This window comes from Pseudophryne corroboree, chromosome 5, assembly GCF_028390025.1.
Source record: "Pseudophryne corroboree isolate aPseCor3 chromosome 5, aPseCor3.hap2, whole genome shotgun sequence".
Classification (NCBI taxonomy): domain Eukaryota; kingdom Metazoa; phylum Chordata; class Amphibia; order Anura; family Myobatrachidae; genus Pseudophryne; species Pseudophryne corroboree.
The window spans coordinates 187,667,132-187,736,383 of NC_086448.1; the positions used below are offsets into that span (position 1 = coordinate 187,667,132).

Sequence of the window (69,252 nt, forward strand, 5' to 3'; positions counted from 1 at the left end):
AACAAGACAACCCTGCTGCATGACGGAGCGGGCCTCCCCATGGGGGACTCATCAGGGTGGGAGGCCGACTTCTGCAGCTCGCACAGGCCTGGTTACAGACCACTTTGGATGCCTGGGTGCGAGAAGTTGTCTCACAGGTACGCAATCTCTTTCAAGAGACTTCCCCCTCGCCAGTTTTGCTCAACGATTATCCCTGCAGATCTGTTAAAAGCACAAGCGCTACACTTGGTTGTACAATCCCTCCTGGACACAGGAGTGGTAGTGCCGGTACCTCTGTCCCAGAGAGGCAGGGGATACTATTCGACCCTGTTTCTAGTTCCAAAGCCAAATGGGTCCTTCCGGCCTATACTTAACCTCAAATCAGTGAACAAATTTGTGAGAGTGTCCAAATTCTGTATGGAAACTCTGCGCTCTATTGTACTGGCCATGGAACCCGAAGACTATATGGTATCCCTGGACATACAGGATGCTTACCTGCACATACCTATTGCCATGTCGCATTAGCAGTATCTGTGGTTTGCTATTGGCACCCTACATTAATTCCAGGCCCTGCCTTTTGGATTGACTACAGCCCCTTGGATATTCACCAAGGTAATGGCCATGATGACGGCTCATCTCCATCGTCAGGGATTCAGGATCCTGCCGTATCTGGACGACTTGCTGATCCTGGCAAACTCCCAAGAGGTTCTCCTCAGTCATGTGGAACTGACCAATTCCTACAAGGCCACTGGTGGCTCATCAACTGGAAATAGTCCTCGCTGGTCCCTGCTCGGAGCATGGTGCACCTGGGGGCGCTGCTGGACACACACAGCCAAAGACTGTTTCCATCTCCGGAGAAGGTCCTGAAACTTCAGGGCAGGATCAGATACTTGCTCTCTCGCCCAAGAGTGTCGATACACTCGGCGATGCAAGTACTAGACCTCATGGTGTCAACTTTCGACATGGCAGAGTACGCTCAATTTCATTCCCGCCATCTGCAGAAGTTAATCCTTTCCAAGTGGGACGGCCTGCCTGCCCCATGCGATCAGGTCTCAAATGATCTCCTTGACTCCGGAGGTTCGTCTGTCACTGAGCTGGCGGCAACAGGACCAACAGTTGAACAGGGGCCGTCCCTTCTGGATCTCCAACTGGGTCTTCCTTACAAAGGACTCCAGTCTGTGAGGTTGGGGCACAGTGTTGGAGCAACACTCTCTTTAGGGTCGGTGGATCAGGGAGGAATCTCCCCTCCAGATAAACATTCTGGAATTGTGGGCAGTGTACAATGCGTTGACACTGGCCCTGCCTCTAGTACAGAACAGGCCTATTCAAGTACAGTTAGACAACGCCACCACGATGGCGTACATAAATCATCATGGCTGCACTTAAACCCGCTTGGCAATGCTGGAAGTATCAAAAATCCTCCGTTGGGCGGAACGCCATCTGCCAGCAATATCGGCAGTGTTCCTCCCCGGAGTCCTCAAATGGGAAGCGGATTTCCTCAGTCGTCAGGACGTTCACGCCGGAGAGTGGAGCCTTCATCCGGAAGTCTTTCAACTCCTAGTGGACAAGTGGGGCCTACCAGATGTAGACCTGATAGCGTCTCGATACAATCACAAGGTTCTGGTCTTCAGATCAAGGACAAGGGATCCTCAAGCAGCGTTCGTGGACGCACTGGCAATTTCATGGAACTTTCGGCTACCATACGTGTTCCCTCCAGTGTCATTCCTGCCCAGGGTTCTAAGGAAGTTCAAGCAAGAAAGAGGCATACTACTTCTAGTCGCTCCTGCGTGGCCCAGACGGCATTGGTTCTCAGACCTGCATGGTGTCTCAGTAGAGCGTCCTCTTCTACTTCCTCAACGCCCAGAACTCCTCATTCAGGGCCTTTGTCTATCCGGACCTGGCCAGACTGGCTTTGATGGCGTGGCTCTTGAAGCTTCACTCCTGAGGGCCAAGGGATTCTCAGAGGCGGTTATTCAAACTGTGTTGAAGGCCCGCAAGCCGGCTTCTGCACAGATTTATTACAGGGTCTGGAACTCTTACTTCACATGGTGTGCTGCTAAGAATTATGATGCCTATTCGTTCAGTACTTTTAGGCTTTTTTGCAACAAGGTTTGGATTTAAGCCTTTGTCTGGCCTCCCTCAAGGTTCATATATCTGCATTGACAGTGTGGTTTCGAGGAAAATTACGTCTATTCCTGACGTTCATACTTTCACTCAGGGCGTTTTACGGATTCCGCTCCATATGTCCCTCCGGTGGCTCCATAGGATCTGTCTGTTGTCTTAAATGCCCTACAAGAGTCTCCATTTGAACCTCTGGAGTCTGTGGATCTTAAATGTCTTACACTTAAGGTCGTGTTTTTACTGACTATTGCCTCTGCTAGGAGGGTGTCGGACTTAGGCGCCTTGTCCTGTCGTCCACCTTTTCTGATTTTCCACCGTGACCGGGCAGTTCTTCGTACTCACCCTGGTTATCTACCTAAGGTGGTATCTTTTCATCTTAACCAAGAGATTGTGGTTCCGGCCTTTATTTCTTCTGGTTTGTCATCCAAAGAGCGGTCTCTGGATGTGGTACTTGCTCTCCGTATTTACGTAGAGAGGATTGCCTCTCTCAGGAGGTCAGATACCTTTTTTGTACTTTTTGGTTTTCACAGCCGTGGCTGGCCTGCGAATAAGCAAACCTTGGCTAGATGGATTAGAATAGTGATTGCACAAGCTTATGCACAGGCTGGTCTCTCAGCTCCTGCTGCTATCAAAGCCCATTCTACTCAGTCTGTTGGACCTTCTTGGGTGGCCCATCAAGGCGCGTCCACTGAACAATTGTGCAAGGCGGCTACATGGTCCTCTGTGAACACGTTCATCAGGCTCTATGCCTTTGATACTTCCGCCTCCCAGGATGCTTCCTTTTGATGCCGGGTTCTTGTGTCTGCTACAGCGCATCCCCTCCCATGAGGAACTGCTTTAGAACATCCCCAATGTTATTCCCTGTGGAATACCAGTGTACCCTGCTGCAGAAAATGAGATTTATGGTAAACTTACCATAGTTAAATCTTTCTGCGAGGTATACTGGATTCCACAGGGCGCCCACCCTGACGCACTTAGCTTCTTTCGGTTTGTATGACATTAGCCGCTAGTGCCTTCTCCTGTTGTGAGAATGTGGTTCTATGTGACTAACATCTACCATCTCTTTTGCCTGCTACTGCATTGGCCTGGTTAACGAAACTGAGCTTTAGTGCCTGGAGGTGGGGTTATAGAGGAGGCGGTGCAATGCATCCTGGGAACAGTCAAAGCTTTAGCCTGTTGGTGCCTCGGATCAAGATCCAACGCTCCACCCCAATGTTATTCCCTGTGGAATCCAGTGTACCTTGCAGAGATTTAACTATGGTAAGTCTACCATAAATCTCCTTTTTCTCACCCGATCCAAAAATATACTGGTAGGGTTAATTTTTGTTGGAAGCCAATTAATCTATGTGTAGGTGTGCTTGTACATGGGCAGACTAGATGGGCCAAGTGGTTGTCATATTCTATGTTTCCATAACTTATATGTTGAGATTTTTTTTACCGCATTTTCATATGTACTAACCCCCAGCCGCCGCATTTTCGCCCCTTAGGGTATCGCCATCTTTTGATGGTGATACCCTATAGAAGCCTATGGGCTTCTTAACACCAGCTGTCTCCCCCTGCCACTGATGCCGACCCCTCCCCCAGACATACTTCCGTTAAGGCAGCCCTGGTCCTGGAAGCTAAACTCTTCCTCCCTTTAGCCATACAACCGGAGGTCATTCTGGCTGCAGGGAGGAGGCATCTGGGACAGCCTGCTGTCTGCATACCGTGCAGGGAGATTTCAACCCCAGGGAGGTGACGGAGACCCCTCACACACCACCTCACAGGATTAACATCGCTGCAAGAGGGTGGCGATGTATGTTAATACATCCCGCCCCGAGATCCCTATCCTTATTTCAATATATGCCCCCACTCAAATCCAGTCACAATTTCTTATTCCCTGTTTCAGCACTTTGGAAGAGTGGCACAGGGACATATAGTTTTGGGAGTGGATATTAACACAGTTATTAAATTTCTTTTAAATAGATCTGATCCCCCTAAAAACAAAAAAAGATGCGGTTCCCTCTAGAGCCTCTTTATCTCTTGCTACAACACTCAAACAGCTTAATCTATACAACTCTTGGCGCCTTAAACACCCTTCAGCTAGGGATTACACCCATTTATCTGCACCACACCAACATTATTCCCACATCAACATGATTCACATATCCCACTCAATATCTTTGCGATATCTACGGATGCCTGCATCACTCCATTGACGTGGAGTGATCATGCAGGTGTCTATAATTCTGTTGGATATTTATAGGGCTCCTCGAGGGACTCGTAATTGTTGCGTATATTATTACACCCCTCCACCATGGCGGACTTCATTAGTGGCAACCTCATGGCCAAATATTCTGCTTTGCGGAAAAAGGCAGCTCAAAAAATCCTCTAGAGTCACAAATTTCCACCCTTGTTGCTCAACATTAAAGTTCTCTCTGCGCCTCTCTTCTTACCCAAAAAGACTGTCTTATAGGCCAGTTGAATGCCCTTCTATCTTACCATGCAGCATCTATATTGCAAAGATTACAGTACGTCAGCGCTTTTATAACAAAGCAGGCAAGATTGATACTTTATTGGCCAATAACCTGAGATGTAAACAAGCTAGGGGTATGATAGATAAACTATACTTTCATAAGACAGGAATGTTCACCTATAAGCTCAAGGTAATTGCTCTCTTTATAATTTGCCAGAGCCATCTCTATCCCCAGTTGCTGGACCAGAGGGAGTACGTTCATAGCTATAATCTTTCTTTCTACCATGTGTATCAGAATCTCATCCCTCTGCACTTAATGAGATTACAGTAGTGGAGTTGTCTGCTGCTATAAAATCTTCAGCTGCCCCAGGTCCTGATGGATTTTCAGCCCCATGCAATAAATCCTTTGTTACTGAACTTGCTCCACACCTCACTTCCCTTTCTGTAATAATCTGTACGGTGAATCTTTCAAACCAACATCCACACAATGTTTGAATTACAGGCCAATTTCACTATTAAACATGTATGCAAAAACCTCGGCTAACTGCTTGGCCCCCCCTTCTACCTCATTTGGTTCATCTGAATCAGGTTGGTTTTATTCTGGGTCGCCAAGTATCAGATAATACAATGAGCCATATATTTGATTCACTCCATTCATAATCGGAAATTGCCCTTGCTTGTTCTGGCACTGGATGTTGAGAAAGCATTTGACCAAATTTCTTGGTCCTTTGCTTTTGAGGCACTCCATAAGATGGGGGTTTTCTGGTAAGGTCTTTGAAGACGTCTCAGCATTGTATTGTACCCTCACTGCTATGGTTACGGTCAATCATATCACCTCTTCCTCTTTCGGGATTGCCAATGGTACTGTCCACTCTCGCACCTTATTTTTGTTTTATTCATGGAAACCTTGGTGTCGAGGATATGTAATAACATTGACATCTTTAGCTTGAGGGCTGGCTCGTCTGAGCATAAAATTGCATTTTATGTAGATTATGTTCTCCTGTCTCTCACAAATACAGAGCTTTCTTTGCGGCTTCGCCTCTCCGAACTTGACCTCTATTCCCACTACTCTGGCTACGAAATCAATACCAGTAAGACCGAAGTATTTGATTTATATATCCCAGGGCCCACTAAACTTTCATTGGCGGCCTTGTTCCCACACACGAAAAATCAAATATTTAAGTATTTTTTTTACTCATCACCACCAATTGTTTTTTTCCAACTTTCCTCGCATATTAGAGCAAGACCTATACTTATGGTCTAATCACTTTCTTTCGTGGATAGGCCGGATTAACTCGGTAGAGATAAACGTACACCGTCGGCTCCTCTATTTTTTCCAGACCTTCCCAATATTTATTCCACCCTATATATTCAAATTCTTGTAGTTTCAAACTTGTTCTATTTGGGACAATAAACGTCCATGAGTTTGGTTTACAGTGACCCTCTCATGGTGGAGGTCTGGGTATTCCAAATTTCAAAACATACTGTCTAGCTGTACAACTTGCACAATGTGTTCAATGGTGCAGCCCTGGTGCCCAGAAGTTCTGGCCTGCTATTAAGGCAGAGGAATTGGATTTATCTACAGTTTCCTTTCTTCTCTGGCTCCCAAGAACTCACCGTTGCTTCTCATCTGATAGTTTCTCATTCACTGTTTGTCTGGAATCTCAGCAAAAGTAACTTTAAAATGGCCACAGGCCCCTTCCTGATCTTTCCATTATTTCACAACCCAATTTTCCTCCTGGCAAGCATAGGAATTCACTCTCTTCATGGATGGAGAGGGACATACTCTGAATGACATAACAAGAGACTCTACCTTTCGTCAATTCTCTCATACAAACAGATATAGCACTCTCACTAAGGGCGGTATCCTTTTAGCCGCAGTAAATTACCACTGCTAAAGGTCTCGCCCGGGGCTATCCTATTAGCCCCGATAAGCCGGTGCAATGCTGCGGCCTATGAGGGATTTTGCTTCGCCTGCCTCAGGCGGGCTAAACCAAATCCCCGAAAACACCCCCGTTTTCACACAAAAACGGGACTGTTTCTCACGAAAACATACAGGTTTCACTGAACTGGTGTGTTTTCAGGAGCATTTTAAGATAGCCTGTACAAAAAAAAAAAATCAGTGACCCAGGGAAAATTGTGAAAAACGGACGTTTTTCGTCAACAGACTGATGTTTTACCATGGCTAATAGGATACCATCTTAAATGTTTTTTTTTACATTTCTGCAAATTATACACTTTGAATTTAGGGTGAAACATCTTCTCCCTAGCAGACCTCTTACCTCTTGAATCCATCTGTTCGAGGCCTTTCTCTGTTGGAGGAGCCTTTTCCTATTCCATACCCCAATGTAACTGCCTGGGAGGCAGATTTGAGTATCACTTTAGATGATGAGGAATGGTCTGATGTCTCTAACTTAGTATGTCAGTCAAAGAGAACACAAATTACTGAACACATGTAAATTACTATATAGATGGTATTATGGTGGTTATTCAGGTTTGTTAGCAAACCAAAAAAGTTAGCAATTGGGCAAAACCAAGTTGCACTGCAGGTGGGGCAGATGTAACAAAAAGTTAGCAGTTGGGCAAAATCAAGTTGCACTGCAGATGGGGTAACATGTGTAGAGAGATTTAGATTTGGGTGGATTATAATGATTCTCTGCATGGTAAATACTGGCTGTTTAATTTCTACACTGCAATTTAGATTTCAGTTTGAACACACCCCACTCAAATCTAAATCTCTGTGCACACATTACATCTGCCCCACCTGCAGTGCAACATGGTTTTGCCCAATTGCTAATGTTTTTGGTTTGCTAACAAACCTGAATAAAGCCCTATGTTCCCTCCCGACTTTGCAAAATGTTTTCCGGTACACCTGACAGACGTTGGAGGGGCTGTGCAGCTAAAGGCACTTTTCTCTACATATAGTGGACTTGTCCGAAAATACTAGGTCTTTGGCAAGAGGTCACTTCTCTCTTATTGCGTATACTCACTACTCCTATTCCAAGTGACCAAGTATTTTTTCCTTGCCTTGGGAATCCCCACACTCTTTTGACATCAAAATAAATTAGTGCATTATATTGCTTCCGCCACAACCTGCCAGATAGCGGCTGGTTGGAAACTCCTTGCTCCCCCATCCCTGCAGTCTATCAAATACCGCATCTGGTACATACAGTGCATCCAGAAAGTATTCACAGCGCTTCACTTTTTCCGCATTTTGTTATATTACAGCCTTATTCCAACATGGAGTAAATTAATTTTTTCCCTCAAAATTCTATACATAATACCCCAAAATGACAATGTGAAAAAAAGTGTTTTTTTTTTTAGATTTTTGCAAATTTATTAAAAATAAAACTAAGAAATCACATGTACATAAGTATTCACAGCCTTTGCTCAATACTTTGTTGATGCACCTTTGGCAGCAATTACAGCCTCAACTCTCTTTGAATATGATGCCACAAGCTTGGCACACCTATCTTTGGGCAGTTTCGCCCATTCCTCTTTGCAGCACCTCTCAAGCTCCATTAGGTTGGATGAGAAGCGTTGGTGCACAGCCATTTTCAGATCTCTCCAGAGATGTTCAATCGGATTCAAGTCTGGGCTCTGGCTGGACCACTCAAGGACATTAACAGAGTTGTCCTGAAGCCACTCCTTTGATATCTTGGCTGTGTGCTTAGGGTCCGTTGTCCTGCTAAAAGATAACACGTCGCCCAAGGCTGAAGTCGGGCGGTCTGAAGCAGGTTTTCATCCAAGATGTCTCTGTACATTGCTGCATTCATCTTTCCCTCTATCCTGACTAGTCTCCCAGTTCCTGCCACTGAAAAACATCCCCACAGCATGATGGTGCCACCACCATGCTTCACCGTAGGGATGGTATTGGCCTGGTGATGAGCTGTGTCTGGTTTCCTCCAAACATGATGCCTGGCATTCATGGCAAAGAGTTCAATCTTTGTCTCATCAGACCAGAGAATTTTGTTTCTCGTGGTCTGAGAGTTCTTTCGGTGCATTTTGGCAAACTCCAGGTGCGCTGCCATGTGCTTTTTTTTACTAAGGAGTAGCTTCTGTCTGGCCACTCTACCATAGAGGCCTTATTGGTGGATTGCTGCAGAGATGGTTGTCCTTCTGGAAGGTTCTCCTCTCCCCACAGAGGAATGCTGTATCTCTGACAGAGTGACCATCGGGTTCTTGGTCACCTCCCTGACTAGGGCCCCTCTCCCCCCGATCGCTTAGTTTAGATGGCCGGCCAGCTCTCGGAAGAGTCCTGGTGGTTCCGAACTTCTTCCATTTATGGATGATGGAGGCCACTGTGCTCATTGGGACCGTCAAAGCAGCAGATATTTTTCTGTACCCTTCCCCAGATTTGTGCCTTGAGCCAATCCGGTCTACATACTATTCCTTTGACTTCAAGCTTGGTTTGTGCTCAGACATACACTGTCAAGTATGGGACCTTATATAGACAGGTGTGTGCCTTTCAAAATCATATATAATCAACTGAATTTACCACAGGTGGACTCCAGTTAAGCTGTAGGAACATCTCAAGGATGATCAGTGGAAACAGGATGTACCTGTGCTCAATTTTGAGCTTCATGGCAATGGCTGTAAATACTTATGTACATGTGATTTCTTTGTGATTTTTGCAAATTTATTAAAAATAAAAAATAAAAAAATTTCACATTGTCAATTTGGGGTATTGTGTGTAGAATTTTGAGGGGAAACAATTATTTATTCCATTTTTGGAATAAGGCTGTAACATAACAGAATGTGGAAAAAGTGTAGCGCTGTGAATACTTTCTGGATGCACTGTATACCGGATGGAATATATGACCACTATTATTAATTACTCCTTTAAATCATTCAACAAAATCTGGAGTTCCTCATTAGCCTCTCAGAATGTTCCATCCTCGTTTGCATTTTAGAGGCCCACTATGTTTCTTTCTTTCTTTCTTTCTTTCTTTCTTTCTTTCTTTCTTTCTTTCTTTCTTTCTTTCTTTCTTTCTTTCCTTCCTTCTTTCCTTTCTCCCTCCCTTCTGCTACACCGGTCTGTGTGTGGGAATTTTCCTCCCTCACTCTTTGTATTATACATAAAATTGGATCACTAATGTGTTAGTATTTTGATTGATATGAGACTTATTATGTATGCTATATTTGTACTAGCAACATTTACCTGTCTTGGTTGATGTTATTCACTGTGATCTCTGATAAAAGGAGAGTTATGGTAGATTTGCCATTGTTAACTCTTTCTGCGAGGTACACTGGGTTCCACAGGAAAACATTAAGGTGTAGAGTGGATCTTGATTCAGAGGCACCAACAGGCTAAAGCTTTAGGCTGTCCCAGGATGCATTGGGGCCTCCTCTGTAACCCCGCCTCCAGGCACTGTGAGCTCAGTTTCGTTAACCAGTCCAATGTAGGAGCAGGTGAGAGAGAAGGCAGATGTTAGTCACATAGAACCACATTCTCACGACAGAAGAGGGGACCAGTGGCTAATGCCATACAAACCCATAGAAGCTAGGTGCATCAGGGTGGGCGCCCTGTGCAACCCAGTGTACCTTGCAGAAAGAGTTAACAACGGCAAGTCTACCATAACTCTCCTTTTCTGCAGCGGGGTACACTGTTTTCCACAGGAAAACATCGGGGATGTCCTAAAGCAGTTCCTCAAGGGAGGGGACGCGCCGGTATGAGAACCCGGCATCCAAAGGAAGCATCCTGGGTGGCGGAAGTATCAAAGGCATAGAACCTAATGAATGTGTTCACTGAGGACCACATAGCTACCTTACACAATTGTTCTGCAGATGCGCCACGGCGGACCGCCCAAGAAGGTCCAACAGACCAAGTAGAATGGGCTTTAACAGCAGCAGTAGCTGGAAGTTCAGCCTGCGCATAAGCTTGTGCAATCACCATTCTAATCCATCTGGCCAAGGTTTGCTTATTCCCAGGCCAGCCATGTTTGTAAAAACCAAACAGTACAAAAAGGGTATCTGACCTCCTGATACAGGCAGTACTCTCCTTGTTGCAGGAAAGCCAGGATTCTGGATGTTTCGAATCTGTACACATCATAGTTCTTATCAGCACACTAGGTGAAGTAAGAATTCCAGACCCTGTAATTGATCCAGGCAGATGCTGGTTTCGGGCTTTCAACATAGTCTGAATGACCACCTCAGAGAATCCTTTAGCCCTCAGGAGTGATGCTTCAAGAGCCACAGCGTCAAAGCCAGTCTGGCCAGATCTGGATAGAGACAAGGGCACTGTATGAGGAGGTCTGGTCGCTGAGGAAGTAGAAGAGGACGCTCTGTCGATAGACCCTGCAGGTCTGAGAACCAATGCCGACTGGGCCACGCCGGTGCGACTAGCAGTAGTATTCCTCCTTCTTGCGTGACCTTCCGCAGGAGTGACACTGGAGGGGACACGTAAGGCAGCTAAAAGTTCCATGGAATGGCTAGTGCATCCATGAATGCTCCTTGAGCCAAAGACCAGAACTTTGTGATTGTGTCGAGACGCCATCAGGTCTACATCTGGTAGGCCCTTCGTGTCCACTAGGACTTGAAAGACTTCTGGATGAAGACTCCTCTCTCCGGTGTGTACGTCCTGATGACTGAGGAAGTCTGCTGCTCAGTTTAGGACACCAGGAATGAACACTGCCGATATTGCGGGCAGATGATGTTCCTCCCACTGAAGGATTTTTGACACTTCCAACCTTGTCATGCGGCTTCTAGTGCCACCTTGATGACTGATGTATGCCACTGTGGTGGCGTTGTCAGACCGTACTTAAACAGGCCTGTACTGTATCAGAGGCAGGGCGAGAGTTAACACGTTGAATACCACCCACAGCTCCAGAATGTTTATTGGGAGGAGAGACTCCTCCTTGGTCCAACGACCCTGGAAAAGGTGTTACTCCAACACCGCACCCCATCCCCGCAGACTGGCCTCCGTTAGCAGGACCCAGTCGGGGATCCAGAAGGAACGGCCCTTGCTCAATTGCTGGTCCTGTAGCCACCAGGTCAGCGATTGAAGAACCTCTGGACTCAAAGTAATCATGTGAGTAATCATGGAAAGAATTAACCTCTGCAGAGGGCGGGAATCCATCAGGCCAAATACTTACATCGCTGAGTGTATCGACAAACTGGGGCGACAAAGGAAGCATCTTACCCTGTCCTGAAGCTTCAGGACTTTCTCTGGAGACAGGAACAGACGTTGACTGTGTGTGTCCAGGAATGCCGCCAGGTGCACCATGCTCTGAGCTGGGACCAGCGAGGATTTCTTCCAATTGCTGAGCCACCCGTGGGCTTGTAGGAAGCTTACCGTCAGTTGTAGATGACTGAGGAGGACATCGTGGGAGTTTTCCAGGCTCAGCAAGTCATCCAGATACGGCAGGATCCTGACTCTCTGGCAACGGAGATGTGCCATCTCTATGGCCATGACCTTGGTGAAGATCCGAGGAGCCGTAGCCAGTCCAAATAGCAGAGCCTGGAACTGATAGTGTTTGTTGCCAATAACAAACCGCAGATACTGCTGATGTGACTTGGCAATAGGTATATGCAGGTACGCATCCTGAATATCCAGGGATACCACAGCGTCTTTATACGGAACTTCGACACTCTCACAAACTTGTTTAATGTTTTGAGGTTGAGTATAGGCTGAAGGACCCGTTGGGTTTCGGGACTAGAAACAGGGTCAAATAGTAACCACTGCCCATTTTGGACAGAGGTACCGGCTCTACCACTCCTGTATCCAAGAGAGAACTCACAACCTGCTGCAGAGCTTGCGCCTTTAGTGGATCCAAAGGGATGACTGTGGTGCAAAACTGGCATAGGGAATGTCTCCTGAAAGAGACTGCGTACCCGTGACAGACAACTTCTCGCATCCATGAGTGAAGTGGTCTTCAACCAGACCTGGGTGAACTGCAGAAGGCGGCCTCCACCCTAGGGTCCCCCAGGGGAGGCCCACCCCATCATGCAGCAGGCTTGTTTGGTTTATAAGCAGGCTGATGGGCTGCCCAGTACTGCTTCGTCTTGGGCGTAGTGGTTTTGGAAGCACGAGATTGTCTCGGGTATGCCTCAAACTTTGCTTTCCCTTGAGGTTGAAAGGTCTGTGCCTAAGGATTAGTGTTTGGGAAAAAGGCAGTCTTGGAAGCCACCAGTTTAGACACAATTTTATTTAGGTCTTCCCCAAACAATGTCTCCCTTAAAAGGGAGTACCTCCAAGGTCTTTTTGGAGTCCAGGTCCACCTTCCATGACCTCCACAGAATACAGCAAGCCAGGACAGACATGGTCGACGCCTTGGCCGCCAACACACCTGCCTCAGAGGACGCCTCTTGGATATAATAAGAAGCGGTGGCGATGTGGGACAGGTACTGTCTGGCATTGTCAGATATGTCCTCGGGCAGCTCTTCCTCTAATGCCTGCAGCCATGCTTTAATACCTTTAGCAGCCCAGGAGGCAGCAATAGTGGGTCTATGTACAGCACCTGTCAGGGAGTAAATAGATTTCAGGCATCCCTCCACATGCTTAGCTGTCGGTTCCTTCAGTGCAGCGAGAGTGGTGATGGGTAGAGTTGACGACACCACTAGGCAGGTGACGTGAGAATCCATCGGCGGTGAATTTTTCCACTTGTTACATAACTCTGCAGGGACAGGGTAGCAAACTAAGACCCATTTAGAGAGAGGGAATTTCTTCCCTGGATTAGACCAGGGTTCCTGCCTGATGTCAACCAAATGGTCAAAATGGGGTAACAGATTTTTAGCCACCTTCTGCCATTTAAACATGTCAGTTTTCTTGGTGACAGTAGTGGGTTTCTCATCAGTGATTTGTAGGATTTGCTTAATAGCAACCACTAGAGCAGGGACGTCAATTTGCATTGTAGAATCCTTGTCAGAAACGCTTGATTCAGTGTCTGACAGGACAGTATGCTCCCCCTCCTCTTCAGATGAAACATCTGAGAGATTTGTGGATTGTGAGGAGGAAGCAGTCCGCTTAGATGACCCTGCGACATGGGGTATGGGTCGCTGGGTCGACTCAATTTAGGTTGACAGTCATTAGGTCGACCACTGAAGGTCGACATGTACTAGGTCGACAGGTGAAGAGGTCGACAAGAGTTTTTGGACTGTTTTTGGTGTCGTTTTCTTCGCAAAGTGATGGGGAACTCCAATTAGTGCACCGTGTCCCCTCGCATTGCTCACTTCACTTGCCATGCTTCGGGCAAGGTGCCTCACTTCGCTTAGCACAGGTTACCATTCCAATCGTAGTCCACGTGCATCAAGTATGGAAAAATCCAAAAAATTACATGTTTTTTTTTTAAAAATTACGTCGACCTTTTGACCTATCACATGTCGACCTAATCTGTCTCGACCTAACGACTGAATCCCGCGACACGGGAGTGACCGGAGGTAGATTTTTGTCTGACCAAGGAATGAGTCAACTGCTGCAACTGGTTAGACAAGTTTTACGTCCAAGGCGGATTACCATAGGGCAGTGTTTCCCAACCTCGGTCCTCAAGGCACACTAACAGTTCTGGTTTTAGTGATATCCAGGCTTGAACACAGGTGACTTAATTAGTACCTCAGTTATTTTGATTTAACCATCTGTGCTGAAGCCTGGATATCACTAAAACCTGCACTGTTGGTCTGCCTTGAGGACCGTGGTTGGGAATGCCTGCCATAGGGTCTATTTGAGACTGTAATGGTACAGGTGTACCCATAGGGGGCGTTAGGCATTCCACTAGAGTACCCAGTAGGCTTGAGAACGCGGCCCCGGGAGGCTCCTGATTGGATACAGGAGTTGCGGACTGACTGGAGGGTGTATGACACATGGTACACAGACAATAATACACAGCTTCCCCCTCTGGTAAATCTTTGGCGCATACTCTGCATGATGCAGGAGCGTCCACAGATTTACTGCCCTTCCTGTTAGACATTGTACTCAAATGCAACAGAGAGCGGTTTAGCACGATGAAGCCAGACAGAGTGTAATACCTGCGAATAAATCCGATAGTATGTGACCGAGTACGCAGAATACACTGAATAGGTAAATACTGACACGCTATATAAACGACCCTGACGCACCTAGTCCCCTCGGGTACAGAATGTAGTGATAGATCTCTGGGAAACACTGAAAAGACCGGAGGTATATATCAGAATACTCGTACAATATAGTCTGTATTTGGTACACTTTTTCTTAACTAATGCTGTCTGTATAGAGACATGTAGAATACTCAAGTGTTTGTAAAGTCACAGCGCTGTATACAGGCGGCTTTACAAGGTAGACCTTGCCCTGCAGTCCCATAGACTAGCCGAAGCTATACTCCTAAGATGGCACCCATCATCTCAGTCAGGGAGTGCGGGAGTGTGTGAGGAAGCTCGAGGACGCTCAAGGGCAGGAAAATCTGCAGATGTCGCCCGGGGCTGGGGAAAGGCTACAGGTCAAGCGCCGACTCCCCTATACTGGACCACACCACCGGTACTATGGAGCCTTATCAATAGGGGTGTTATTATACTTGACCTGTACTCCTATGCCCTGGCTGATATAGTGGGGTCCCTGCTCGGTGACCGTGTCCACGCCAGCGTCGCAGTCCATCTCCCTAGACTGCAATCAGGAACGTGATTTAGTGGTGGGTCCCATCAGGGGGACCCTCTTAACTCCTCCCCGTAGCAGCCACGCGAACCAGGAGAGCATCTGCGACCATGTGCCTACAGCCGGAGCGCCTCTGCCGCAAGTACCCAGGAACTGAGCCGCGAGAGTATGCAACGCCACTTGGGAGGTGATGGAGCTGCAGCACTGAAGTGTCACCATGACATACAGTGCGGACAACCCAATTTTGAAGAAATTTTCTGTCAGAAAAAGCTTTTTCAGGGCTGCTCAGTGCAACCCTCCTGTAAGGTGACCTGCTGCTACAGGCACCAACTCGAAACTGAGCTCACAGTGCCTGGAGGTGGGGTTACAGAGGAGGCCCCAATGCATCCTAGGACAGCCTAAAGCTTTAGCCTGTTGGTGCCTCTGGATCAAGATCCACTCTACACCCTGAAGTTTTCCTGTGGAACACAGTGTACCCCGCTGCAGAAAATATGTTTAAAAAATAAAAATGAAATGTTAACGGGACACACTGTCTCCCCAGGAATTCTGTGACCCCAGGCATGGGAATATGCTGCCTTTCTACAAATATGAGCCCATACACAGTACATTATAGCGAGCAAGTGTTATTTGCGCACACAGTACAGTGACAGTATAAATATAAATCACATTCCTTTGTCCGTTCTTGGAGGTAATTCAGTGGTTCCTCCCACACACACAATTACAAGTAAACAAGCTGGATGGTACTTACTAAATGTATCTTGTTTTCTATAAAACACATTTTCCAAATAGAAATGACTCTATACTTGATGTGCTCTTCATTCTGCTGGAAACACTTCACTCTGCATCATTACTTTCAAAGACAGTGAAACTGACATTTCCAATGCGATTCTATCCCTAATTATTGTATACTCACGCATAGGATGACTAAGTCAGACTTAATGAAGTGGATAGATTAGAGGGAAACAGATTTATATCCACGTATAACATTATGTTGTACAATGAGTGACATTTTAAAGCACCACTGTATTTGATTTCTACTGTCCGAAGACAGATGCTTACAGCGTGATTATCAACTGTCATTCCATTTACTGACAGGAATAATTTGGGATTTCTCCATCAGGAAGAAATAGGGTATCTGTTCAAAACTTGCCATTTTCATAACATTATTACTTTATTCACAGAGTGCCAGCAAATACTACTAGAAATGTAGAAAAACAGTCATTGCCTCTGGTGCCACTATGGGGCTATAGATCGCACTGGGTGACACCATAATGACAGAAGCTGGAAGCAGACGCTGCACAATAACGTCACAGTGCAGTACCCGGCTCCTGGTCACTGAGGCGCTGCCCACACAATAGATAATACGTATGTGGCATACCGAGCTCTCCTTGGCTTCCATCATCCTATTCTTGGTGGGGGGACATACGAGAGTGATTTCCACTGCTCACGGCAGACTGTTTCCTTGCAGCAGGAGAACCTGAACCACGGGGGAGAAAAATACACCCGCACCTCCATTCACCACCAATGCTGTAAAACACTGGCAAAGCCAGCAGAGTGGACGAGGAGGCCAAATACGTGGAGATACAGGTACACCCGCACCTCCATTCACCACCAATGCTGTAAAACACTGGCAGAGCCAGCAGAGTGGATGAGGAGGTTAAACACGTGGAGTTATAGATACACGGTGTATGAAATCCAGATCACACAGTTGTGTAAACAAAGAATTGGCTAAAGGAAACAGTCCCTTATAATAGACGATACAAAGGATCTAAAAGTGGAAATCCCCAAAGTATATATTGCTATTTACCTGCTATAAATTCCCAAATCCGGGACATTAAATCAATAATTGGGAAATCATAAAGGGTGCCGGCACCTCATTTAGAGACTGTTGAAAACGGATTTTTTATCATTTATATTATTGAGAGGAATATTCCTGTTATAATATTATCCAAGATTATTTCGGATGGCCTATTAAGATTATGGGATCAGTTATAAGTATGATTTAGGTATATATGGTGTACATCATGTTTTTCTATATTTTATATTTGATTTTATCAGTGGAATAAAAATCTTTTATGAATTTACAATCTATGCTGCTTATTGTAAATATTGATATCTAATCCACAGTTCTAAAAATCCCAGCCGCACCACCATCTGTTCTATTCTTTGTTTTGTTCTTGGTGGCCACTGTTTACTGTGGGCATAAGATGTCATGACATATCATTGCCGTCGGCCCGAGGGAGGACAGAAGATAGGACCGCCTTAACAGTGCCCAGAGCCGCAAAGAGCTCTATTTTCTGGTACCCCCTACCTCTAGGTTAAGCATAACTGGGGATAGATTAGGAACACTAGCTTTAGGATAAATGTAACTGGGGGGGACAAGCACAGTGGCAATGTTTTTGTACTTCATGAGTAGCACCCTACCAGCGCAGCTCCTGCGCGCTAGCAGGGAGCTACCCATTGCCGCACGGTCCGGAAAACGCACAGCAATGATCAGGTCTGAATTAGGCCCTTAAACTGTAATGTGTTTCCATTGTGTACTGCAATTTTTTATATTTTCTATACTCTCAGTGAAGCCGCACCTCCAGTAGCAATCCAGTCTCATCCGAGCCAGGTACAACCAGAGCTGGCTCAGACAGCACCCGGGATTTGTACATGGGTCCTTCCCAGGTGTGACTCGGCCGAGATCCCTTTCATACTGTCAGCCCAATCTGGCTTATTGCCAGTTAGCTGATGTCCCCGCCGACGCCTTCCGAGGCAGTGCTTGGAGATGAGATGATCTGCAAGCGCTTCCTCTTCCTATTCAGTGAACGGGTCACATAAACCCATTTACACTGCACAGCGAGCTGGGTTGAACACACATTCAACACTGCTCACTACCCATGTTGAAATACAGGGTCACACGACCCGGGTTATTTCAACTAGCTTCTTTCAGACTGCGCTGCAACCTGGTATGCTGCATGTTCACGTGCAATAACCCTGGTTATTGCTGATGGTCCAAAAGAGGTATTGCAGTAGGGGAATTAAATGGGACCCAAGATAAGGAGTGCTTTGGGACCCTCCCTTAAGTAGGTAGCACCCCCAGGTGCCATCCAGGATCCAGGCTGTGTTAGATTTCAGAATGTGCTGCTGTGGAACAAGTCTAAGCATGTTTCATGTATACTGCTGGGACTTGCAGTCCCACAACAGAGGAATAGGGTGTAACCTAAGGGAGAGGGGTCCCTGGCTAGGATGGGATCAGGTATGGGGGTAGTCCCTAGTGTCTAACCTTAAAAGGGTAGGGCAGTGATGGTTCAGATGATGACTGCAGCATAGCGCCTTCCCTTGCCCTCATTGTGGCTGCCGAACGCTGGCTAAGTCTGAGGATGTCCCCCAGGCGGGTCTGACGACGTCACACGGCAAGAGGTCACGTCTGGTATTGAGGAGTACAGCTGCATGCGAGAAGGGAATCCCACTAGCTGAAGAGCAGGCTCACCCTTCTCAGTGACTAATTTCTGTTGCTGATGGCTAACACCTCCACACACCCATAGTGACGCGATGGCGCAGCCTGGCCTGGGGGGTGGATGGGGGATCTAGAGCATGGCAAACCCCCCTTACACCATGGGTACACCAATGCCCACGGGGACGGCAGCAAGCAGCCTGTCACTAGGCTTCGGGATGCATTCCAGATGCCCTATACATTTGCATATAATACCTATGCCTATGGCCAGCTCTGGGTACAGCAGGATGGAGTCACAGTTTGAGATTCTCCTAGCGAAGCAACATTTTTTTGTCTCCAAATAAGGATTAGACACACAAGCATGGCAAACATCTCACTGGAGTGCAGAAATTAGATTTCATTTTATGGGATATGAGTATTTCAAGTAATGAGCGAGGTTGTATTTACATGGATATTCCCTGCTTTTTGGGAGGGTGCACAGCACCAGGTAAAATGGGACTTCCTCTGAAGTCACGAAGGTCAGGTGTATGCTGGAGCATGGTTAGGTTGGATAATCATGTCACACCAGCTCATAAAGCATCTTACCTTCCCAAGAAGCAGTTACAATTGTTATTTCACAATCGTATGTATCAACTGCTCACTACGGAGCCCATTTAGCAATAAATATTTGCAGCTAAATCCCTGAAAACACCTGTTGGGTTAACCACAAATATTTAGTATCCCCCAAATGAATCACTTGAGGGACAGCAGCAGATATCTCCAATACCGGATACAATCCCAATTTCCACAGCCAGTTGCAACCCCCATAGATTTCTATGGGGGATGCCATGCTGTCAGATTGGCCCCTGCAGCTACCGCCATCTGAATATGGCGGTAGCCCGTTGTAACCTATGGGCTACACATCACATAGTTGGCAGGCGGAGGGTTCCCCTGCACTGGGCGTCGTGCAAGTACAGTCAGCGGAACCGTACATGCACAGGACCCCTTTCAACACATTGAGCACATCGCAGGGACAGGATCCTTTTAGAGCCCCTGTTCTTGCGGGTGCAAATTAATATATGGCACTGGTAAAACAGTATCCTGCAATGCGATCTTGGGTGCCAACATTGTGCCCAGATCACATTGGAAATTTAATTTTTTGATGAATGCCCCCCTACATCTCTTAGATTGTAAGCTCATTTGGACAAAGACGTTACTTTCTGAAGTTCTACACACAATTATTTTTTACTTTGCATATTCATACCCAGCAGGACATGCCCTTACTATTATACAGAGTGGTCCATAAGTAGGGAGACACCCTTATAAAAAGGAAATAGGTAGGAAATCTTAATCCCATGTCTACACATATGACCACCTTCCTAATTAAAAAAATAGCGTTGCATCCTAGATGGCCAACTTCAAGATGGCAGCCATACTGGTGACATACCCTAAAAAGATTTACCCCACTCCCATATCATAAGCGTAGACAATGGATTAATATTTCCTTACTCATTTCCTTTTTATAAGGTTATTTTCACACTTATGGGCCACCCTGTACTTCATTTGGATAAGGCCAACTTTTTATAGGAAAAACAATTAGCCAAAATCAACGACAATCTGATAAAAAATTTGAAAAATGTGTTGTATAGGTTACTACTATACACTGTGTTCCATAGCAAACAGTCCGAGTAGGCAACCAATGTTTTATGTTGCCTTTGTGCTCGAACATACTCTGTACTCTATAGGAAGCTAATTCATAACAGTATAATTAGATTGTACTGTATATTGGTGGGACAGTGAACAGCCAATGCACAGTTACATCTTTACTAATAGATATTGCTTGGTGGCAGCCCCTGATTTCATTGACAATTTATGTAAAAAATAAATATAAAATGAAACTTAGAATTAGAGCCCCAGACTTCTCAGGGATACAGATAAAAGAATGTAAATATGTAACACTGTAACAGAGTCCTCTCCACGGTGCCAGTAACGAGACTTCCACTATTAAAAGGGAAGGTACAGCGCTTAAAGCTGAAAGGGACAATAATAGGATTTTAATTACCTACCGGTAAATCCTTTTCTCGTAGTCCGTAGAGGATACTGGGGCCCATTTAGTACCATGAGGTATAGACGGGTCCACTAGGAGCCATGGGCACTTTAAGAATTTGATAGTGTGGGCTGGCTCCTCCCTCTATGCCCCTCCTACCAGACTCAGTCTAGGAAACTGTGCCCGAGGAGATGGACATACTTTGAGAGAAGGATAGATAAGGATAGTGGTGAGATTCCAAACCAGCACAAACAAGAGGAAAGCCAAGCTAACCAAACTTAACCAAGTAACAGTGCAGGAAGAACGAAGCAATGGGCGAGCACCCAGTATCCGCTACAGACTACGAGAAAAGGATTTACTGGTAGGTAATTAAAATCCTATTTTCTCTTACGTCCTAGAGGATACTGGGGTCCACATTAGTACCATGGGGATGTACCAAAGCTCCCAAACCGGGTGGGAGAGTGCTGAGGTTCCTGCAGAACTGATTGACCAAACTGAAGGTCCTCAGAGGCCAAAGTATCGAACTTGTAGAACTTAGCAAACGTGTTCGAACCTGACCAAGTAGCTGCTCGGCAGAGCTGTAAAGCCGAGACACCCCGGGCAGCCGCCCAAGAAGAACCCACTGACCTAGTAGAGTGGGCCTGCACAGATTTTGGACACGGCAAACTTGCCGTGGAATAAGCATGCCGGGTAGCAAGTCTGATCCAGCGTGCAATTGTCTGCTTTGAAGCAGGACACCCAATCTTGGGGGTCATTCCGAGTTGTTCGCTAATTTTTCGTTCGCACAACATATTCGCAAAATTTCGATTACGTTGTACAATAGCGAATATCCGCCCCCAACGTACTTTTGCTATTTCGTACGCAGTAGCACACAAAGTAGGCGTAAGCCAAATGACAATGCATTAATGCGAACCCATCGCATAAGCACAAACCTCATCGTTAAAATCCTAACTCATCGTAGATTTACACAGTCCTCTTAAATTTGCACAAGCTTTTGCAAAAAAACGCACATCGGGGGTAATTCCAAGTTGATCGCAGCAGGAATTTTGTTAGCAGTTGGGCAAAACCATGTGCACTGCAGGGGGGGCAAATATTACATTTGCAGAGAGAGTTAGATTTGGGTGGGTTATTTTATTTCTGTGCAGGGTAAATACTGGCTGCTTTATTTTTACACTGCAAATTAGATTGCAGATTGAACACACCACACCCAAATCTAACTCTCTATGCATATGTTATATCTGCCCCCCCTGCAGTGCACATGGTTTTGCCCAACTGCTAAAAATTTTCCTGCTGCGATCAACTCAGAATTACCCCCATCAAAATGTTTTTTTTTTCCAATTTTAAGTTAAATAAAGCTCCACAAGCCTTCTTCAATTAGGAATCCAATTAGTGTAATGATTGTTAATGGTCATGACCAATTAAGTCTTCAAATAATACCAGAAGAACACTTTGTATGCATAATTTGCCATCCACATTAAACAAAAAAAAATTAAAATATAGATGTGGTAATTGTTTTTTTAGTTTGTTTTAGTGTCCATGTGTAGTGTGTGACTAAATGTGTTAACATGTGTTTTTAATCAATAAGCTCCTATGTTTTTTTATTTTACCAGGTTGTTTTTTCAAACACATTCTTAAGTGACATGTCTGAAATGTATAAGCTAAAAATGTTATGCTAGCCAATCTGCAGTTCCTTTATTGCATAAATAAACACAACACCCGATTAACTTGAATCCAAAAATATTTTTATTAATGTTTTAAACATATTTATTTTTTTTTAAACATTTTTTTTTTTTCAAACATTTTTTTGGAGTAAATCCACATTTTGTAGTAAACCAAGCAGTTGCTGGCGCGTATTCTCCAGAATTTGGCCCATACTTATGGGATCTCCAACAGCAGCATCTGAAATTAAGATACCAAATAAACATTACTAACTTACTCACATTACAGATTATACAAACAAGCCACAAAGCACACTTTAACGCAGGCATGTCCAAACTGCGGCCCTCCACCTGTCTTGAAAATACATTTACCAGCATGCCTTAACCCAGTTGTGCTGTCAGAGAATGCAGAAGCTGTGTCTGGCCATGCTGGGATGTCTATTTTCTCCACAGCTGGAGGTGCGCAGTTTGTGCAGGCCTGCTTTAATGTCCAAGTAACTACATAATGGATGTATTAATGTGAAAAAATTAGCACAACAACACACAAGCTTGCTCAGCAAATTTTTTAATTAAAAATACATACAGTAATATTGGAGTTTGATTTTAGATGGGACATTACCCATAGCAACCAATCAAATTAAACATATTATCTTGTAGTAGGTGCCAAATTACTTAAAAGTATGCTCTGCTTGGTTGCTATGGGCAACATCACAACTTAAATAGTAATACCATCTTAGTATATGTCGTGTCATGCAGGGATTCATTCACATCTGGAGTGAAGCAGTTTTTTTATTTTTATTTTGGTCCAGCATCATCACACTGCATATCCACATCTTCAGAAGGACCACATATCCTAGCATGCCCACCCTCCATGAAAGCCTGCCTTACAACATAAGGTCTAAGAGCTTTAAAAAGTCAAATGCATAAATAGTAGGAGTGTAACTTTCCCAACACAAATAACTGTGTTCTTAGCCTGCCTAACAAATTGACTCCTGCGACTTTAATGTGCAAATATTGCATTAACCAGGCACTATTGTAAAATTGAAACCACACAAAAAGTTCCACTCGGGTCTAAATGTTTGCCATATAATGTTTCATATACAAACCATGTTGTGCAGGCAAACCTGTCCACATAAGCATTTAACCTTCACAAAAGATTGGCCACAGTACAACAATGCATTTATTTTAATGTGTTGTTAAATACTATTTTACAAATTAAAACAATGTGTGTGAACTTACTTTCCTCTGCCACTTGCCCACCTCCCTCAAGTGGCTCCGTGGCCTCTGCTGCCCATTCAGATGGTGGCGAAGGTGTTTGGCTGGGGGATGGAGACTGGATGGGGGAAGGAGTCAGGATGGGGGAAGGAGGGTCCATTTGGGAAAGAGGATGGAAGGGGGAGGACCTTACAGAGGGTGGTTGAGCAAGATAGAGTGAGGGTGGTGGAGAGGTGGTTTGGGACACAGAGGGGGAGGGGGGCAGAGAGGGAAATTGTGAAAAGGAGAGGTATTGGGACGGAGAGGGGGATTGGGCCAGAGAGGGGGATTGGGCCGGAGTGGGATTGGGCCGGAGAGTGTGATTGGGCGGGAGAGGGGGATTGGGAAAGAGAGTGGGTTTGGGCCGGAGAGGGGTTTTTTGAAAGAGAGGTGGATTGTGAAGGAGAGTGGGAGTGGGCCGGAGAGGGGGTGTGGGCCGGAGAGGGGGAGTGGGCCGGAGAGGGGGAGTGGGCCACAGAAGGGAGGTTGGCGGAGATGGTTGTTGGCCTGAATTTGGCCTCTTCTGCCAGCCACTGCTCGCCGTTGTGCTTGCCCTAGAATGACATATGCAATAATTTTTTATTTTTTTTCATTGTTTAAAAATCATCATGTTTTTAAAACATTGATAGTGACCATGTTAAATAATAAGATTTTACTCACCGGTAAATCTATTTCTCGTAGTCCGTAGTGGATGCTGGGCACTCCGTAAGGACCATGGGGAATAGACGGGCTCCGCAGGAGACTGGGCACTCTAAAAGAAAGATTAGGTACTATCTGGTGTGCACTGGCTCCTCCCTCTATGCCCCTCCTCCAGACCTCAGTTAGGATACTGTGCCCGGAAGAGCTGACACAATAAGGAAGGATTTTGAATCCCGGGTAAGACTCATACCAGCCACACCAATCACACCGTATAACTCGTGATACTATACCCAGTTAACAGTATGAAATATAACTGAGCCTCTCAACAGATGGCTCAACAATAACCTTTTAGTTAGGCAATAACTATATACAAGTATTGCAGACAATCCGCACTTGGGATGGGCGCCCAGCATCCACTACGGACTACGAGAAATAGATTTACCGGTGAGTAAAGTCTTATTTTCTCTGACGTCCTAGTGGATGCTGGGAACTCCGTAAGGACCATGGGGATTATACCAAAGCTCCCAAACGGGCGGGAGAGTGCGGATGACTCTGCAGCACCGAATGAGAGAACTCAAGGTCCTCCTCAGCCAGGGTATCAAATTTGTAGAATTTTGCAAACGTGTTTGCCCCTGACCAAGTTGCAGCTCGGCAAAGTTGTAAAGCCGAGACCCCTCGGGCAGCCGCCCAAGATGAGCCCACCTTCCTTGTGGAATGGGCTTTTACTGATTTAGGATGCGGCAATCCAGCCGCAGAATGCGCCAGCTGAATTGTGCTACAAATCCAGCGAGCAATAGTCTGCTTAGAAGCAGGAGCACCTATTTTGTTCGGTGCATACAGGATAAAAAGCGAGTCGGTTTTCCTGACTCCAGCCGTCCTGGAAACATAAATTTTCAAGGCCCTGACTACGTCCAGTAACTTGGAATCTTCCAAGTCCCTAGTAGCCGCAGGCACTACAATAGGTTGGTTCAAGTGAAAAGCTGATACCACCTTAGGGAGAAAGTGGGGACGAGTCCTCAATTCTGCCCTATCCATATGGAAAATCAGATAAAGGCTTTTACATGACAAAGCCGCCAATTCTGACACACGCCTGGCCGAAGCCAAGGCCAATAACATGACCACTTTCCACGTGAGATATTTCAAATCCACAGTTTTAAGTGGCTCAAACCAATGTGATTTTAGGAAACTCAACACCACGTTGAGATCCCAAGGTGCCACAGGAGGCACAAAAGGGGACTGAATATGTAGCACTCCCTTTACAAATGTCTGAACTCCAGGGAGTGAAGCCAGTTCTTTCTGGAAGAAAATCGACAGAGCCGAAATCTGGACCTTGGCCCTCATTCCGAGTCGTTCGCTCGGTATTTTTCATCGCATCGCAGTGAAATTTCGCTTAGTACACATGCGCAATATTCGCACTGCGACTGCGCCAAGCAATTTTACAATGGAGATAGTATTTTTACTCACGGCTTTTTCATCGCTCCGGCGATCGTAGTGTGATTGACAGGAAATGGGTGTTACTGGGCGGAAACAGGCCGTTTTATGGGCGTGCGGGAAAAAACGCTACCGTTTCCGGAAAAAACGCAGGAGTGGCCGGGGAAACGGGGGAGTGTCTGGGCGAACGCTGGGTGTGTTTGTGACGTCAAACCAGGAACGACAAGCACTGAACTGATCGCAGATGCCAAGTGTGGAGCTACTCTGAAACTGCTAAGTAGTTTGTAATCGCAATATTGCGAATACATCGTTCGCAATTTTAAGATGCTAAGATACACTCCCAGTAGGCGGCGGCTTAGCGTGAGCAACTCTGCTAAAATCGCCTTGCGAGCGATCAACTCGGAATGAGGGCCCTTAATGGAACCCAAGTTTAGGCCCATAGTCACTCCTGACTGTAGGAAGTGCAGAAAACGACCCAGCTGAAATTCCTCTGTTGGGGCCTTCCTGGCCTCACACCTTGCAACATATTTTCGCCAAATACGGTGATAATGGTTTGCGGTTACTTCTTTCCTGGCTTTTATCAGCGTAGGAATGACTTTCTCCGGAATGCCCTTTTCCTTTAGGATCCGGAATTCAACCGCCATGCCGTCAAACGCAGCCGCGGTAAGTCTTGGAACAGACAGGGCCCCTGCTGTAGCAGATCCTGTCTGAGCGGTAGAGGCCATGGGTCCTCTGATATCATTTCTTGAAGTTCTGGGTACCAAGCTCTTCTTGGCCCATCCGGAACCACGAGTATCATTCTTACTCCTCGTTTTCTTATTATTCTCAGTACCTTTGGTATGAGAGGCAGAGGAGGGAATACATAAACCGACTAGTACACCCACGGTGTCACTAGAGCGTCCACAGCTATTGCCTGAGGGTCCCTTGACCTGGCGCAATATCTAGTTTTTTGTTTAGGCGGGACGCCATCATGTCCACCTGTGGCCTTTCCCAACGGTTTACTAACAGTTGGAAGACTTCTGGATGAAGTCCCCACTCTCCCGGGTGTAGGTCGTGTCTGCTGAGGAAGTCTGCTTCCCAGTTGTCCACTCCCGGAATGAACACTGCTGACAGTGCTAAGACGTGATTTTCCGCCCATCGGAGAATCCTTGTGGCTTCAGCCATCGCCATCCTGCTTCTTGTGCCGCCCTGTCGGTTTACATGGGCGACTGCCGTGATGTTGTCTGATTGGATCAGTACCGGCTGGTTTTGAAGCAGAGGCCTTGCCAGACTTAGGGCATTGTAAATGGCCCTCAGTTTTAGAACATTTATGTGTAGGGACGACTCCTGACTTGACCAAAGTCCTTGGAAATTTCTTCCCTGTGTGACTGCCCCCCAGCCTCGAAGGCTGGCATCCGTGGTTACCAGGACCCAGTCCTGTATGCCGAATCTGTGGCCCTCTTGAAGATGAGCACTCTGCAGCCACCACAGTAGAGATACCCTGGTCCTTGGAGACAGGGTTATCAGCCGATGCATCTGAAGATGCGATCCCGACCACTTGTCCAAGAGGTCCCACTGAAAGGTTCTTGCATGGAACCTGCCGAATGGAATTCTGCTTCGTAAGAAGCTACCATTTTTCCCAGGACTCGTGTGCAGTGATGCACCGATACCTGTTTTGGTTTCAGGAGGTCTCTGACTAGAGATGACAGCTCCTTGGCTTTCTCCTGCGGGAGAAACACTTTTTCCTGTTCTGTGTCCAGAACCATCCCCAGGAACAGTAGGCGTGTGGTAGGAACCAGCTGTGACTTTGGAATGTATAGAATCCATCTGTGCTGTTGTAGCACTTCCTGAGATAGTGCTACTCCGACCAACAACTGCTCCTTGGACCTCGCCTTTATAAGGAGATCGTCCAAGTACAGGATAATTAAAACTCCCTTTTTTCGAAGGAGTATCATCATTTCTGCCATTACCTTGGTAAAGACCCTCGGTGCCGTGGACAGTCCAAACGGCAGTGTTTGGAATTGGTAATGGCAATCCTGTACCACAAATCTGAGGTACTCCTGGTGAGGATGGTAAATGGGGACATGTAGGTAAGCATCCTTGATGTCCAGGGATACCATGTAATCCCCCTCCTCCAGGCTTGCAATAACCGCCCTGAGCGATTCCATCTTGAACTTGAATTTTTTTATGTATGTGTTCAAGGATTTCAAATTTAAAATGGGTCTCACCGAACCGTCCGGTTTCGGTACCACAAACAGTGTGGAATAGTAACCCCGTCCTTGTTGAAGTAGGGGCACCTTGACTATCACCTGCTGGGAATACAGCTTGTGAATTGCCTCTAGCACAGCCTCCCTGCCTGAGGGAGTTGTCGGCAAAGCAGATTTGAGGAAACGGCGGGGGGGAGACGCCTCGAATTCCAGCTTGTACCCCTGAGATACTACTTGAAGGATCCAGGGATCCACCTGTGAGTGAGCCCACTGATCGCTGAAATTTTTGAGGCGGCCCCCCACCGTAACTGGCTACGCCTGTGGAGCCCCCGCGTCATGCGGTGGACTCAGAGGAAGCGGGGGAAGAATTTTGATTCTGGGAACTGGCTGACTGGTGCAGCTTTTTCCCTCTTCCCTCGTCTCTGTGCAGAAAGGAAGCGCCTTTGACCCGCTTGCTTTTCTGAAGCCGAAAGGACTGTACCTGATAATACAGTGCTTTCTTAGGCTGTGAGGAAACCTGAGGTAAAAAAATTTTCTTCCCAGCTGTTGCTGTGGATACGAGGTCCCAGAGACCATCCCCAAACAATTCCTCACCCTTATAAGGCTCTATGTGCCTTTTAAAGTCAGCATCACCTGTCCAGTGTTGGGTCTCTAATACCCTCCTGACAGAATGGACATTGCATTAATTCTGGATGCCAGCCGGCAAAATATCCCTCTGTGCATCCCTCACATATAAGACGACGTCTTTAATATGCTCTTATGTTCGCAATAGTATTCCTGTTTGACAGGGTCACAGACCACGCTGCAGCAGCACTATCTGCAGGTCTCAGTCTAGTACCTGAGTGTGTAAATACAGACTTCAGGATAGCCTCCTGCTTTTTTATCAGCAGGTACCTTCAAAGTGGCCGTATCCTAAGACGGCAGTGCCACCTTTTTTGACAAACGTGTGAGCGCCTTATCCACCCTAGGGGATATCTCCCAGCGTAACTTATCCTCTGGCGGGAAAGGGTACGCCATCAGTAACTTTTTAGAAATTACCAGTTTCTTATCGGGGGAACCCACGCTTTTTCACACTTCATTCACTCATTGGATGGGGGAACAAAACACTGCCTGCTTTTTCTCCCCAAACATAAAACCCTTTTTTAGTGGTACTTGGGTTAATGTCAGAAATGTGTAACACATTTTTTATTGCCGGGATCATGTAACGGATGTTCCTAGTGGATTGTGTATATGTCTCAACCTCGTCGACACTGGAGTCATACTCCGTGTCGACATCTGTGTCTGCCATCTGAGGGAGCGGGCGTTTTTGAGCCCCTGATGGCCTTTGAGACGCCTGGGCAGGCGCGGGCTGAGAAGCCGTCTGTCCCACAGCTGTTACGTCATCCAGCCTTTTATGTAAGGAGTTGACACTGTCGGTTTATACCTTCCACCTATCCATCCACTCTGGTGTCGGCCCCACAGGGGGCGACATCACATTTATCGGCATCTGCTCTGCCACCACATAAGCCTCCTCATCAAACGTGTCGACACAGCCGTACCGACACACCACACACACACAGGGAATGCTCTGACTGAGGACAGGACCCCACACAGCCCTTTGGGGAGACAGAGAGAGAGTATGCCAGCACACACCAGAGCGCTATATAATTTAGGGATTAACACTATATTGAGTGAATTTTCCCCAATAGCTGCTTGTATATACAATATTGCGCCTAAATTTAGTGCCCCCCCCTCTCTTTTTAACCCTTTGAGCCTGCAAACTACAGGGGAGAGCCTGGGGAGCTGTCTTCCAGCTGCACTGTGAAGAGAAAATGGCACCAGTGTGCTGAGGGAGATAGCTCCGCCCCTTTTTCACGGACTTTTCTCCCGCTTTTTAATGGATTCTGGCAGGGGTATTTATCACATATATAGCCTCTGGGGCTATATATTGTGATATATTTGCCAGCCAAGGTGTTTTTATTGCTGCTCAGGGCGCCCCCCCTCAGCACCCTGCACCCTCAGTGACCGGAGTGTGAAGTGTGTATGAGGAGCAATGGCGCACAGCTGCAGTGCTGTGCGCTACCTTGGTGAAGACTGATGTCTTCTGCCGCCGATTTTCCGGACCTCTTCTTGCTTCTGGCTCTGTAAGGGGGACGGCGGCGCGGCTCCGGGAACGAACACCAAGGCCAGTTCCATGCGGTCGATCCCTCTGGAGCTAATGGTGTCCAGTAGCCTAAGAAGCCCATGCTAGCTGCAAGCAGGTAGGTTCGCTTCTTCTCCCCTTAGTCCCTCGATGCAGTGAGCCTGTTGCCAGCAGGTCTCACTGTAAAATAAAAAACCTAAAATAAACTTTCTTTCTAGGAGCTCAGGAGAGCCCCTAGTGTGTATCCAGCTCGGCCGGGCACAGAAATCTAACTGAGGTCTGGAGGAGGGGCATAGAGGGAGGAGCCAGTGCACACCAGATAGTACCTAATCTTTCTTTTAGAGTGCCCAGTCTCCTGCGGAGCCCGTCTATTCCCCATGGTCCTTACGGAGTGCCCAGCATCCACTAGGACGTCAGAGAAACACAAATTAAGTTATTTGGTACAGCCGCTAGCATGTGTACCAACTCAGTACAACGACATTAACAGTTTCACAAGCACTTTGCTACACACTCAGTACTGCAAACCATAAGCACACACAATGTTGAAGCTTGTGTAAGTATTTTGATACAATAGTGTCATTACCCAGTCTGCTAAATGTATAAGTATAGATCCTCTTAGTCAAAAAGTGATGTATATACAAATTTAAATTGCAGCAAATAATCTCAGTGTCAACAAATTGCATGTGTTCAACTTACTGCGTCTACGCCGTATGCGTATTTGCCGGCGTAGCTCCGCCAACAGCTCTGGCGTGCGACGGTGGAGGTCGCTCCTCCGCCTCTCTAGCTGTATGATACTACGCCGACTGCGGATGTTCCTCCGCAGTATGCGGCGGACCTCCCCGTAGGCCTCGCGCTTAACCCTGTTAGGGATTACGGGCCCTGCGCGGCCTACGCGGCGGTCCATCACAGCGACAAGCACGCGCAGCTCCCGGCGTGTGAAAGCAGCTGCGTGCATGGTGCCAATTGCGTTTCCCATACATGGGCATGTATTTATAGTGTGTGTGGTTCTTTTTCATTGGTTGAAATTGTATGGTGTCATCTGTATTAAACTTTATTGATATGTGTACATAAATGTTCATGACAGTGTGCACATTTTGCATCAGCGTTAATTCGCACCTGCGAAAAGTTAGTGTAAATGTTGTTAAAAATTAAACTTAATATAACTTTCACACACAAACTCACTCACAATCACACTCACACTTATTTTTGCAAATTTGGGGTCCACACACAGGATTTAAATTAACTAGCATTGTAGATTCGAGCATTGTAGATTTGTATGTTCAAATGTAATTAAAATAACAAAGTAGCTTTAGAAATATGTCACTATAGAGTTATATATATATATATATATATATATATATATATATATACATACACAAACATATACCTGTTTATTTGTGTTTGTTAATCATAAACATATGCGTCTCTCTCTCTCTGTGTCTATATATAGAGATGAACTTCTAGTGGTCAAACCAAAAGTCAAAACTGACTGTAATTCCAGACCGTTCATAACACAATTTAACAAAGAAAACCATATGATCTGTAAAGTCCTTGATCGCCATTGGGGGATACTGTTAAAAGATCCTTTATTGGGACCCCATTTGCCGACTAGGCCTAAGATGGTTTTCCGTAGATCCACCAATCTTAGAAGCATTATAGCCCCGAGTAAACTGACGCAAAAGGCTCCCAAACAGGAAACAAATACTATGTGGCTGAATGATAAAAAATCTTACTGTGCACCATGTAGCCATTGTATCTGCTGCAAGTTTATGGATCGTGTAACCTTTAAACATAAACTTGATACAGGAAGACTTTATACGTTAAAACATCCAGTCAACTGCAATTCTGAATACGTGGTGTATAAGATCACTTGTTCTTGTGGAATGTTTTACGTCGGTAAAACAAAACGACAAATCAAACTCCGCATACAGGAACATATGCGAAGCATAAAAATAAAGTGAAGAATCACAGCGTACCCCGACATTTTTCTGAAAAACACAATTCCAGTGTCAATTTATCTAACTTCAAATTTACAGTTTTGGAACATATTAAGGAGCCAGTAAGAGGTGGAAGCAGGGATTTGCTTTTAGCAAAAAGGGAGAGCTTTTGGATTTTCACTTTAAACACCTTCGCTCCCCATGGCCTCAACGAAGGTATAGATGTGGTATCCTTTATTTAGTTCTACTTGGGTTTAACTGTGAATTAGCCCCTGAGGCTAGGATCATAATTTTCATACATTCATACAATTGTTCTGTTCATAGATTTGCGATCATAATATGTTGCATACTATTGTATAGTGGAGTGTTACAATGTATGATGTATATTACCCAGTTAAACAATGTAAATGTGCAGGCAAAATATGTCCCCACAGTCACATTTATAATCAGATTATATTCCTTCAATTATTGGGTTGTCTCTATTCCACCTATCGCTTAAGCATTAACACTCAATTTTTATTCGATACCTTTATTTCTTTATTACATATTACATTTTTTTTTATATTTAATTGTAGTGAATGACATCTCATATGGTCATATTCCTGCCTAGTTAGTTTATTCCCATACCTTATTCCTAGCTCTCACCTTAGTGTATAATATTGGTTCTTAATATAATTTTTATAGAACACACCTAAATTATATAGTTATTTTTGTGGTTAGTCTATACACTTTTATTCTGAGTAATAGAGTAGGCTAGTTAGTATAGGTCATAGTTTTTTAATTTTCACCTGTCCATCGTATACGTGCACTACACTATGGATTGGTCGCTAGGGAACAGTAGAGCACAGTCTGTGTATGCGTTCCACGCATACAATACTAGGCGCACACCATAAGGATCAGTGAGCCGCATGATACACATGCAGTCCGCTGGCTAGCGTGGCCCCCGGCAGTCACATGTCTGCTTGGTGCTTCCGGTCACGGAGGCGCCGGTCACGTGACTTTCGGCCCTTGGAACGCATCGCGGTTTGCGTTCCACGGGCTTTTTATAAGTTCATGCACTGGTATAAATGTATTCTTTCTTAACTCTTCCTAAATTAGGTTACACATTTAATAAACATTTACCTCCACATTCTAGGGAATGCTTGCGCTGGGTATAATCCCTTAGGTACCCGTAGTACCTTACTCCTAGCCCTCACCCCAGTTTATGATATTAGTTTTAGTTTAATATACTTAGAACACTTGTATATTATTTAGTGACTTTTGAAGTTAGTTTTAAATAATACACACTCCCTATTCTGATTAATGAAGTAGGTTAGTCAGTATAGGTTTTAGTTTATTCTATTTTCACCTACTCATCGTTTATGTCACGTATTACGTGCACTACACTATGGTTGCTAGGTTGCAGTGGAGCGCAGTCTGTGTATGCGTTCCACGCATACATAACTAGGCACGCATCATAAGGATCAGAGAGCCGCATGATACACATGCAGTCTGTTGGCTGGTGCGGCCCCCTCCAGTCACTTGTCTGCTCGGCGCTTCCGGTTACGGAGGCCACGGTCACGCGACATCCGGCCCTTGGAACGCATCGCGGTTTGCGTTCCACGGGCTTTCTACTAAGCTTATAAGCTTATATACTTGTTTATTCTTTCATTAAATCTACTTAAATCGTGCCACACATATATTAAACATTCACCTCCACGTTCTAGGGAATGTTTGCGCTGGGTATAATATTTATTTTTCTTCTTTAACACTTAATAATTGAAGGAAGTGATGTCATAGGGTATCAGGTATAAATACCCACTAAGGTCTAGCCCTTTCATTATCACTTTGGACTCTGAGATGACCACTACACAATTTGGCTGTGAGTATTTATTGGACCTTGTTTGCCTTCACATAATACCACTGGGAATTTGAATGTTAAATACCCTGTTTTTATATGCATATCATTTATTTGCTGATTTTGTTAATATATACTCCAGTCATATTTTTTGGTAAACATGAAGTACTTGTTCCAATCTTGCTACTTACTTATGTAGTCTGGGAATATAATTGTTCAAATTTTGCTTCTACATATTTTTGGGATTCATATGCATATTATGCTAATGGAATTCAGTGATTTCTAATGCAGTTTGGGAATATAACTTTTAGAGTATATTCAACAACTGAACATTATCTATAAATTATTATAGGTTGACCCACTGCTGAGCGGTCTTACTCTTATTGGGGATTGGTTTATAGAGTCAGTGATAGACTATAAACCACATTTTATTCGGGTACGTATAAACTCCTGGCCCCAGTCTTTTTGTGCAAAGAATTATAATTTGTTAAGGCCTTTGTCCATTAAGCCCTGGACCTGTTTTTCTTAATTTAGGTCACCTGTTTGACCATTTGTTTTCTGGATCCCTTGTGACTGGAGGCTTCATAATATTGAATCCTTCCCCCAGTCATTTCGGTATGTATCATTCCCATCCTCCCTCATCTTGTTGTCTTGTTCCTATATTTATCTGAGACCCCAAACATTCAATCTTATATATACTATTCTTTTTTTATTTTTAACAGGTTTTTTGCCTGCTTTTATTGATATATTCAGTGAGCTTTTTTACATACTTTTGGATTATCTTTAAAAACATCTGGCACTTGGTATGTATAGCTATGTTAGCTATTCATTGTCTAATTGCACATTAATAAAGATTGCGTAGTGACTGTATTCTGTCATTTAGATATTACCCCTGAGGAAGTCCCAGTTAGGGACGAAACGCGTTGGGTTGTGTTCAAATACTGTATTTCATCTGTATTCTATGCTACTAAGGAAGATTTGTTACGAATCTTAAGTTTCATCTGAACTTTCCATCTGACAGAAATTGTTTGTATACATTGTTTATACATTCTGTAAAAAGATGTTAATATGCTCACAGATGTTTTATGTTATCGTGGCTTTTATGTATTAAAAACTGAAAGTTGAATCTTTTAAATCTGTTTTGATGTGATACACAGTACTATCCATTAGCGCACTTAGACTTGTATTGTTTGTTTTGATATCTTAGGGCCCCATCTAACAGGGGGTTCGTCTAGGTTGCAGCTTTGTTCTATTCCACGTAGCGCCTAAGGGTACCACTTTTCTGTTTATATATATATATATATATATATATATATTAAAAAAAAATATATATATATATATATATGTATATTTTACATGTGTTGTCAAAATACTACATATATATATATATATATATATATATATATAGAGAGAGAGAGAGAGAGAGAGAGAGAAACAACAAACACAACAAATAAACAAAAAAAACTAAACATCTGTTTACTCACCACATTTTGCCAAATCAATCAGCTACACAAAGTCAGAAAGCTTACGTAATTTAGGATCATATGTTGTGTCATTTGTAATGTAAACAGATGCACAAGCCAAACATAAATTCAAAAGAAATAAAAAAAAGGTAATTTACACAATTAAAAAAAAACCAACATAAATAAAATGATAAGGAGAACATTACACATTAATTGTTATCCTAAACAAAAAAATAGATTCACAAAACAACACCAACCACACTATGAACTTTACCAAGCTAACTAAATGACATCAGGGCAAAATAGTGACAAAAATACAGTGACCTTTGAGAAAACACAATAAAGAAAATAAGATTTTACTCACCGGTAAATCTATTTCTCGTAGTCCGTAGTGGATGCTGGGACTCCGTAAGGACCATGGGGATTAGCGGCTTCGCAGGAGACTGGGCACAACTAAAGAAAGCTTTAGGACTACCTGGTGTGCACTGGCTCCTCCCACTAAGACCCTCCTCCAGACCTCAGTTAGGATACTGTGCCCGGAAGAGCTGACACAAATAGGAAGGATTTTGAATCCCGGGTAAGACTCATACCAGTGTCAAAGTCAGAAAAATATCCCTATGCACGTTGCCATATTTGCACCGCACACTGGTCTGCGCTGCGCATGCGTACGCTCTCCCGTGAAGGCGCATACCCGCAATAGCGTGCACCCGCGGGCGCACGGTATGCGTATTTACGGTAGAGTTTATGTAATCGTAGCGTGCGACTCATTCGTTACATATTTTCAGTATTAATGTAGTTTGTAGATCATGATCCCTTTGATAGTTTCTGAAAGTTTGGTTAACATAGAATGTCCCTGAGCTGAGGAATCCCTCTTTGTATCGTAGGAAGGGTCTAACAGGAGTCATGCAGTAGTGTTTGGTACCCATCGGAAGAGTATTTAATTAGCAATATTCCGGTGTTGGTTTGGAGCGTATTAATCGCTCGTGCGAATAGTTATGGACATAAGAAGTTTATGTCCATTTCTATTATTTACTCATACTCAGGTATGCGGCGGGAAACCTAGTTCCCCACCCACCTGAGCTGTTTGAAATCGTCACAGCCCACCTGTATGAATCAACCTATGACCTTTTGTTATGATACAGGGCCGAATTCCGACGTCCAATGGACAATGGGATTGTAGGGACTATGAGATTGCATTGTGTGAGGGGCATAAATAGGCAGGCCGACCACATCCAGCCCCCACTCTTCAACGGTTCTCATTGCTGAAAATCGGGTGCTGGATGTCCAGGCGCATGCGATCGTTTCCCCTTGTGCGTAAGTTTCTCTCCGTAATCATTGTCTTTCTGTGAGCCATTTCTCTCATATATATCTCTCTCTCTCTCTCTCTCTCTCTTCTCCTTCTCTCGTATCTCCCATAGACTAGTATTGTATTGTATTAGATCAGCATAGTATTGTATTGTATTTCTTGTATAGTTATTTGGTTAGGAAGTCTCTGTTATATTGTAGTGTATCATTTGTACTGTTATCCCCTTTTACAAGTATATTAGATATAATACAGTTAATAGGCTTTGGACCCTAAACCAGTATCTGTGTATTTTCTATAGTGTTAAGTGTTCACTTGAGCGTCGGTGACGCTCAAGCAGCTTTGTAGTTAGTTAGGTTACACAAGGTTGCACTTACACCCTGTATTCACATTAAGGTATTCTGTGTATTTCATTGGTATAAGGTTTAGACATAAAGGTATAGCGTTGTGAGCGTCAGCGCCGCTGGTGATCTCCTCGTGGTCTCGAGCGTCCGCTACGCCATAGCGAATCATTACTCTAGTCATAGCCCTTAACGTGCTGTCCTGTGATCACTGGGCCGTGAGCGAACGTGACGCTTGAGCGTCTCGCCTACGGCTGAGCGATCGTTACGCAAATAGCGTACCCTTACGGTACTTCTTAAGTAAGCAGCGTACAGTGTTCTTAGACTTCATAAAGGGTTGTTTATACGACAAAGGAATTTAGCATTGTCAATTGGGGACTCGTCCTATCCTTCTCATATCTGCACTAGGTAGATCAGCAGACATTATCCCCCCCAGCAAAGGGTGGGAGGTTGTCTCGCAGTGCTGACGGGATAAGCGTCTGCTTCGCTTAGATAAAGAGTGCTGAAGGAATCCGGGAACCGGAAGTAAGAACAAAACGCTTGTGTCTTTTAAAACTGTTTTATTTCTCTTCTGTCTTGCGTATACACGCACGCATACATATATATCTGCATTTCTTTTTCAATTTCGTATATCACTATTCCTGTTTGCCAATTTTTATAGTTGATAGAAAGTGCTAAAAGAGATTTGCTGTTATTTCATAGTAGAGGTAATAGTTAAAGTATAGACCAACACACGGCTTGTCTGGGAGATAAGGCAGTCAGTGTGGTGTGCGGTAGATGATCAGGGATCATCTACATTGATAAAAATAGAAATTGTGTTACGGTGGATCTTTGTTTTGCGTACACGTGTCCCTAACAAAAGACTTGCGTACGCAATCCAAAGGCAGACGCACACAGCGTACGTTACGCAACGTAGCGTCCGGTTACGCCCACGTAGCTCAAGTCACGAAAAGTTGAATTAGCGCAAAGCGATAATTAGCGCAAAGGCGATAAGTAACGCACAGCGGTAAATAACGCGACGCGGTAAATAACGCAAATCTATTTTTGGAAAAATCTGAAATTTAGTTTAACAGATCCTGCTCCAAATTGGTAACACTGCTGGGCTGAAGAAAAATTTCTGCGCAGAAATAGATATAGAAACAAAGTGTACATGTGTTGAGTGAGTGTGTTTTTATCACATAAGTTTATATAACTTAGAGGTTGAACCAAAAGGAAAGTCGGGTACTCGTCAAGGGACACACGTGTAAGTGACATATACGGTGGCTAGGGAGGCATCCCTGGTTAAATAATATTTGAGCATTAGAGTATAGCGGACCATAAGGTAACAGACCAGGAGGTCATAAGGTAACAGACCAGGAGGTCATAAGGTAACAGACCAGGAGGTCATTAACAGACGGTAACAGATCAGGAGGTAAAATAGACAAAGAGGTCCGCTATAAAGGTACAAGAGGCACAACGCCTGGGGTGTTGGTGCAGAACCCATATAGGCCATACAAGCTCTTGCTGAAGGAATCGCGGCCGGAAACATCGATTCCATTGATCTTTCAGTACATGACAAGTAGTGCTTATGTACTGAACGATTGGACCACACGTAATTGTGTGCAGTAGTTAGTAATCTGACCTAATACCATTAGAGTAAAGTGGTCACAAACGCTATTTGTACATTCTGACGTGATTTGTGTAATTTTTTATTTTTAAAGGGAAGTTCGCTGGTCACTCAGGAACTATCTAACAACCCCACCTTTACTGGAAAGAGTAAGTGTCCTGCGGGTAACCCTCATATGTTCCAGTAAACACAGGTTCACAGGGGCCCTGAGTTGGGTACAGCAGCTCTGGTTACAGTGATTGCAGTACTGGCCAACGTGGGCGAGAAGTGAGTGGGGTACTTGGTAAACCGCCACCGCCAGCCTGCCCAGGACATCTTGGTTTGTTTGTAAGGGTTCGCTGAAAACCTTGATATAAAGATCAAAGGAGTAGTAAGCAACACCTGCAGATTATGGGGGCCAGTTGTTCAGGTAGGGGGCGATCAACCTCGGTTCGGGTTGATTTAGGGAACCGGCCAGTCGGGTCGGCACGATATGTGATGTGTGAGAAATATGGAAATCACGCTGAAGTTTTATGTGATGAATGGGAGAGAATGACTGTACATGAAGGGGAGAAGTTCCCAAGAATAGGTAGCTTCAGCCCAAAAGTGTTACAAAATTTAAGGAGGAGGATATGTCTCATTGAACCAACAAAGAGACGAAGTAAACATTATGATTATTTGCAGTTATGGCAACAGGAAGGTGAATTACAAAGAGATTCAATTGACTTTTCTGACTCTTATCTTGAGGGGAGAGATATGGCAGCAGGGAGGATTGTGGTTGCGGAGAAAAGCACAAGGTGGAACAATAAAAACGCTCTTAGCAACTGTAATAAAGATTATAAGAATAAGTGTAATAAATGTAACAATGATTATTGTAATACTGTTGAATGTACAACTATTAACCTATGCAAGTTGCACCCCATGTCAAACTTCCCTCAGGAATACAAACAAGAAAGTGAGCCCAGAACGATGTCAGCACCTCTTCCAGCAACCATCACAAAAGCCATCCAGGTGGACGCGACCAAATTGGTAAAGGCAATAATCAAACCCCCTAACGAAGGGTCAGGTGAGGTCGTGTCCACAGGTACGTACAATGTTTTATATCACGCACAAACAAATGTACCCCATATTATAAGACCAACACAAGATGATGTAACTGAGTTCGATCTGGCCAGGGTGATCTCAGTCCCCAATGGGAAGACTGACGATCAGGGAATCATTCCCGTCAAGGACAGCGCAATGCACTGTCTCTGGTCCCGGACCGAATTGAGATCAATTATGTCTGAATTTCCTGATCCTAGGAAAAATCTAGCCAAATGTCAAAGGTTTATTAAAGAACTAGGAAACGCCACAGGACCCACCAACCAAGAGTGGCGGACAGTGCTGAGGGCATGTTTGCCCTCCAGTGTTGACCCTGCAAAATTCATTGCTGATTGTAAATTAGACACGGAGGTACCTTGTATGGAGGAACACAATCAGGAATGTATTAGGCAGATTAACCGACAGTTAGGAATATATTTCCCAGCCGCTGTCAAGTGGAATGACATTTTCTCCATAAGGCAAAACGAAAGGGAAAATGTTTCTAATTATTTCAATCGAGCACTGCAAATAATGGCTAGAAACACTGGGATCGCAGACATCAAGACAAATGCACAACATAAAGGAATAGCGGTTAAGGTATTAATGAATGGTTTAAAGGATGAATTAAAAACAAAGGTACAGACCACCAACCCAAACTGGAGAGATATCTCGGTGACCGCACTAAGAGAGGCCGTCATTAATCATGATCAGAATATCACCAGATACAGAGAGTCACTAAGAGATAAGTTAATGGCAGCAAATATACAGGCCCTAACCACAAGACCACCCCAACAAAAGCCCCACACCCCTGCGAGAAATCCAGATATGGAAGTCTGTTACAATTGTCATAAAAAGGGACACTTTGCAAGAGATTGTAGATCAAGAGAAAGACAACACCATAATCATGAAATCCAAGGAATCAGGGAAGAACAGGGGAAACGGTTGATGATGATGAGCATCCGAGCGTTTGAGGAGGCATCAAATCAGCCAAGACCCCAGTTCACTGACACTTGGAGAAAGCCAAGGATCTGTTACCATTGTAGAAGAGAAGGGCATTATGCCAACAACTGTAATAACCCACATAAAGTTAGACCCCCTAGACCAAGAAATTAGCAAAATTACAACACACACCATTATAATCAGGGATCATATAGGAAGAATTTTGGGCCACACCCATAATATATAGTCAGGAAAGGTGATCATTAGGACTGATGGTAAGCCTGAGGTAACGGTTAATAACTTGGGAGGTCATTCACTGAAAGACACAGGAATGACCAGGTGAAACGTTGTAAATGTATCAGTGAAATGTTTTTTTTTGTTTTTTGTTTTCCTCTCTCTCTCTCTATCCCCATCTCTGACGAGTATTGGTAAGAATTCACACATTGCATACCCACTTGGTCCTTGCAGAAGTCTACCAAACCCCAGCATGACCTCCGCCACAATGTATTTCTGGCCAGATACAGACAGTGGAGTAATGCAGGTGCTGGTGGGGAGGGACTGCTCAAGGAGACCAGTAGACACATAGATATGACAGCCTAATAAGTCTGACAATGTTTTTCTAATGCTAACAATGTTTTCTTAATGTTGACAATGTTTAAAAATGTTTTGTTTCTCTTTTCTCATTGGTGGTTATTGTCGAGTTATGTAATGTATATATGCACATGAATTGTTCTCTATCTCTTTTGTTTTTTTTGTTGTCTCTCTCTTCCCACTCATGTTTCCATGGTTTAAAGATGCTATGTCACCCCTCAGTTGGACCAATGGTAATGCCAGATTTTTGCTCCTTACAGAAAGATCGTCGGTTGGGAAGGAATGTTGCATCACCAGAATGTTCGTTTGGAAGACTGAGAGACAGCACCTTTGAGAGGACAGCAGAACAAGAAGAACAACAAGACGAGAGAACTTATTATCGTAACAAGTTCTCTCCCCCTCAAACTGTTTTCTTATGCCCCCTTTACAAATTTCTTCTTTTCTCCTCCTGTAAGATGGACTTGCCCCAAGAGACTGTGATATGGATTTTCCCGTTAACCATGATGTTGACCAGAGCAGTCTGTTTCGGTGAGAGTACCAGTGAGGTCGAGAAAGGATCCAGAAAGGTCCTGATGACTGAGACGGAGGTGTAAATTTCCAATAGCAACCCAATCACCAAGCAAAGGCGAGTACCGGGCACGATCTAACAACCATGTTATCTGTAAACATTTTCTTTGAAGGATTGTTAGTTCAAAAAGAAAAACTGTATCTGTAGGCTCTGTGACAATGGTTGAAGATGGATGCATAAAGAAATGCCAATCCAGTTTTAATATCCATATAGACCGGCATCCATTGAGTGACTATCACTCCTTAGTGGGTAACGTATTAAACCAAACAGATTGTTGGGTATGCTCTCAAGTACCTCAGGGTCATAGTAAATCAGGGCTAGTACCATTTCCTTTAACGGTAGGGGAGGTACTTGAGCTAAAGGGTGGGAGACCGGTGGACAGGAGGTTTAATATCTCCAGCCCTCCTAGTTTGAAGCTCCACCAATACCATGTGGATAGGTCCCTATTATGTTTTAATATCTCCAATCCCCGTAAGCCGGGAAATTGGGAAGTGTCATGGAGCAACCTTACCATGACCTTTTCACACAGAGCAGATAGAATGCCTACAGATACAGAGCTTGTACGCCACATAGCCAGTAGAGGAAAATCTTTCCGGTATCGATATACCTTAGGAAATAGGATTACTAGAGTTGGAGAGGTATCACCAGGATACTGTGCACATATCGTACAAACTGATACGTGCCTTAAGCAGATGGAAGAATTAGGGTCAGGAGATTTCACCTGGAAGGTTTGAAACATGGTCATGTCCTTCTCCGTCCCATATGTTCTCCCCGATGACGCATATTTCATATGCGGGAGAAAGGCGTACAAGTGGCTTGCCCCAAACTCTGAAGGATTGTGTTATATTGGAAAAGTATTGCCTGAAGTGATGACTGTTACACATGACAAAATGAAGGACATACACCGTGGTGCCCAAGCTCCTTATACTCACACTCATTACGAGCACCGAGTTAAAAGACAACTGTCAGAAAGGTTAGAGCATCCGGCCTCTGATCTTATCCATGAATCCACCGGGATTCAGGTTCTGGTAGCGTTAGATTTCACTCGTACCGCTCGAGGAGTGATGAATTATAGATACATTTCCGCACTCGCCAATTTGTTAGATAATATCACTGAAATGTATGATGACACGTTTAGATACACTGGAAGAGAACTTCAAGCTTACAAAACAGAACTAGTTCAGCATAGGATGGTTCTTAATTATCTTACAGCAGTAACAGGCGGATATTGTGTTACATTGGCAACACAGTATGGCATAAAGTGTTGCACGTATATCACAAATAGCACCGAGGATCCGGTAGAGGTCATAGACCAAAAGATGGACGATATTCTCCAATTGAAGTGGGAATTTCGCCGAAAACACAATCTCACCCTTGCTGCTGTAGGTAATGAGCTGACTAGTTGGGTGTCATGGTTGAACCCGCGAAATTGGTTCTCCGGTTTAGGAGACTGGGCTCAAGGAGTCATAATGGATGTTGGAAAGTTTCTACTATGTATCTTAGGTGTTGTTATATTTATTGGATTGATATTTAGATGCGGGCAGGCTTTAATGAGGTGCAAACAAAGTACAAAAGTGATGAGCTTGAGGAATGAGGAAACCGTAATTAACCTGGATTTGATTTATGACCCAATGATAGAAACCAGGATGTGATGAAAATGCGATTATACGGTCCGTTTCTTTCACCTGTTTTTCTGCTTTTCTCCAAGATACAAAGACCCCCTTGGACGAGGAAGTTGACGAGACGCTATACAGACAACAGACTAGCACCAAAGATGAAGTTTTGACCACTTGAGAAATGGACATTTGATGAACTTTGCCATGGATCCCCAGTTTCCCTAGTATTTTTAAACTCACGCTAGCCCAACATTTTTGTAAATCTGATGGCACTGACAAAGCTATTTGCTCATGCCCAAGGAGCAATACAGCGCAAAGAAGACGACTCTCAACAGATACCGAACAAAACTTCGACGACAGATGTACATTTACCTGACATAGAATATCATTGCATTTTCCATAAGTGTTCTTTATCTTCATCTCTACAACCCTCAGGTAATGACACACATAGACGATAGGGAATACAGGCACAGATATCAGCAACCACATACCTCCCCCATTCATGTATCATCAACTAAAATGTGCATCCCCATTTTGTTACAACTGAAAGCCGAAATGAGCTCGGTAAAGTTTGACAGCCCATCCACAGACCCGTACCACGGGATAAGAAGGAATTCAAATGTATACTTCGCAATACCTCGAAGCTTGATTTACAACACGTACGGCACGATGATACATGACCCTCCAAACATGGACTCATACACACATGCTTCTGCTATCACACTAGGTCATACCCTCTTCACACCTACTCCTCTCTCCTCCCTCACCCAACCATGGAAATGAATTAACCCCTGACATATATTTTTCTCCTTTTGAAATGTTTTAGAAGGTGGCAGTTATTATTGACTGCCAAAGGGTGGACTGTCAAAGTCAGAAAAATATCCCTATGCACGTTGCCATATTTGCACCGCACACTGGTCTGCGCTGCGCATGCGTACGCTCTCCCGTGAAGGCGCATACCCGCAATAGCGTGCACCCGCGGGCGCACGGTATGCGTATTTACGGTAGAGTTTATGTAATCGTAGCGTGCGACTCATTCGTTACATATTTTCAGTATTAATGTAGTTTGTAGATCATGATCCCTTTGATAGTTTCTGAAAGTTTGGTTAACATAGAATGTCCCTGAGCTGAGGAATCCCTCTTTGTATCGTAGGAAGGGTCTAACAGGAGTCATGCAGTAGTGTTTGGTACCCATCGGAAGAGTATTTAATTAGCAATATTCCGGTGTTGGTTTGGAGCGTATTAATCGCTCGTGCGAATAGTTATGGACATAAGAAGTTTATGTCCATTTCTATTATTTACTCATACTCAGGTATGCGGCGGGAAACCTAGTTCCCCACCCACCTGAGCTGTTTGAAATCGTCACAGCCCACCTGTATGAATCAACCTATGACCTTTTGTTATGATACAGGGCCGAATTCCGACGTCCAATGGACAATGGGATTGTAGGGACTATGAGATTGCATTGTGTGAGGGGCATAAATAGGCAGGCCGACCACATCCAGCCCCCACTCTTCAACGGTTCTCATTGCTGAAAATCGGGTGCTGGATGTCCAGGCGCATGCGATCGTTTCCCCTTGTGCGTAAGTTTCTCTCCGTAATCATTGTCTTTCTGTGAGCCATTTCTCTCATATCTCTCTCTCTCTCTCTCTCTCTCTCTCTCTCTCTCTCTTCTCCTTCTCTCGTATCTCCCATAGACTAGTATTGTATTGTATTAGATCAGCATAGTATTGTATTGTATTTCTTGTATAGTTATTTGGTTAGGAAGTCTCTGTTATATTGTAGTGTATCATTTGTACTGTTATCCCCTTTTACAAGTATATTAGATATAATACAGTTAATAGGCTTTGGACCCTAAACCAGTATCTGTGTATTTTCTATAGTGTTAAGTGTTCACTTGAGCGTCGGTGACGCTCAAGCAGCTTTGTAGTTAGTTAGGTTACACAAGGTTGCACTTACACCCTGTATTCACATTAAGGTATTCTGTGTATTTCATTGGTATAAGGTTTAGACATAAAGGTATAGCGTTGTGAGCGTCAGCGCCGCTGGTGATCTCCTCGTGGTCTCGAGCGTCCGCTACGCCATAGCGAATCATTACTCTAGTCATAGCCCTTAACGTGCTGTCCTGTGATCACTGGGCCGTGAGCGAACGTGACGCTTGAGCGTCTCGCCTACGGCTGAGCGATCGTTACGCAAATAGCGTACCCTTACGGTACTTCTTAAGTAAGCAGCGTACAGTGTTCTTAGACTTCATAAAGGGTTGTTTATACGACAAAGGAATTTAGCATTGTCACCAGCCACACCAATCACACCGTATAACTCGTGATACTATACCCAGTTAACAGTATGAAATATAACTGAGCCTCTCAACAGATGGCTCAACAATAACCCTTTAGTTAGGCAATAACTATAAACAAGTATTGCAGACAATCCGCACTTGGGATGGGCGCCCAGCATCCACTACGGACTACGAGAAATAGATTTACCGGTGAGTAAAATCTTATTTTCTCTGACGTCCTAAGTGGATGCTGGGACTCCGTAAGGACCATGAGGATTATACCAAAGCTCCCAAACGGGCGGGAGAGTGCGGATGACTCTGCAGCACCGAATGAGCAAACTCTAGGTCCTCCTCAGCCAGGGTATCAAACTTGTAGACTGTTGCAAAAATGTTTGAACCCGACCAAGTAACAGCTCGGCAAAGTTGTAAAGCCGAGACCCCTCGGGCAGCCGCCCAAGAAGAGCCCACTTTCCTCTTGGAATGGGCTTTTACAGATTTAGGGTGCGGCAGTCCAGCCGCAGCATGTGCAAGTTGAATCGTGCTACAGATCCAGCGAGCAATAGTCTGCTTAGAAGCAGGAGCACCCAGCTTGTTGGGTGCATACAGGATAAATAGCGAGTCAGTTTTCCTGACTCCAGCCGTCCTGGAAACATATACTTTTCAGGGCCCTGACTACGTCCAGTAACTTGGAATCCTCCAAGTCCCAAGTAGCCGCAGGCACCACAATAGGTTGGTTCACATGAAAAACTGATACCACCTTAGGAAGGAATTGGGAACGAGTCCTCAATTCCGCCTTATCCATATAAAATACAGATAAGGGCTTTTGTATGACAAAGCCGCCAATTCTGATACACGCCTGGCCGACGCCACGGCCCACAGCATGACCACTTTCCACGTTAGGTATTGTAGCTCCACGGATTTAAGTGGCTCAACCCAATGCGACTTCAGGAAATCCAACACCACGTTGAGATCCCACGGTGCCACTTGAGGCACAAACGGGGGCTGACTATGCAGCACTCCCTTAACAAAAGTCCGAACTTCAGGCAGTGAAGCCAGTTCTATTTTGGAAGAAAATCGATAGAGCCGAAATCTGGACCTTCATGGAACCCAATTTTAGGCCCATAGTCACCTCTGACTGCAGGAAGTGCAGAACTCGACCTAGCTGAAATTTCTCCTTTGGGGCCTTCCTGGCCTCACAGCACGCAACATATTTCCACCATATGCGGTGGATCCGGCGTTCAACCGCCATGCCGTCTAACGCAGCCGCGGTACGTCTTGGAACAGACAGGCCCCCTGCTGCAGCAGGTCCTGTCTGAGCGGCAGAGGCCATGGGTCCTCTGAGATCATTTGTTGGAGTTCTGGTTACCAAGCTCTTCTTGGCCAACCCGGAACAATGAGTATAGTTCTTACTCCTCTCCTTCTTATTATTCTCATTACCCTGGGTAAGAGAGGCAGAGAAGGGAACACATACACCGACTGGTACACCCACGGTGTTACCAGAGCGTCCACAGCTATCGCCTGAGGGTCCCTTGACCTGGCGCAATATCTTTGAAGCTTTTTGTTGAGGCGGGACGCCATCATGTCCACCTGTGGCCTTTCCCAATGGTGTACAATCATTTGGAAAACTTCTGGATGAAGTCCCCACTCTCCCGGGTGGAGGTCGTGTCTTCTGAGAAAGTCTGCTTCTCAGTTGTCCACTCCGGGAATGAACACTGCTGACAGTGCTAACACATGATTTTCCGCCCATCGGAGAATCCTTGTGGCTTCTGCCATCGCCATCCTGCTTCTTGTGCCGCCCTGTCGGTTTACATGAGCGACCGCCGTGATGTTGTCTGACTGGATCAGCACCGGCCGGTGTTGAAGCAGGGTCTAGCCTGACTTAGGGCATTGTAAATGGCCCTTAGTTCCAGAATATTTATGTGTAGGGAAGTCTCCTGACTTTTCCATAGCCTTGGAAGTTTCTTCCCTGTGTGACTGCCCCCCAGCCTCGAAGGCTGGCATCCGTGGTCCCCAGGACCCAGTCATGTATGCCGAATCTGCGGCCCCCTAGAAGATGAGCACTCTGCAGCCACCACAACAGCGACACCCTGGCCCTTGGAGACAGGGTTATTCGCCGATGCATCTGAAGATGCGACCCGGACCACTTGTCCAACAGATCCCACTGGAAAATCCTTGCATGGGACCTGGCGAATGGAATTTCTTCGTAAGAAGCTACCATCCTTCCCAGGGCTCGCGTGCATTGATGCACCGACACCTGTATACGTATTAGGAGGTCTCTGTCTAGAGACGACAACTCCTTGGACTTCTCCTCCGGGAGAAACCCTTTTTATCCTGTTCTGTGTCCAGAACCATACCCAGGAACAATAGACGCGTCGTAGGAACCAGCTGCGACTTTGGAATATTCAGAATCCAGCCGTGCTGTTGTAGCACTTCCCGAGATAGTGCTACTCCGCCGAACAACTGCTCCCTGGACCTCGCCTTTGTAAGGAGATCGTCCAAGTACGGGATAATTATTTCGGCCATTACCTTGGTAAATACCTCGGTGCCGGGGACAGACCAACGGCAACATCTGGAATTGGTAATGACAATCCTGTACCACAATTTTGAGGTACACCTGGTGAAGAGGGTAAATAGGGACATGCAGGTAAGCATCCTTGATGTCCAGTGATACCATGAAATTCTCCAGGCTTGCAATAATCGCCCTGAGCGATTCCATTTTGAACTTGAACCTTCGTATATAAGTGTTCAAGGCTTTCAATTTTAGAATGGGTCTCACCGAACCGTCTGGTTTCGGTACCACAACATTTTGGAATAGTAACCCCGGCCTTGTTGAAGGAGGGGTACCTTGATTTCACCTGCTGGAAGTACAGCTTGTGAATTGCCGCCAGTACTACCTTTCTCCGAGGGCAGCAGGCAAGGCTGATGTGAGGTAACGGCGAGGGGGAGTCGCCTCGAACTCCAGCCTGTATCCCTGTGATACTATTTGCAGAACCTAGGGATCCACCTGTGGGCAAGCCCACTGGTCCCTGAAGTTCCCGAGATGCGCCCCTACCGCACCTGTCTCCATCTGTGGAGCCCCAACGTCATGCGGTGGACTCAGAGGAAGCGGGGGAAGATTTTTGATCCTGGGAACTGGCTGCTGGTGCAGCTTTTTCCTTCTTCCCTTGTCTCTGTGCAGAAAGGAAGCGCCTTTGACCCGCTTGCTTTTCTGAAGCCGAAAGGACTGTACCTGAAAATACAGTGCTTTCTAAGGCTGTGAGGAAACCTGAGGTAAAAAAATTTCTTCCCAGCTGTTGCTGTGGATACGAGGTCCCAGAGACCATCCCCAAACAATTCCTCACCCTTATAAGGCAGAATCTCCATGTGCCTTTTATAGGCAGCATCACCTGTCCACTGCCGGGTTTCTAATACCCTCCTGGCAGAATGGACATTGCATTAATTCTGGATGCCAGCCGGCAAATATCCCTCTGTGTATCCTTTATATCTAAGATGACGTCTTTAATATGCTCTATGTTAGCAAACTATTATCCCTGTCTTAGAGTATTAATATTATCTGACTGGCTATCAGACCACGCTGCAGCAGCACTATTTATGCCGAGGCAATTGCAGGTCTCAGTATATAACCTGAGTGTGTATATACAGACTTCAGGATAGCCTCCTGCTTTTTATCAGCAGGCTCCTTCAAGGTGGCCGTATCCTAAGACGGCAGTGCCACCTTTTTTGACAAACGTGTGAGCGCCTTATCCACCCTAAGGGATATCTCCCAACGTGACCTATCCTCTGGCGGGAAAGGGTACGCCATCAGTAACTTTTTAGAAATTACCAGTTTCTTATCGGGGGAACCCACGCTACTTTACACACTTCATTCATTCATCTGATGGGGGAACAAAACACTGCCTGCTTTTTCTCCCCAAAAATAAAACCCCTTTTATGTGGTACTTGGGTTCATGTCAGAAATGCGTAACACATTTTTCATTGCCGAGATCATGTAACGGATGTTCCTAGTGGATTGTGTATATGTCTCAACCTCGTCGTCACTGGAGTCAGACTCCGTGTCGACATCTGTGTCTGCCATCTGAGGTAACGGGCGCTTTTTTGAGCCCCTGATGGCCTTTGAGACGCCTGGGCAGGCGCGGGCTGAGAAGCCGGCTGTCCCACAGCTGTTTTACGTCATCCAGCCTTCTATGTAAGGAGTTGACATTGTCGGTTAATACCTTCCACCTATCCATCCACTCTGGTGTCGGCCCCACAGGGGGCGACATCCCATTTATCGGCCTCTGCTCCACCTCCACGTAACCTTCCTCATCCCACATGTCGACACAGCCGTACCGACACACAGCACACACACAGGGAATGCTCTGACTGAGGACAGGACCCCACAAAGTCCTTTGGGGAGACAGAGAGAGAGTATGCCAGCACACACCAGAGCGCTATATAATGCAGGGATTAACACTATAACTGAGTGATTTTTCCCCCAATAGCTGCTTGTATAAACAATATTGCGCCTAAATTTAGTGCCCCCCCTCTCTTTTTAACCCTTTGAGCCTGAAAACTACAGGGGAGAGCCTGGGGAGCTGTCTTCCAGCTGCACTGTGAAGAGAAAATGGCGCCAGTGTGCTGAGGGAGATAGCTCCGCCCCTTTTTCGCAGACTTTTCTCCCACTTTTTTATGGATTCTGGCAGGGGTATTTATCACATATATAGCCTCTGAGGCTATATATTGTGATGATTTTGCCAGGCAAGGTGTTTATATTGCTGCTCAGGGCGCCCCCCCCCAGCGCCCTGCACCCATCAGTGACCGGAGCGTGAGGTGTGCATGAGGAGCAATGGCGCACAGCTGCAGTGCTGTGCGCTACCTTGGTGAAGACTGAAGTCTTCTGCCGCCGATTTTCCGGAACACTTCTTGCTTCTGGCTCTGTAAGGGGGCCGGCGGCGCGGCTCCGGGACCGAACATCAATGGCCGGTTCCATGCGGTCGATCCCTCTGGAGCTAATGGTGTCCAGTAGCCTAAGAAGCCCAAACTACCACCAGTTAGGTAGGTTCGCTTCTTCTCCCCTTAGTCCCTCGCTGCAGTGAGTCTGTTGCCAGCAGATCTCACTGTAAAATAAAAAACCTAAAATATACTTTCTTTCTAGGAGCTCAGGAGAGTCCCTAGTGTGCATCCAGCTCAGCCGGGCACAAGAATCTAACTGAGGTCTGGAGGAGGGTCTTAGTGGGAGGAGCCAGTGCACACCAGGTAGTCCTAAAGCTTTCTTTAGTTGTGCCCAGTCTCCTGCGGAGCCGCTAATCCCCATGGTCCTTACGGAGTCCCAGCATCCACTTAGGACGTCAGAGAAAGAATGATAACATTACCTGAAATAATCACAGACAATTCGTACCCTTACTTCATTCCCCCGCCGGGACACACTCCCCCCACCGAATGACCGGCCAACCCCTGGCTCCTCATCCGGCAATTCCTCCGTTTGGGGAAGCTCTACGCGACTCCTTACAGCGATGTTATGTAGGATCGCGCACAGGATCACAATCTTACTTACCATCTCCGGCGAATACATGATGTCGCCACCAGTGCTGTGGAGCACACAAAAACGCCCTTTAAGGACACCAATCGTGCGCTCCACCAGCTGTCTATTGGCAGTAAGCGCAGAGTTAAATGCCGTCTGTGGTCCTGGCCTGGGCTTACTGTAAGGAGTCATGAGCCATGGGGTGCAAGGATATCCACGGTCTCCTGTTTGATAAGATGAAAATAGAAAAAGTAAAATCGGTCAAAACATAATGTAATTTTAAAAATGACTGTTCTAAACATAATAGTAAACTCACCCAATAACCACATGTCTTGGCCTTCCCTTGATCTTAATCTCTGCCATTTCCCTGATTGTCTAATGACATGTGCATCATGTGAGTTCCCCGGGAACTTTGCATTCAGGGACAGGACCTGGAGGGATGGCCCACAAACAACCATTACATTCAGAGAATGAAACAGTTTCCTGATTCTATAAATTTCTTCATTATGTCTTGGTGCAACAATAGCTACATGTGTTCCATCCACAACCCCAATAACGTGTGGGAAGCTACTACCACCTTCCTGAAATTGCCGCTTCACCACATCCAGGGCACCAACATCCAAAGGCATAGCTATAAATTGCTTAACTCTTTTGATGAAAGCCTGGCTGACACGCCGCAGGACCTTACTGAACTTGCCCTGCGACATGCCAACCAGATCTCCCACCACATGCTGATAGGACCCAGTGTCAACAAAATGTAACACAGCAAGGAATTGTGTCAATGCTGGTATTGCTGTAGGATACCTAATGGATTGTTCTAGATCACTCTCTATTATGGAGAGAGTGTCTAGGATTAGATGAGGTGGCAGCCTGTATCTGCGCAATACCACATCATCAGGCATCCCAAAAAGGAGGACACTGGTACGGAAAATTGGTAGCCTAGCACGCCTCTGTTGCCTTGCAGGATAAGGAGCCGGTTGGGGTTGGAGGGCTTGCGGCGGTTGGGGTGGGAGTGGTTCCGTGGGTTGTGGGGGGAGGGCTTCAGCTGCCACATGAATGGACATCGCCAACTTAAAATGAAGGTAAGAATCATTAAAAAAACATTTTACAAAAAAAAAACACACATTGACATCCATAATCAAAGTCAAAGTGTATGGGTGTTAACTTACTGCTTGTGCGTACTCCATTTCTTCAAGATTAAAATACGGATCAAAAACACATAATTGGATATAAAAAAAAAAATTTAGCTTATTATCTCCAACATAGGTTAACATCACAAATCATAAAGAATTTGAGATATCAAACCTAACCATATAATTTATGAAACAACATATTGTATACAAAATAAGTATGCCTAATTTAAATTAATAAAACAACATATTTTAACAAACAGAAAACACAGATAAAAAAAAAACGGGGGTCCTTTTAGTATCAAATACCTAAAAAAAACAGCCCTACTTTGGCAAAAGAAAATGCTTTGTAAACAAAGAAATGAGACACCTACAAGAGAGAGATAATGCCTATAAGAAATCAGATACACACTTGCAACAAACACACACCAGGACACACAGGGATAGGCAACTTACCTGCTCAATAAATTCAGAATCCAAATTGGGAAGAAAATACAACCAAAAAAAGGCCTACTTGGCAAGAAAAAAAAAGATGGAATATAAATCCAACAGTGAGACACCTACAAGAGACAGAGAGAGAAGGCCTATAAGAAATCAGATACACACTTGCAACAAACACACACCAGGACACACAGGGATAGGCAACTTACCTGCTCTATAAATTATGGCTCAAAATTGGACAGAAAAAAACAACAACACAAAAATGGCTACTTGGGCCAGAAAAGAAATGAGGAATATCAATCCAATAAAGAGACACCTACAAGAGAGAGAAATGGCCTATAAGATATAAAGTCTCCACTCGCAACAATAGAACGGACACAATGTAAACGGGATGCGGTCAGGATGCCGCCGGACGGAATCCCGGCGGTCGAAATACCGACGCCGGAATCCCGACCGCCACAATCCCGACATATTCTCCCTCCGTGGGTGTCCACGACACCCATAGAGGGAGAATATAATAGTGTGCCGAGCGTAGCGAGGCACCGTGCCCGCAGCGTGGCGAGCGAAGCGAGCCCGCAAGGGGCTTCGTTCCGCTCACCACCCCTGTCGGGATTGTGTGGTCGGGATTCCGGCGTCGGTATTTCGACCGCCGGGATTCCGACCGGCGGCAATTAGTACTGATCCCATGTAAACTACAGGTCACACAAATATTACAAAGTACATGAGATAAAATTTATATGCAAAAACATTATCCAAAAAAATACTAATACCCTGTTTAAAACAATACAAACAACCATTGCACACCCATACATACTTGATCTGTTAATATCCTAATTTAGTAATACTAACAAAATTACACTTGCATAAAATAAGCACTACTCAACACAACATTAAAACATTTGCAAGCAAACAAACGCACATTTGTCTGCAATATACTGAAACAGAAACTCACTCTGAAATGTTTGACCAAACACGATCACCTTGTATGAAACTGGACAAAACTGCATCTGGCATCATACACCCACTCACACAGGCTGCAAAGCTGGCCTTTAAATAGGCTGTACAATTATTGGAAGTATTAGCATAATTGACACCTGTGCGAATTACCGCACTGGACACGCAGCTATAAATCGCTAGACACCTGTGCAAACACACATGCCACCAGCAACATGGCTACTCGTGAACAGATGGCAGCAGAGACTGACCGCGTGCAGCAGCAGATGTCTGCTTTGACACATAGGCGCCTGGCGTTGCGGAGGCAGATGCTGGAAGCTGCAAGTTCAGATTTTCAGATAGCAGGGCCCAGTACTGTACAAACTCCATCTTCTGATACCCAGGAGTTAGGAGTGAATCCCCTGCCAGACATAGATACTGGGGTAACTGAGGGAGATTCCGGAATAACATCTCAAACACAAAGTACCCAAGCAGCTAGTGAAGAGGAAGATGGTGACGATAGCTCACAGGCTACATCCCCCCCCCAAAAAAAAGACAGCCCGCATTCACTAAGAGGGAGTTACGTGTTTTGGTCACACAGGCCATGGAAAAAATTCATCGAGGAACAAAAAACATGGGTGCTGCATCCAAAGAGCGAATCTGGAGGGACATCACTAATTCTGTTAATGAAGTCGGCTCAATAGTCCGCACATCACAGGAAGTTAGAAGACGGTAAGTGTATATTTACACACCATTTTCTGAGCCAAGTATTAAGAAAAACTTAGGCAGATGTGATGTTGCCTATAGCAACCAAATACATAACATGTGTACTATCAATTAAAGCTGGTATTCATAACTTTTCTGTACTTTGTCCCTATTTTTCATCACATATGTAGTTGGGCCGACTTCAAATCCCGCCTGAAGGGTAATAGGTCTGCGGAGTGGAATGCCTCGAGGGCAACAGGGGGAGGTCCAGCTGCCACTGTGGAGTACACAGATCTTGAGGAGATGGCGATGGACTGTGTGAGTTACGAGGGGGTTGGGGTGTCTCATATGGACACGGACCTGCCTGAAATACTGAATGCACATGACTTGCCAGGTAAGTTTACACACAGATTCCTAAACAAAAAATTTAGTGGTTCCAAAAGTCTCATGTTGTTTTTTTCTTCTCTTTTTCCACTCATTCTTATTTTTGCTTGGAACATAACACAGCACAGGTGGGTGAGCAGGTAGAGTCAGAGGAGGGTTATGTGGCTGAGGTGGGAGGACCTAGTGTCTCTGGCACTGTGGGACCACAAATTCCATCCATCCAGATTCCAAATGCCCCCCCCCACCCAACCCTCTGCTATCCCGGACATCCTGGCTCAAATTGCAAGGTATGGTGAGAGCCTGAATGCTTTTCAAGACAGGATGATCCGGGAGGTAAGCCAGATACCTGTTCGGCTCACTGAGCACAGAACCAGTGTGGAGCAAGGTGTAGCTCAACTCTGCAAAGACGTGGCAGAGATCAGGCAGGGCCAAGAGCAACTCGCCTCCTCCTTCAAAGACATTGCAAATTCTATTCTGCAAGGGCTCCAGGACATTGCTGTCTCCCTTGCCCACAGTGGCAGAGAGCCAGCCACATCTGCTCCCTCCCCTCCCTCTGCCCAGGAAGAACATCCCACTGGACAGGGCCCTCGAAGGTCGCTTTGCACACCGAGCCGTGAAGAACTACATCAGGCGGGTAAAAAGAAGAGAAAGTGATGTCTCTCCAGATGGGCAGCACCCATGTTTTACATGTTACCTCGATGTTTTTGTTAATTTTTGGCTTGTGTGGCCAGAATGTACAACTCCCTCAAAGTGAAAGGGTATATTTGAGTTTTTTAAATTGTAGCCTGTGAGTTATTTTCGTGTACACCTGAGCCATCTTCCTCTTCCTAGCGTGCTGTGTATGGTTGTGTTTGTGTGTTGGTTCCAGAATCGAGCTTAGTTCCCCTAAAAGTTTTGTCTGGCTGGGGGTTCACAACATATACTTATTAAATCTTAAACATCATACTTTGTCAGAAGATGGTGTTACCATAGTACTGGGTTCTGCTATGTGAATTTTGTCAGTGGCATCAGCTTGTTGCTAGGTCCATCTTTGTATGTGATGCTCAGCTGTAGCCATGTTGTGTTTCTGTTTTAATATATTTTTTGAAGTAAAAAAATATTGATTACAAAATTGTTTGTGTGTTTTATTAAAGGTTATGCACTATGGAAAACTTAGCCCTGTAAACTTTAGCATGGCATATAGACATTTGTGGAACAAGGGAACAATCAGAATATTCATACAAACATTGCATATTCTAATTTAAAACAGGTATGCCTTGCACAACACTTAACTGGGCATATAAATGTAAAAAAAATAAATAGGACCTTGGGTTACTAGGGGCAACATGACATAATATTAGATAGGGACACATAGTCCAAACAAAATTTAAAATAAAAATTAACATTAAGTGTAGGCTGCATTATGTTGTTCGTGTTATTTTGTATGCACATAGGAATATGTCTATGTTGTTAAGATTTAGCTGATGTAGTTTAGAAGTTGGTTTATTGTCACTTTGCATTTGCTAGTATTAAAGAAAAAATGACAACATGCATTTAACATCAATGTTTATTTTGCACTTTAAATAAATAAGGCATTATTTGGCAGCGTGTCAGATTTATAGGTGCTAACAATGAAAATGTTATGTGTCCAGACAATTGCTGTTTGTAGTATTTTGGCAGACCAGTGTTTGACAAGTAATTGGGCAACAGGTTAATTCATTTGCTAAATAATTGCTAATTAGGGCAGACACACTTGTATCAGTACTTCGCAAGTGCAGACTTACTCCTCGGCTGCGACAAGATAGCGAACATTTGTTGTGTACATTTTACCATCGGATACGCATTTCTGCTAAAAACACGCCTACTGCTGGTTGCATACTCCCACACTTGCCGCCCACTTTCACGCCCATTTCGTTAGTTAGCGAAGCCGTGCCTCTGTCACTCCCTATTTTTGGTGGTGTAGTACGTGCAGAATTTCAGTTAGTAAGTTTGCACAAGCGTTGTATCGCTCCCTTTGCGCACGCGCACTTCAGCATTCGCGCATGCACAGTTAGCGTTTTTTTTTGCCGTTTGCGATGCGATGAACTGTTGCGAGCAACTCGGAATGAGGGCCCTTATTAGGATCATAAAGAACAAACAGCGAGTCCGTCTTTCTGTGACGAGCTGTTCTTTTTACATACACCTTCAAAGCGCTCACAACATCCAAAGACTTTGAAGTAGTAGAGGTGTCGGTGACAACTGGAACCACAATAGGTTGGTTGATGTGAAATGCGGACACCACTTTAGGAAGAAATTGCTGACGAGTTCTGAGTTCAGCTCTGTCCTCATGGAAAATTCAATAGGGACTTTTGTGAGACAAAGCCCCCAGCTCCGACACACGTCTTGCTGAAGCCAAGGCCAACAGTGTGACAGTCTTCCATGTAAGATATTTTACGTCCACCTCCTGTCACGGTTCAAACCAGTCCGATTGGAGGAACTGCAGTACCACACTGAGATCCCAAGGTGCTGTGGGAGGCACAAAGGGAGGTTGGATGTGCAGAACACCTTTCAAGAATTGTTTCTGAAAGAAAATGGACAAGGCCGAAATCTGGACTGTTATGGAGCCCAGACGCAGGCCCACATCCATGCCTGCCTGCAGAAAAAACAGGAACCAGACGAAATTCCACCGCAGAATAATTTATGCTCTCACACCAAGAGACGTATTTCTTCCAAATACGATGGTAATGCTTAGACGTTACCCCCTTCCTGGCTTGGATCATAGTCGGGATAAGCCTGTTAAGGATTCCCATCCTGGCTAGAATCAGCTGTTCAACTTCCATGGCGTCAAACGTAGCCGTGGTAAGTCCTGATAGACAAAACGGGCCTTGTTGCAGAAGATCCTCGCAAAGAGGTAGAGGCCACGGATCTTCGAGGAGCATCTCCAGAATGTCCGCGTACCAGGCCCTTCTTGGCCAGTCCCGAGCAATGAGTATTGCTTGAACCTTTTCCCTTTTAATTCGTTTTAGAATTCTTGGGATCAGAGGAAGTGGAGGAAACATGTACACCATCTGATAAACCCATGTAGCTGTTAGGGCATCTATCGCCACCGCCTGTGGTTCTCTCGACCTGGAACAATACTGCCTGAGCTTCTTGTTGAGACGAGAGGCCATCGACATGTCAAGCACCTGAACACTTCCGGGTGAAGGCCCCACTCCCCCGGGTGCAGGTCGTGTCTGCTGAGGAAGTCTGCTTCCCAGTTGTCTATTCCCGGAATGAAGACCGCTGACAACGTTACAGTGTTTCCTTCTGCCCAGAGGAGAATTCTTGACACCTGTGACATTACTGCTCTGCTTTTCGTTTCCGCCCTGTCGGTTTATGCACGTTACTGCTGTCACATTGTCCGACTGGACCTGAATTGCCCGATCTTGAAGATGTGAGGCCTGCAGAAGGGCGTTGTATACGGCCCTGAGTTCCAGAATGTTGATTGGAAGGATGACTTTCTGACTTGACCATCTTCCCTGAAACTGCATCCCTGAGGCTTGCGTCTGTGGCTAACAGAATCCAGTTCTGAATTCTGAACCGCCGTCCCGTGACGAGGTGAGAAGACTGTAGCCACCACAAAAGGGAGATCCTGGCCTTTGGTGACAGACAGATCCTCTGGTGCATGTGAAGATATGATCCAGACCATTTGTCCAACAGATCGAGCTGGGTCTCGCGTGAAACCTTCCATATTGAAGTGCCTCATAAGAGGCCAACATTTTCCCCAGAAGGCAAATGCATAGATGCCCCGGCACCTGGGTTGCCTTCAGTACATCCCGAACCATCGACTGGATTACCAATGCCTTTTCCAACGGAAGGAACACCTTTTGTTACTCCGTGTCCAGTATCATTCCCAGGAATGGGAGCCTCCATGTTGGCTCTAGGTGAGATTTCAGAAGGTTCATAATCCACCCATGATCCTGGAAGAGTTTGGTTGAGAGAGCAATGCTGTCCAGCAACCTTTTCCAGGACGGCGCTTTTATCAGGAGATCGTCTAGACGGAATTATGTTCACTCCGTGTGCGGAGTAGAAACATCATCTCTGCCATCACCTTGGTGAACACCCTTGGTGCCGTGGAGAGACCAAATGGCAGGGCCTGGAACTGGTAGTGACAGTCCTGCAGTGCAAACCGGATAAGCCTGATGAGGCGGCCAGATCGGAATATGAAGGTACGCATCCTTGATATCCAGAGACATTAGGAATTCCCCCTCCTCCAGACCTGAGATCACCGCTCTCAGAGACTCCATCTTGAATTTGAACACTCGTAAGTACGGGTTCATAGACTTGAGGTTCAGAATTGGTCTTACCGAACAGTGCGGCTTTGGTACTACGAGGAAGTTGGAATAGTACCCCTTGTTTAGTAGATGAGGTGGTACTGGAACAATGACCTGAGTCTGTACCAGTTTTTGGATAGCATGCTGTAAAGTTATGCTTGCCTCTTGTGAAACTGGCAAGCCTGATTTGAAGAACCTGTGAGGTGGGAGCTTTTGTAACTCCAGTCTGTAGCCCTGGAAAATAAGATCTATGACCCAGGGATACTGGCACGAATTTGACCAGATCTGACTGAAGAATTGTAGATGGGCTCCCACCCGACAGCCTTCCAGGCATTGCGGTCCACCGTCATGCTGAAGTCTTTGAGGAAGCAGAGCCTGAGCTTTTCCTGAGCTCCTGCTGTTGCTGGTTTGCGTGGTTTACCTCTTGCGCCGCTGGAGGACGCAGAAGCACCTCTGGATTTGCCCTTGAACTTGGCCGTCCGAAAAGACTAACTTATAAGCTGAATAAGTCTTCTTGGTTGAGGGGGCTGAGGAAGGAAGATACGTAGACTTACCGGCAGTAGCTGTGGAGATTCATTTGTCTAATTCATCTCCAAACAAGGCCTCTCCTGTGAATGGTAAGCCTTCCACGCCTTTACTGGAGTCCGAGTCAGCAGTCCACTGGCGTAGCCACAAGCCCCTGCCATAGTGCTGGTGCGTGCGTTAAGCACGCCTATTTCCTTTATGGCATCCACCATAAAGTTTGCAGAGTCCTGTATATGCTGCAGGAGTAAGACAACATCCCCCCTAGATAAGGAATCTAACCCCTCAATTAGGTTACCTGACCATTTAGCAATGGCTTCAGTGGTCCACGCACGTGCAATAGTGGGTCTTTGGGCCACCCCAGCAGCTATGTACAATGATTTGAGTGTAGTCTCAATTTTACGAACAGCTGTGTCTTTCAGGGAGGCTGCACCAGGAACAGGCAATACAATTTTACGTGATAGCCTAGAGACTGATGCGTCCACTTTCGGTGGATTTTCCCATTTTTTCCTATCCTCCAGAGGAAAAGGAAAAGATGAGAGCAACCTTTTAGGGATCTGAAACTTCTTATCAGGATTAACCCAAGGTTCTTCAAACAGGGTATTCAATTCCTTTGACACAGGAAAAGTAACTGAGGTCTTCTTTTTTACATTAAAATAAGATTCCTCACACTCCTCTGACATCTTATCAGGAATATGCAGAACATCTCTGATAGCCTCTATAAGAGCCTCTATTCCCGGTGACAGAGCTGCCCCCCCCCCCCCCCCCCCTCTGAGTCCCCCTCCCCCTCCTCCATGTCTGACCTGTCAGCGTCAGACTGCAGGATATGCGCTGGAGATCGCTTTTGCGGACAAATGGGAGGGGATTGAGACGCTGTTTTGGGGACTGAGTCTCTGTTCATAAAGTCGTCCACAGTCTATTTTAAGTACTGCGTCTCTTTCTCATTGTGGGACAATTTTGTAGAAAGAGTGGAGATCATTCCTTTAAGAGAATTAACCCACTCTGGTTCAGCCCCGCTATTCTGTGAACCCTGAGTTCCCAGTAGTGAGCCCCCTGGTGAAGAGGAACACTCTGCTGTACAAGAAACACACTCTTTGCCTGACATAATGTAAATGTGACAGCACACACACACAGGAAAAGGTTAAGCACAGAGAGCCCTTCAGGGAGACACAGAGTTGTTTGGAGACAGCCCCTACCGCGCCCTTACTGCTAATGCCAAGCTTAGCCGGGTTGCAGACTAAGTAACCGGATATGGGACTTAGTATACTAATAGTCGCTACCCCCCTGCTATGACCCCCTGGTATCGCTGAGGTCATTTGGAGTCACACCGGAGGAGCTGCGCGTCCCTGTCAGTCAACGTCTGTGTCCACTGCAGAGGAAAAATGGTGTTGGTGAGCTACTGGATCCTCTCATAGTGAACCCCCGGCCCTTCAATGGCATGCAGTCTTCCCACTTTTTTTATACTGGCTGAGGTAATTTTTGTGCTTAAAATGGAGCAGAACCGTTTTAAGGCTGCTTGCCAGTTTGGGTACTGTGTACAGTGTACTCAGACGCAGTTGTGTACTGTGTCTGGAGACGCATTCCGCCCCGTTAAGAAGCCATGCGTCTCCGTACCCTCGTGCCGCCAGCTCAGTACTCACCACTCTCCATTCCTCTGGCTCTGTTAGGGGTGGCGGCGTTATGCGGAAATGTATGCTCGCCGTGGTAGGGCTTGCAAATAGTTCCCTCAGTGTCCTGTCAGCGGGGAACGGGACCATTAACCCTTCAAGAGGTTGGGCCATTTCCCCCCCCCCAACTCCCACAAAGCAGGCAGGCTGGTGCCAACCAGCCCAGCCTGAAAATAACAAACAGGAAATAAATGCAGAAAACTCTTCAGGAGCTTCCTTCAGCGTGACCGGCTCCTTCGGGCACATTTTCTAAACTGAGTCTGGTAGGAGGGGCATAGAGGGTGGAGCCAGCCCACACTATCAAATTCTTAAAGTGCCCATGGCTGCTAGTGTACCCGTCTATACCCCATGGTACTAAATGGACCCCAGTATCCTCTAGGACGTAAGAGAAAATAAGATTTTACTTACCGATAAATCTATTTCTCGTAGTCCGTAGTGGATGCTGGGGACTCCGTCAGGACCATGGGGATTAGCGGCTCCGCAGGAGACAGGGCACAAAAATAAAGCTTTAGGATCAGGTGGTGTGCACTGGCTCCTCCCCCTATGACCCTCCTCCAAGCCTCAGTTAGGATACTGTGCCCGGACGAGCGTACACAATAAGGAAGGATTTTGAATCCCGGGTAAGACTCATACCAGCCACACCAATCACACCGTACAACTTGTGATCTGAACCCAGTTAACAGTATGACAACGTAGGAGCCTCTGAACAGATGGCTCACAACAATAATAACCCGATTTTTGTACCAATAACTATGTACAAGTATTGCAGACAATCCGCACTTGGGATGGGCGCCCAGCATCCACTACGGACTACGATAAATAGATTTATCGGTAAGTAAAATCTTATTTTCTCTAACGTCCTAGTGGATGCTGGGGACTCCGTCAGGACCATGGGGATTATACCAAAGCTCCCAAACGGGCGGGAGAGTGCGGATGACTCTGCAGCACCGAATGAGAGAACTCCAGGTCCTCTTTAGCCAGGGTATCAAATTTGTAGAATTTTACAAACGTGTTCTCCCCCCGACCACGTAGCTGCTCGGCAGAGTTGTAATGCCGAGACCCCTCGGGCAGCCGCCCAGGATGAGCCCACCTTCCTTGTGGAATGGGCATTTACATATTTTGGCTGTGGCAGGCCTGCCACATAATGTGCAAGCTGAATTGTACTACACATCCAACTAGCAATCGTCTGCTTAGAAGCAAGAGCACCCAGTTTGTTGGGTGCATACAGGATAACAGCAAGTCAGTTTTCCTGACTCCAGCCGTCCTGGAAACCGATATTTTCAGGGCCCTGACAACATCTAGCAACTTGGAGTCCTCCAAGTCCCTAGTAGCCGCAGGTACCACAATAAGCTGGTTCAGGTGAAACGCTGACACCACCTTAGGGAGAAACTGGGGACGAGTCCGCAGCTCTGCCCTGTCCGAATGGACAATCAGATATGGGCTTTTGTGAGACAAAGCCGCCAATTCTGACACTCGCCTGGCCGAGGCCAGGGCCAACATCATGGTCACTTTCCATGTGAGATATTTCAAATCCACAGATTTGAGCGGTTTAAACCAATGTGATTTGAGGAATCCCAGCACTACGTTGAGATCCCACAGTGCCACTGGAGGCACAAAAGGGGGTTGTATATGCAGTACTCCCTTGACAAACTTCTGGACTTCAGGAACTGAAGCCAATTCTTTCTGGAAGAAAATCGACAGGGCCGAAATTTGAACCTTAATGGACCCCAATCTGAGGCCCATAGACACTCCTGTTTGCAGGAAATGCAGGAATCGACCGAGTTGAAATTTCTTCGTGGAGCCTTCCTGGCTTCACACCACGCAACATATTTTCGCCACATGTGGTGATAATGTTGTGCGGTCACGTCCTTCCTGGCTTTGACCATGGTAGGAAAGACCTCTTCCGGAATGCCTTTTTCCCTTAGGATCCGGCGTTCAACCGCCATGCCGTCAAACGCAGCCGCGGTAAGTCTTGGAACAGACATGGTACGTGCTGAAGCAAGTCCCTTCTTAGCGGCAGAGGTCATGAGTCCTCTGTGAGTATCTCTTGAAGTTCCGGGTACCAAGTCCTTCTTGGCCAATCCGGAGCCACGAGTATAGTTCTTACTCCTCTACGTCTTATAATTCTCAATACCATGGGTTTGAGAAGCAGAGGAGGAAACGCATACACCGACTGGTACGCCCACGGTGTTACCAGAACGTCCACAGCTATTGCCTGAAAGTCTCTTGACCTGGCGCAATACCTGTCCAGTTTTTTGTTCAGGCGGGACGCCATCATGTACACCTTTGGTCTTTCCCAACGGTTCACAATCATGTGGAAAACTTCCCGATGAAGTCCCCACTCTCCCGGGTGGAGGTCGTGCCTGCTGAGGAAGTCTGCTTCCCAGTTGTCCACTCCCGGAATGAACACTGCTGACAGTGCTATCACATGATTTTCCGCCCAGCGAAAAATCCTTGCAGTTTTTGCCATTGCCCTCCTGCTTCTTGTGCCGCCCTGTCTGTTTACGTGGGCGACTGCCGTGATGTTGTCCCACTGGATCAATACCGGCTGACCTTGAAGCAAAGGTCTTGCTAAGCTTAGAGCATTATAAATTGCCCTTAGCTCCAGTATATTTATGTGGAGAAAAGTCTCCAGACTTGATCACACTCCCTGGAAATTTTTTCCCTGTGTGACTGCTCCCCAGCCTCTCAGGCTGGCCTCCGTGGTCACCAGCATCCAATCCTGAATGCCGAATCTGCGGCCCTCTAGAAGATGAGCACTCTGTAACCACCACAGGAGAGACACCCTTGTCCTCGGAGATAGGGTTATCCGCTGATGCATCTGAAGATGCGATCCGGACCATTTGTCCAGCAGATCCCACTGAAAAGTTCTTGCGTGGAATCTGCCGAATGGAATCGCTTCGTAATAAGCCACCATTTTTCCCAGGACTCTTGTGCAATGATGCACTGACACTTTTCCTGGTTTTAGGAGGTTTCTGACTAGCTCGGATAACTCCCTGGCTTTCTCCTCCGGGAGAAACACCTTTTTCTGGACTGTGTCCAGAATCATCCCTAGGAACAGCAGACGTGTCGTCGGAAACAACTGCGGTTTTGGAATATTTAGAATCCACCCGTGCTGTCGTAGAACTACTTGAGATAGTGCTACTCCGACCTCCAACTGTTCTCTGGACCTTGCTCTTATCAGGAGGTCGTCCATTTTCTTCGAAGAAGAATCATCATTTCGGGCATTACCTTGGTAAAGACCCGGAGTGCCGTGGACAATCCAAACGGCAGCGTCTGAAACTGATAGTGACAGTTCTGTACCACGAACCTGAGATACCCTTGGTGAGAAGGGCAAATTGGGACATGGAGGTAAGCATCCCTGATGTCCCGGGACACCATATAGTCCCCTTCTTCCTGGTTCGCTATCACTGCTCTGAGTGACTCCATCTTGATTTGAACCTTTGTAAGTGTTCAAATACTTCAGATTTAGAATAGGTCTCACCGAGCCTTCTGGTTTCAGTACCACAATATAGTGTGGAATAATACCCCTTTCCTTGTTGTAGGAGGGGTACTTTGATTATCACCTGCTGGGAATACAGCTTGTGAATTGTTTCCAATACTGGCTCCCTGTCGGAGGGAGACGTTGGTAAAGCAGACTTCAGGAACCTGCGAGGGGAAACGTCTCGACTTTCCAATCTGTACCCCTGGGATACTACTTGTAGGATCCAGGGGTCCTGTACGGCTCCAGCGTCATGCTGAGAACTTGGCAGAAGCGGTGGAAGGCTTCTGTTCCTGGGAATGGGCTGCCTGCTGCAGTCTTCTTCCCTTTCCTCTATCCCTGGGCAGATATGCTTATGGGGACGAAAGGACTGAGGCTGAAAAGACGGTGTCTTTTTCTGCATAGATGTGACTTAGGGTAAAAACGGTGGATTTCCCAGCAGTTGCCGTGGCCACCAGGTCCGATGGACCGACCCCAAATAACTCCTCCCCTTTATACGGCAATACATCTTTGTGCCGTTTGGAATCTGCATCACCTGACCACTGTCGTGTCCATAAACATCTTTTGGCAGATATGGACATCGCACTTACTCTTGATGCCAGAGTGCAAATATCCCTCTGTGCATCTCGCATATATAGAAATGCATTCTTTAAATGCTATATAGTAAATAAAATACTGTCCCTGTCAAGGGTATCAATATTTTCAGTCAGGGAATCCGACCAAGCCACCCCCGCGCTGCACATCCAGGCTGAGGCGATCGCTGGTCGCAGTATAACACCAGTATGTGTGTATATACTTTTTAGGATATTTTCCAGCCTCCTATCAGCTGGCTCCTTGAGGGCGGCCGTATCTGGAGACGGTACCGCCACTTGTTTTGATAAGCGTGTGAGCGCCTTATCCACCCTAAGGGGTGTTTCCCAACGCGCCCTAACTTCTGGCGGGAAAGGGTATACCGCCAATAATTTTCTATCGGGGGAACCCCGCGCCTCATCACACACTTCATTTAATTTATCTAATTCAGGAAAAACTATAGGTAGTTTTTCCACACCCCACATAATACCCTTTTTTGTGGTACTTGTAGTATCAGAAATATGTAACACCTCCTTCATTGCCCTTAACAAGTAACGTGTGGCCCTAAAGGAAAAAAGGAAAATATGTTTGTTTCTTCACCGTCGACACTGGAGTCAGTGTCCGTGTCGACCGACTGAGGTAAAATGGGCATTATAACGTCCCTGACGGTGTTTTAGACGCCTGGACAGATACTAATATGTTTGCCGGCCGTCTCATGTCGTCAACCGACTTGCAACGTGTTGACATTATCACGTAATTCCTTAAATAAGCCATCAATTCCGGTGTCGACTCCCTAGAGAGTGACATCACCATTACAGGCAATTTGCTCCGCCTCCCAACATCGTCCTCATACATGTCGACACACACGTACCGACACACAGCACACACACAGGGAATGCTCTGATAGAGGACAGGACCCACTAGCCCTTTGGGGAGACAGAGGGAGAGTTTGCCAGCACACACCAAAAACGCTATAATTATACAGGGACAACCTTTATATAAGTGCTTTTCCCTTATAGCATTTTAATATATGTAGTCATATCGCCAAATCAGTGCCCCCCCTCTCTGTTTTAACCCTGTTTCTGTAGTGCAGTGCAGGGGAGAGCCTGGGAGCCTTCCCACCAGCATTTCTGTGAGGGAAAATGGCGCTGTGTGCTGAGGAGAATAGGCCCCGCCCCCAGGGGCTATATGTGATGTATTTTTAGCCATAAAAAAGGTATTATACATTGCTGCCCAGGGCTCCCCCCCAGCGCCCTGCACCCTCCGTGACCGCTGTGTGAAGTGTGCTGACAACAATGGCGCACAGCTGCAGTGCTGTGCGCTACCTCAGGAAGACTGAAAAGTCTTCTGCCGCCTGCTTCTGGACCTCTTCCATCTTCGGCATCTGCAAGGGGGGTCGGCGGCGCGGCTCCGGGACGAACCCCAGGGTGAGACCTGTGTTCCGACTCCCTCTGGAGCTAATGGTGTCCAGTAGCCTAAGAAGCCAATCCATCCTGCACGCAGGTGAGTTCACTTCTCTCCCCTAAGTCCCTCGATGCAGTGAGCCTGTTGCCAGCAGGACTCACTGAAAATAAAAAACCTAAAAACTTTTTCTAAGCAGCTCTTTAGGAGAGCCACCTAGATTGCACCCTGCTCGGACGGGCACAAAAACCTAACTGAGGCTTGGAGGAGGGTCATAGGGGGAGGAGCCAGTGCACACCACCTGATCCTAAAGCTTTATTTTTGTGCCCTGTCTCCAGCGGAGCCGCTAATCCCCATGGTCCTGACGGAGTCCCCAGCATCCACTAGGACGTTAGAGAAAACAGTTTTAGATATATTAAAGTGCACCTGTCATCTCAACATAGAATTACATTGAACACGATATATCTTTTTAATGAAAAAAAAATAGGAATTTAATACCCAGCAGTAATTCCTTTTCTCCTAGTCCGTAGTGGATGCTGGGGTCTTGTACTTTAGTACCACTGGGTATAGATCGGGTCCACTGGAGCCTGGCACTTTAAAACCTTTAGTGTGTGTATGTGTGTGCTGGTTCCCCCCCTCTATGCCCCTTCTACCAGACTCAGTCTATGAACACTGTGCCCGAGGAGACGGACCCAATATGAGAGAAGAAACAATACAACAGCAGTGAGGCAACAAGCCACCACACAACCATAAACGAAAGGAGGGCGTTAACCAGAACAGAGGATAGCAACACCAACCTTACCAGGATAGCACAGCTATCCCAACAACATAACGGGACCGCAATGCTGGTCAACCAAACACTTACACAGGTAAGCAGAAACGAAGCACTGTATCCACTACGGACTAGGAGAAAAGGAATTACCGGTAGGTATTAAATTCCTATTTTCTCTTACATCCTTGTGGATACTGGGGTCTTGTACTTTAGTACCATGGGGAAGTCCCAAAGCTCTCAAATGAGTGGGAGAGTGCTGAGACCCCTGTAAAACCGCCTGACCAAACTGAAGGTCAACCTTGGCCAAGGTATCGAACCTACAGAATTTAACGTGTTCGAACCAGACCAATTAGCAGCTCGGCACAACGGGCTGATACTACCCACGAAGACCCCACCGACCTCGTTGAGTGGGCCTGAATAGACGCCAGCAAGGGCAGAGCCGCCGAAGTATATGCCTGTTGAATGGTCAACCTGAGCCAGCGAGCAATAGATTGCTCAGAAGCCGGCCAACCAATCCTGAAGGCATCATAAAGTTCAAACAGCGTGTCTGATTTCCGATGACGGGCCGTCCGTTTGACACAAATCTGCAGAGCCCTGACCACATCCATGGACTCAGGACCAACGGAAGCATCAAACAACACTGGAACCACAATAGGTTGATTGACATGAAAGGCTGACACCACTTTAGGCAAAAACGGAGGACGGGTGCTAAGTTCCGCTCTGTCTTCATGAAATATCAAATAAGGGCTCTTACAGGATAAGGCCCTCAATTCAGACACGTCTGGCAGATGCCAATGCTAATCAAATTTCTCACCTGGATGACGCTGATGTTAACTCCACCCTGTGTAAGGGTTCAAACCAGTCCGATTGGAGAAAGAACAGAACCACATTGAGCTCCCACGGAGCCGTGGGAGGTACAAAGGGCAGTTACAAATTAAGAACTCCCTTCAGCAAAGTTTGTATTTCAGGCAACACGGCAAGTTGTTTCTGGAAGAAAATAGAGAGCATAGAAATCTGAACTTTGATGGAGCCTAACCGAAGGCCCATATCCACTCCCGCTTGCAGGAAAAGTAGAAAACGACCAATTCTAAATTCCACGGGAGAAACCTTTTTACCCTCACATCAGAAAACATACATTTTCCAGATACAATGGTAGTGTTTCAACGTAACCATCTTCCAGGCCTTGACCATGGTGGAAATTACCCTGGAGGGAAGACTCTTTCTGGCAAGAATTTCCCTCTCAACTTCCAAGCCGTCAAACGTAGCCGCTATAAGTCTGGATAGATAAACAGACTTTGTTGAAGAAGATCGTCTTGGAGCGGGTAGAGGCCAGGGATCCCCCAGAGCCATGGTTAGGTGGTCAGAGTACCATGCCAGTCGAGGCCAATCCGGGGCAATTAGAATTGCAAGAAGGCTTTCCCTTCTTAGTCTTTTGAGAACCCTTGGGATTAGCGGTCGAGGAGGGAACAGGTATACAAACTGGTACATTCACGGTGTCGTCAGCGCATCCACTGCAACAGCCTGCGGATCCCTCGTTCTGGAAGAGTAACGGCATAGCTTCTTGTTGAGTCAAGAAGCCATCACATCTATCTGCGGACAGCCCCACCGGTGAATTAACCGTTGAAACAACTGGGAATGTAGGCCCCATTCCCCCGGATGGAGGTCGTGCCTGCTGAGGAAATCTGCTTCCCAGTTGTCCACTCCTGGAATGAAGATGGTTGAGATGGCCCTTGCGTTGGCCTCCGCCCAGAGGAATATTTTTGACAACTCTCGCATCGCCGCTCTGCTTCTTGTTCCCCCTTGTCGGTTTATGTACGCCACTGCCGTGGCATTGTCCGAGTGAACCTGGATCGCCTGATCCTTCAGGAGATGAGAAGCCTGCAAAAGAGCATTGTAAATAGCCCTGAGTTCCAGGATGTTTATCGGCAGAGCAGATTCCTGTCTCGACCATATCCCATGGAACTGGGCCCCTTGGGTCACAGTCCCCCAACTCCAGAGGCTGGCAGCCGTTGTCAGTAGAATCCACGAGTGGATATTGAAACTCCTGCCCTCTACCAGGTGAGGAA

The 69,252-nt window shown here is 45.9% G+C and overlaps 1 protein-coding gene across 2 annotated transcripts; it reads right to left on the reverse strand.

Annotated features, from left to right (window-relative positions):
- Positions 1-22,396: 22,396 nt before the first annotated feature.
- LOC134928913 (putative nuclease HARBI1) lies at positions 22,397-52,767 on the reverse strand. 2 transcript variants are annotated; one of them, XR_010178124.1, is made up of 6 exons: positions 52,690-52,767; positions 52,496-52,599; positions 51,226-51,340; positions 50,943-51,133; positions 23,479-24,047; positions 22,397-22,480 (listed from the first exon to the last, which is right to left on the reverse strand). XR_010178124.1 is itself a non-coding variant. In XM_063924839.1 (4 exons), exons 1-3 carry the CDS (start codon positions 52,043-52,045, stop codon positions 23,535-23,537), a joined length of 1,524 nt encoding a protein of 507 aa, XP_063780909.1. In that variant the 5' UTR covers positions 52,046-52,084; the 3' UTR covers positions 22,397-22,480; positions 23,479-23,534. The 2 variants fall into 2 exon arrangements, 1 of the variants encoding a protein (XP_063780909.1); XM_063924839.1 differs by lacking the exons at positions 52,496-52,599; positions 52,690-52,767 and having other exon boundaries at positions 51,226-52,084.
- Positions 52,768-69,252: the final 16,485 nt, after the last annotated feature.

Excerpts from the sequence above, each read along its gene's own strand:
- LOC134928913 (XM_063924839.1), bottom strand. The coding sequence starts at position 52,045 with ATGGATGTCAATGTGTGTTTTTTTTTTGTAAAATGTTTTTTTAATGAT. Across the intron at positions 51,134-51,225 it reads CCAAGACATGTGGTTATTGG|GAGACCGTGGATATCCTTGC; the intron begins GTGAGTTTACTA and ends CTTATCAAACAG. Across the intron at positions 24,048-50,942 it reads TCATGTATTCGCCGGAGATG|GGCAAGCACAACGGCGAGCA; the intron begins GTAAGTAAGATT and ends ATGTCATTCTAG.